General features: G+C 35.9%; 6 protein-coding genes across 7 annotated transcripts; 3 read left to right on the forward strand and 3 right to left on the reverse strand.

The window, feature by feature from the left end:
• Nucleotides 1-5,113: 5,113 nt before the first annotated feature.
• Nucleotides 5,114-6,146, reverse strand: LOC133878135 (cyclin-dependent protein kinase inhibitor SMR10-like). Its single transcript, XM_062316644.1, has one exon. The coding sequence runs from the start codon at nt 5,959-5,961 to the stop codon at nt 5,269-5,271; it is 693 nt and encodes a 230-aa protein (XP_062172628.1). The 5' UTR covers nt 5,962-6,146; the 3' UTR covers nt 5,114-5,268.
• A 13,521-nt stretch (nt 6,147-19,667) lies between these two features.
• On the forward strand, nt 19,668-23,418 carry LOC133877550 (actin-97-like). Its single transcript, XM_062315895.1, has 5 exons — nt 19,668-19,855; nt 21,306-21,378; nt 21,522-21,915; nt 22,338-22,951; nt 23,092-23,418. The coding sequence occupies exons 2-5, from the start codon at nt 21,319-21,321 to the stop codon at nt 23,155-23,157; spliced, it is 1,134 nt and encodes a 377-aa protein (XP_062171879.1). The 5' UTR covers nt 19,668-19,855; nt 21,306-21,318; the 3' UTR covers nt 23,158-23,418.
• A 4,182-nt stretch (nt 23,419-27,600) lies between these two features.
• On the forward strand, nt 27,601-31,114 carry LOC133877147 (glucosamine 6-phosphate N-acetyltransferase-like). Its single transcript, XM_062315394.1, has 2 exons — nt 27,601-27,830; nt 30,367-31,114. The coding sequence occupies exon 2, from the start codon at nt 30,402-30,404 to the stop codon at nt 30,873-30,875; it is 474 nt and encodes a 157-aa protein (XP_062171378.1). The 5' UTR covers nt 27,601-27,830; nt 30,367-30,401; the 3' UTR covers nt 30,876-31,114.
• A 9,268-nt stretch (nt 31,115-40,382) lies between these two features.
• Nucleotides 40,383-52,089, forward strand: LOC133878472 (U-box domain-containing protein 33-like). Of its 2 annotated transcripts, XM_062317027.1 has the most exons (8): nt 40,383-40,480; nt 40,694-40,982; nt 41,562-41,680; nt 42,689-42,798; nt 47,788-48,331; nt 49,008-49,556; nt 50,498-51,220; nt 51,531-52,089. In XM_062317027.1, exons 1-8 carry the CDS (start codon nt 40,418-40,420, stop codon nt 51,723-51,725), a joined length of 2,592 nt encoding a protein of 863 aa, XP_062173011.1. In that variant the 5' UTR covers nt 40,383-40,417; the 3' UTR covers nt 51,726-52,089. The 2 variants fall into 2 exon arrangements, with proteins under 2 accessions (XP_062173011.1, XP_062173012.1); XM_062317028.1 differs by lacking the exon at nt 40,383-40,480 and having other exon boundaries at nt 40,561-40,982.
• Nucleotides 52,090-52,464: 375 nt separating this feature from the next.
• On the reverse strand, nt 52,465-54,448 carry LOC133878473 (uncharacterized). Its single transcript, XM_062317029.1, has 4 exons — nt 54,076-54,448; nt 53,840-53,962; nt 53,282-53,443; nt 52,465-53,194 (listed from the first exon to the last, which is right to left on the reverse strand). The coding sequence occupies exons 1-4, from the start codon at nt 54,222-54,224 to the stop codon at nt 52,642-52,644; spliced, it is 987 nt and encodes a 328-aa protein (XP_062173013.1). The 5' UTR covers nt 54,225-54,448; the 3' UTR covers nt 52,465-52,641.
• Nucleotides 54,449-56,387: 1,939 nt separating this feature from the next.
• On the reverse strand, nt 56,388-60,386 carry LOC133876855 (uncharacterized). The gene is made up of 6 exons (XM_062315096.1): nt 59,829-60,386; nt 59,358-59,711; nt 58,961-59,288; nt 57,930-58,793; nt 57,485-57,812; nt 56,388-57,321 (listed from the first exon to the last, which is right to left on the reverse strand). Exons 1-6 carry the CDS (start codon nt 60,384-60,386, stop codon nt 56,388-56,390), a joined length of 3,366 nt encoding a protein of 1,121 aa, XP_062171080.1.
• Between the last annotated feature and the right edge of the window lie 7,573 nt (nt 60,387-67,959).

The following is a 67,959-nucleotide window of genomic DNA, read 5'->3' on the forward strand; positions in this document are numbered from 1 at the left end:
CTAAAAAACCCTAAAATCCAAAACCCCTCATTCCACTACAAAAAAACTCGCATTTATTGACGGTTTTTTAAATGGTTTTAAAAACCGTCTAGAAAAATAAAATTACTGATGGTTTTTTGAAAACCATCCGTAAAATCAAAAATTACGACGGTTTAAAAAAAAGGGTCTAAATTTTTTTTTTTTTTTTTTTCAAACGGTTTTCCTAAAACCGTCTCTAAATTTATAGACGGTTTAAAAAAAACTGTCTGAATTTTTTTTCTTTTATTTTTCCCAGACGGTTTTCCTAAAACCGTCTAGAAATTTCTAGACGATTTTCCTAAAACTGTCTCTAAATTTAATCAAATCCTTACGTTTGAACTTCTTTTTTTTCTTTTGTTTTCTTTTTTTCTTTTTCTTTTTCTTTTTCTTTCTTTTAAAAGAAAGACCCAGATCCCTTCATAAAAAAATAAAAATAAAAAAATAAAAAAAAATTTTCTCTCTCTCGAGTCGTCCGACCTCATCTCTCCCTCTCCCTCTCGTTCTTCTTCTTCTCTCTCCGACCGGCGACTGAGACGGGCGATGGGAACGGGAAGACGGGATCTGGACACGGCCGGAGTCGGTAACATTGCTGAGGTCGGATCTGAAGCAGAAGGTCAGATATTAGGCCGGATTCGGTCGAAACCCATGCCGAGCCGGATCTCTGTCCAGATACAGAGACAGATCCGGCCGGTTCTCCCTTCCTTTCTCTTTCTCTCCCCCCCTTCGGCCTCCTTGACACCACTTTCTTCCAAACCACCGGATGGATGTTTGATTTTTTTTTTTGGGTAAGTGAAATTCTTAGGTTAGATTTACATTTTGTGTTTGTATTGCGTTTGGATTGTGATTCTTGGGTTTCGATTGTGAAGGATTGTTTGATTTTTGAAGGATTTTTCCTCTGTTTTGGGTTTGGATTGTGATTCTTGGGTTTGATTTGTGAAGGATTTTTTGAATCCCGGTGACCGGATCTTCCGTTGATTTCCAGTGGAACCCGAAAGAGACCGACAGTGATTGAAGAAGCCCGTCTCTCCGATGGATTTCCAGTAAAACCGGATCTGATTTACGCTGGTAGACGAAGCTCCACCAGACATAAAAATAAGAATAATAATTATAATTATAATTTTTTTTTAAAAAAAAAAAAAAAGAAAGAAAGAAGACAAATTCTGGACGGTTTGGGCCAAACCGTCTGGAATTGGGGACGGTTTGACCCAAACCGTCCTGAACTTTAATTAGCGACGCATTTTCCTAGACGGTTTTAAACCGTCCAAAAAAAAACCGTCTGGAATTGATCCCAAATGGGTTTTCTGCATTTCTAGACGATTTAAAACCGTCCAGAATTTGCTCTTTTTTTTTTTTTTTTGTAGTGTTCATTCATTTCCCTCACAAGTCTGCAGCGCTGCTCAACTCCAGTATTAGGGGTGTGCAAAACCCGCCCCGCCCCACCCCGCATCAATGAAAACAATTAAAAAAATAGAAAACCCTAGTCCTTGACTCCCTAAGTCCCCCATTTTCCCAATTATCCAGCCCTAGCGCCGCACGCACACTACCCCTTCAGCCTTTTCTTTCTTCCATCTTTGAGTTCAAGCGCCGCACTTCACTGTTCTTCTCTCTGCATCTTTGCCTCTTCATCAATCTTCACCTCTCCATCTTCTTTGGATTTGCATTTGCAGGTATTACGTGCTCAATCTATTTCCTGTGCAATATCTGTATGTATAGTTTATATTGAATCTTTATCTACATATATTGAATCTCCATCTGAAGTTGGTCTTTTGATCTACTGCTTGTTGCAGTCTACGGCCACGCCCCCACCTCCGTCTCGGTGTTGGAGACCCGGAAATGGCGTCGCCATTTTAGTTTTTCTTCGAATTTCGGATTCAGGGTTTGGAAAACCTAGCAGTTCTCTCCGATTTAGTTTGATTTTTCGTACCTGTTTTTCCCTCTATTGCAAATGCTCTCTCTCTCTCTCTGGTTCTTCGTTGTGTGTTCTTCAACAAGAACGAGGAGACGACAAAAAGTGTGAGAGATTTGAATAGGGGTAGAGAAAGAACTTTTCATTGTTGTGTTTATACTCGCCCCACCCCGCGAAACCCTCCACGCACGGATTGCCTCTTTTTTGTGCGGTTTTCAGGTTGAAAATTGTCAACCCGCAAGGGTGCGGGGCGGGGGCAAAAAGGGCGGAAATCAGCCCCGCCCCGTGCACACCCCTATCCATTATCTTAGTCCTCATTCCCTCATGAGTTCCTCATTCTCATCTCCATCTGCATCTTAGTCCTACTAATGCTCCATCGTCTGATCCTTGCCAAGAAAAGCTTCAAAACCCAATAGCTCCCTTTTGGACCCTCCATCTTTCCCATCCTCGGCAAATTCCAATGGCTCTGCCGGTCCTTCTTCAAGCTCAAGCCAGTCATTTGCAACCTCCACACCAACCACGGGCCCATAGTCACCCTCCGCATTGACTCGTGCCCGGCCATCTTTGTGGCCAACAGTGGCCTCACCTACAATGCCCTTGTCTAGAATGGCGCCGTATTTGCCAACCACTCCCCCAGCCCTCCACATCGATAAGATCATCTCTAGCAACCAGCACAACATCAACCCAACCCGCCTCGCCCCCGCCCCAACTCGAGACCAGCAAAAACAACAAATTTTTGTTGGGGCACGAGTAGGGTTTTTGCAACCTGCAGGGTGCAAGTTCGGGTTCCAAATTGGTGGAAATTCACCCCGCCCCAACTTGTGCCCAACCCTACTTCTCAAGTTCCGCCAGCGAGGGGTGACAATGCGGGCGAATAATAGCTGCCTGCATTCGCTATCTGCACATACCACTATCCACACATAGCCGCTATCCGCATATGCGGCTGCAGTTAATAATCGCATTTGCATTTCCTTTATATAATATATATATATAAATTCACTAAAACGATATAGTTTTGAATTTGGTAAGTTTATGACCTTTAGGTTATGTTAGTTTTTTTTTTTTTTTTTTTTTTCCACTATCATTTCAAAGTAATACCTAACTATATTTACTTCTTCTTCTTTTTTTTCTTTTTTTTTTTTCTTTTTATTTTGGTAATCCAAATCCCGATTACTCTACGAGATAATGACTCTCTATGGTTGATAATCATGAATTGTGTAACAAGTAAAATCTTAATTTATTTAGGCTTATATATAATAATAATAACATTATTTAATCTTGCATATAGATTTAGATAGTAATCTAAAACGTTCATTACCTCATATGCGAATAGCGAATAATAATCGTATTTAATAATCACAATAACTGAACGGATGAGGATAATAATCATATTATATGGATGCGAATACTTAAAAATAATAATCGCATGATGTAAATGTAAATATTATTAATAACCGCTTCTGCGTTTTGACCCCTCCCATCAACATTAAAGAGAAGGACCTACCGTCCTTTCAAATTTGAATATACCATTACACTAAATTAATATATTCAGCCGGCATCTTAGCCCTGTGGGTCATAATTGAAAACCTTGAAACTGTCGAAACATCCAAAAATTTAGAGGACACTCTTCATAATAAATTAATAATGTTTAGTACTCCAAGACAAACGAATCACCATTGACACAATAAAAAGCTACGAAATATATTCGATTCAGAAAGATAAAAACTTCAATGCTTAATAAAAATTGATAATTTAAAATTTTTATTTGGAATAGAATTTTAAATATAAATTTGTAAATGAATTTACCTGGAAGCCAAAGCAGACAAGCATATCATTCATTCAAATAAAGTTGACAATTTTTTATATAATTTGTAAATTTAATATAAATTTAACATAAATTAGTAAATTATGATTGAGATGTTTGACTCGTTTAATTAAATGAGTTGAATTATTAGGGGCGGAGCCAGCATTTAAGATTTGAAAGGGTAAAATTAAAAATTAATAACACTACAAAAAAACTAACAATTAGCCGCGTGTCTACAGTACCTGTTACTGTAGATACGCGGCCAACTAGCCACGTGTCTTAAAGACACGTGGCTAGGGGTATAAACAACCCAATTGGCCGCGTGGATAAAATTGGACACTCCAGTTAGACACGTGTATTTTATACACGTGTCTAACTGGACACGTGTATTTTATACACGTGTCTAATTTGACACGTGTAATAATACACGCGTCAAATTAATCCATATAAATATAATATAATAATACACATGTCACAACATGAACCAAACAAAAATTGTCAGTTTCGTTCTACATACACGTCCGTCCTTACCCTTTCTTAACACATGAATATTCCTTGTTTACTCCACATTAGTGGACCAACCTGCTTCTCAGTGCATAGAACACGCATTAGACCAAAGACAGAAACTTTGGAGAGAAACTCCATGTTAAGAAACTTCCTTTAATTTGTTTCGTCTTCACTAAAGAACTTAATTCATCGTGGCTGCCTGACTTCGATCTATATTTGAGCATTTGTATAAATCAATAAAAACCAAAATTCCTTGAGATGGAAAAAGAAAAAAGAAAAAACGATCGAATGCAGGATACCGGCAGCCTACCAACCCTTCAATCAGTCGAGTCAGCTGCCTGGAATTGATAGTTAGACTTTTCATCTTGCCAGTTCCAATAATTTGTCTGTCATCTCATGCTATAAAAGGCAACATGCTAAGGTAGAGGAGTGGAAGCAACAAAAGAGGAGGCAGAAACAGCTAGCCTTGAAGTTAGAGAAAAAACCCTCTCGAGTACCTTTGGATAATTTATGTCCCGAGGGAATATCCCACATGGGCTTTCTCAAAACCTGCACAATTGAGGATGTTTGCTGCTTTTGGGAAAGTCAGTGCAGCTGATCATTTCCATCTTCAAACAAAGTCAAACCAAACCATTAATCCTGAGTTCAGAGACCTCCACTTTCAAGTCAAAAAAAGTCCTCCTAAGAAACAATATAACACCTAGCTAGGATATATTCAGAAGAATCACAGAGCAGTCAAAAAGGTATCCTATGTATTAATGTACTTCTTTGGTGACTTCTAAAACTTAGTTTTCATCTTTTGCACACATACACTTTTAGAGAGACACAGATCTGAACCGAAATATATAGGAAAAGAAAAAGGAACAGATCAGATCAGCTTATATATGAAAATGAAGAAGAAATAACATTGATGACAACATATCATATCATTTCCATAGGTAGAATGCCAGTCTATATGGAAAATTCCACTAAAAACAAAAAAAAAAAAAACATAAGATAAGCTTCACATATATAACATAAAGCCGGCCGGCCATCATGATATGGTCTCATCTTCTTGTCTAATTTTCTTACTCTTACGAGTCTTACCACTAAGATCTACTAGAAGAGCTGGAGGAAATAATGCTTCAATGTTGTTTGACAGATCAAGCAGAATTCTTTGTCGAGCGGCTTTTCGTTTTGTCAATGTAATAGTTTTGGGTTTTCTTGGCGGAGGTGGGCACGGCCGGATCACTGGGATTTTGTGATCCAAAGAAGTTGGAGTCTTGAACCCATCGTCATCATCTTCCACGTCGTCTCTGAATTCTGCTACAGAAGGAATTTTGATGAGCTCCAAAGAAGGAACGACTGAAATCTTGCATTTGTTTTCTTCTTCTTCTTCTTCTTCTTCTTCTTCTTTGAGTGCTTCTGGCTTTTTGTGAAGCCCAGGATCTTGATCATCTTGAAATTCCAACGTGGGTCGTACTAGGAAATTCAATTCCATGGCATGGAGATCCTTCTCAGAGAGAAACATCTGAGAGTCGGACACACCCATGAATGAAAGTGACTTGAACTCAGAGTACATGTGAAGAGAAAGTACTAACAAGAATTGGAATAAAGGAGGAGAAAAAACGGATAAGAGATGATGATAATTAAAGAAGAAGAAATCTAAAGCAATCCCAGGTAAGAAAACCAAATAGGGTTGATATAGAAATGTAATGCCTGCAGAGACTTGGGAGGATATAATCATAAAATCACCATCTGTTTTTGAGTTTTTTAAGAGATTTCTTCAACCTTCTTTGGACTTTAGCCCTCAAGGCGTTCTTAAAAGATAGAGAAGGTGGGAGGCTAATTTAAACCCACTTCGGCGAAGGATCCAATGCAAATATTCACATCTCTCTCTCTCTCTCTGAAGTGAGGGTGGGGGCCGGTCTCTTTTGTTCTACAAGTCAGCCATTAATCTCTTTTAAGCAATTGCTTTTTCTTTTTTCTCTTTTTTTCCCCCTGATTTCTACGAACTTTGATGCATCTATGCACGTGGTTTACAACAGGAAAACCTACTGATGTTAACGTGCATGTTATTCCAGGCCCCAAATTCTCATTTCGTCGCGATATTTTTAAAGGATCTCTCTGGCCGGATCTGGTTTGTTTGGTTAAAAAAGGTATTCTTCTCGTTGTAAAAAGGAATTAAGACTTTTCGATCTGTAGCTTTTCTCGGAACCTTTTTTTGTGGATGTGCTTTTGCCGTCCCTTAAATTGGCCGCAAGCTCAAGACATTGCATGATGCCAATTGTGAGCAAAAGCCCCACAATTAGCATTTGCAATGCTTGGCGCTCTTTATATATATATATATATATGAAACTATATGATTGGTCTAAGTTGTTGAAACGGCTATCTTTTTTTTTCTTTTTCTTTTATATATATATAGGAGAGAAAAAAAAAATAGAAGTTAGGCAGGAATTAGAAAAGTGAGAAATATTAGAAACCATATTTTTATTCTACAACTATTTCGTAATTATACTAACGTGATTGTTTCAACCAATGGATATATATATATTATATTGGTTGAGACTGTTATGTCAACATTTTGTGATAAAAATGTTGTTTCTAGCATTCCTCAAGAAACTTAGAAGAGTAGGATAAAGTGAGTTAAGGAAAGTTTTCAACTGGAGGCCCTGGATACCGATGGGCTCAAAACACTCATTTCAAATTCACATGGATTGATTGGAACAACAATCATCCAATGGAATCGTGGGGCTATTGTAGGGTCTAGATACCAACGTGCCTTAAGAGGGCTCATCCACCAAAATGTCCAGATAATATCCAGAGGTAAGAAGAATCACAAGTCATTAATTAAGGAACCGACGACCCATAGCTCAGCCAACTATTAGGATCCGAGTGCATCTTCACCTAAAGGACGTCGCCAACTCCAAGTAGTCGATCCTCCCTCCGCCAGCTCAGCTAACCAAATGTCTACGCCATATTGTCCCTCCTAATAGACTAAGGGAGGGAATCTCCACGTCAGATAATAACTTCTTGGCATGAGTCCTTCGAACCCTAGGGAGAGTCCCTCTAACCCTTAACCTGACTCTACCGAAACACCATTTTACCATTCTCTTGCTAAGTACTTGGTGTCGAAGTGGCTTCACTGAACCCCATCAACGAACCCCTCTATCCCATTTCCTCTCTTGCAAAACTCCAGCCAATAAGGCAGTCTTGAGATTATTGCAGGTCCTTATACAAACACCAAGAATATCATCTAATATCATCTTATAACTAAATTACATGTTTAAGATATAAAATTTTGCTACAAAATAATTAAGGAAGAGGAAGTGTTAGGTATTTCTAAAAAAACCCTTAAGTACAAAGTATAAGAGCACTCCCATCAGTTTCCCTACCATTTTCCCTATATTTAGGAAATAAAACTACTTTTTACTTCCTTATAAAAAAAACACCCACAATAGATTCCCTAAATTTTCCCCATATCAATTAAATATTATTTCCTTATCTTATTTTATTATTTTTTCTCTCCTCCTCTCTCTCATCTTCTCCAGAAACTTCCTCTCATCTTCTCTGTCCTCTCTCTCTCTCAAAACCCATCACCTTCATCTCTCATCTTCTCCGTCCGCTCTTTCAAAACCAACTCAGAAATCTCTTCCAGAAATTCTAGGAATGCGATTTTGCTAAAATTTTAGCTCCGATCTCTAAGGTAGGGCTCGAATCATGGATTGAAGCAATGGATGTGGATTCGTCGTCGATGGTGTCGGAGACCGATCACGATTCGGGGGTGCAAAACCACAATACGGCGTCGTCTCCGGTGGATCTCTGTTGGGTCGTCACCGGCGAAACAAGGGCGGAATTTCCAGTGAGTTGACGGAAGAGACACGAAACAGGGGCCGAATTCCGGTGGGTTGACGGAGAGCCGATTTTCCGATTTTCTCCAATGAATAATCTAATTGCTTTGTTTGGGAGACATGGATTTGGGTTTTTTTTTTTTTTTTTTTTTGATTGTTCTCATAGTTGGATTTTGTGGATTTTGTGTGGTGATTAAGGTGATTATTTGTTTATTTGGTGAGAAAGTGAAGGAAAATCAGCAAGAAGTTGTTTCTCGGTCATCTTCGGACGCGGGAAGGGGGAATGAGAGAGGACAAAGAGGATAGAGCCGGTTTTTTTTTATTAAAATAATGGGTTGGGAAGCAACAATGCTTCCCAATGGGTTGGGAAGCACTTTTTACCAAAAAACCCAAAATTAGGGTAGCTGCTGGAGGTGCGATTTTGGTGTTTTTTGTGATATTTTCCTTAAACATAGGGAAGGAAATCACTTTAAGGAATCTGGTGGGAGTGCTCTAAGGTGTTCACTTTAGTGTGTAATAATGCAAAATAAGTAGACTGCTGCCCCTCTCCATAACATGTGTACCCAACGCCATGCCACTCTTTTTAGCTTAACGTAGCATTTTCTCGGCTCTCTCATGCATCTTCTTCTTTCTTCGCCTTCTCCAATTGTTGGAGACAAAAATTAGTTCATAATAGCTAAATATAACTATTATAAGTCGTCCTTAAAGCAACTCTGGTGGAGTTGCCATTAAAGTCAAAATAACGAAAAATACCGGAGATAGACATTTAGCAACTACTTCAGGGAAATCAGGTATCAGTTATCTCAGTAAATTGGGATAGGACTCTAATTAGCCCAAGTATAGTTTGATCAGTAGTCCTATCCCTGGTAGAATTGGAATAGGACTTATGGTCCTATCAGATAAGAAGAATGATTAGATCAGAAGTCTAAGAAGATATCATATTAGAAGTCTAATAAAATATCAGAGTCCAATTAGAACTCTGACATCAATTCTAGATCTCGATTAGAACTCTGACAGCAGTTCTAGATCGATAAGGAACAGGAATTCTAATCCAGCTTTGACTCTACCTCTTTGCCTATAAATAGGCCCATACCCCAGGTATAAACTAAGACTCAATTTTATGCATAGAGCATTATTTTCTCACAGAAGCTAACTTAGGCATCGGAGCGAGACCCCCGGAAGGGTCCCTAGGTTTTGTTGTTTTGTAGAGTTATTAAGAAGCGTGAAGAACATCAGAAGAACGTGCAGATTCACACCATACCGAAAATTGTACTAACAGCAGTAATTAAGGTGCATGTTTGCTTTAAGAATAAAGAAATCACCGGCAACTTTTTACTGTTAGTTTAGATTATTTATTTATTTATTTTTATTTTTATTTTTATTGGTAAAGAGAAGTGTCATCAAATTTGGGTTGAGAGATAATTAGTAGATGAAGATGATGAGAGGTCAGGTGTGTTGAGAGGCCTAAAATGAGAACCCCACCACTCAGGTAGAGGGTAGACCACATCATATACAATAAGTCTAAATGTTGCCGGTTGGTGCCACCATTTTTGCATTTGAAGGCTGCCTTGGCTGCATTCCACGGGACATTTTCACATGGGGTCCCACTCAATGTCAGTTTCACGTTATGGATCATGGACGACAAGGTCGCCGCTTTGGATTCCCCGCGTTCAACTACTTAATTGGTATGTTCTAGCTAGTACATTTTTCTACGCCATTAATTTAACATATGCTAAAGATTGTTCGTGCAACAAATTCAACCTTCCCTTTTAAACATATTATATTATTATAGCTCGACTATTTCATTAATTACATCTTATATATACCAACATATACGTATACATCTTGTATATATTATAGAATGTGAAAGAAGATTGACCCAATTGTCACCATTTTATTTTTTTTTTATCATGCACATATATTGAATGCTAATGTTTGTATAAACTTTACTTACTGGCCCGACCTAATGTTTCGGCATTTTTGCATTTTAAAAGTTATAATGTTGGGTATCCATGTTTCAAAATTTTGTAATGTCGTTCCGATTGTTAGGGTTTAGAGTTAAATCAGACGGTATAAAAGTGAAATGTCACTTATACCCATGTAAAACTAATAAAAATACAAAACTACCCTTAATTAAAAAATTAAAAATAAAAATAAAAATTATGGTTAAATACCTCACAGGTACCTGTGGTTAGGCCCTAAATCAAATTGTCACTTCGATTTCAAAAATTGTCACAGGCGGTACTTGTCGTTAATGAAAAAACTCAGTTGGTACTTTTGTCACTTCTCTTCCCATTTTTCTAACGGCCCTCCATGTCACCCACCTTAGAATGCTGACACATGTCGATCCTTCCATGTGGTCCATGTATCACAGGTGACATTCTTAAGGTTTCAGTGCCACGTTGAATGAAAAAAAAAAAAAAAAAAAAAAAACCCCTCAATTTAAAAAAAAAAAAAATCAAGGAAATAATGGTCACCCCAATTTTGGTCAAGGGGTGGTCGAAACACCCCCAAGGCCGAAATAGGGGTGGCCAAAACCAGCCCCAAAAAGCCAAAGGAAAAGGAAAAGAGAGAGAGAGAGAGAGAGAGAGAGAGAAATAAGGGTTTGACCTTGGGGGTAATAGTAATATAAATATGTGGTCTGTTGAATAGTGGTTAATCATCATCTTCTATATATGTTTATAATAATTTTGAGTGTATAAATTAATATATTAATAACTTAATATGAAATATAATAGAATATAGGAAAAACTACGCTTACCCCTCTCACTGGGCAGAGTTTTCCTCCAAACTTCCTCCAACTCAGTCTATAAAAAAGTCATGTGTCCCTCGAGCATATGAAAAAACACGTTTTTTAGTAATAAAGACAAATTTCAATTAATTTTATTAAAAAAGCATGTGCATCTCACGTGTTATTAAAAAAAATGAACAAGTCATTTTTATAAATTATGTTGAAGGAAGTTCCTTCAATCCAATTTGGACGAAAGCTTTGTCCACTCTCAAAATTACACCCCCTTTGCACTCACTTCCTCTAACTTTAAAAAGTGACAATTGAATCTCTCAAATTCCTTAATAGTTTCAGTTTGTCCCCTCCATTAGTATTTTCTGTTAACTTGGATGAAAAATGCATCACATGACCCACATGTGACTTGAATTGTGCATCATACCATAGCTCTATCAGACATGTAAAAATATAATTATGCCCTTAATTTTAATTTTATTTTTTTTTAAAAAAAGCCTCCTCTTGTATATTTTTGTCTGCGAAGATCCACATCCATAACGTGGGTCTCTAGCCATTGATACCCACGGCCAGACAATGGGTCTCCCCCCTCCCCCTCCCCCCCCCCCTCCTTTTTTTTTAATGTACAAGTGTATAATGTGTTAGGTTTTATGTTAGCTAATTCAACGTCAAAATTAAAGTGATTGTAAGTCTAGGTTCTATATGTTATGTTGAGACTTGATTTGATGTTTAAATTTGAAGAACATAAGCTGTCGTTTGCTAGCCGGTTGATAGTCGTTCAAACGTGATCTTCAAGTAGTTAAAAGATTTGAGATTCGAGAGTCTCAACCACAGTCTCAATCGAAGAAGGTTCGAACGAAAGTCTTCATACTTCAGAAATTCAAGTTTTCGAGAAGGTCAATCGCAAGGGCAGTCCCATCATGTTCGAACAAGATATAAGTAAAGTAGTTTACAAGCCTACCCGAAAGCCTTGGTCACAAGATCGTTCGAACTCTGTTTGAATGGAGTGTTTCACAGAGCCATGGAGAAGCTCGGTTGCAAGCTTGTTCGAAGAAAGGTTCGAAACCGATCATCATTAAGTTAGATTAGAGAAGCTCGCTTGAAAGCTGGTCGAAGAAGCTTATTTGGGTAGACCCGAGATGTTCGGCCACAACTACAGTCATACGACATTCAAACATCGTTGTCAAGAAAACTATGAAATCCTAGCATGCATTCAAACGCCACTACCTCTCAATGTATTTTCAAAAAACGACTTTCACCTAAAATGTAATTTTTCTCAAGGCCTATATAAGTATCCTTATCCTTATTCTTTTAACTCCTTATCTCTCTCATAGTTTCTTTAAACCACATAAATTCTCTTAAACCTTCAAGCTACAAGAGTTCCAAGTTGCAAGAGGAGACTCAATAAAAGAATTGCTAGAAGTTCTAGAGCTACTGCGGTAGGATATGAATAGGTCATTTGTTGGGGTGCACATTAGGTTTAGTTACAAATATTTTGTAAGTTAAACCGTGAGTGATTTCATTATTCTATGGTGTTTCTTGGGTTTTGCTATCCCAAAGTGGTTTTACCCTTGAATAGTTTTTCAAAGGGTTTCCACTTCGTTACAAAAATTGTTGTGTTTGATTTTTTTCATTGCTTTGATTAATTTTGGTAATTTTGTGTGGTTGTAAAATTTTAATTAATTTTATTGGGTTTGTTGGAAAACACCTATTCATCCATCCCCGTTTATGTGTTGTTTGGGGTCATTGGGCAAATTTTATAATGAATAATTTAAGTGTGGGTCACATGATGCATTTTTCGTCCAAGTTAATGGAAAATACCGACGGAGAGGGGAAATTGAAAATGCATGTAATTTAAAAGGGATTGATTGTCACTTTTTAAAATTTAAAAGTAATTGCACATGAAATATAAGTTCAAGGGAGTAAGTATAGTTTTCTAGTAAAATATATAATTGCAAATAATTTAGTTTTTTAATTTTAAGAGTTTTAGAAGTAATAGCGCATGTTGTTAAATAGCTTTGATACTATGTAAAATATATTGGAGGAATATATGGAAGAGAAAAAGAGTATAAGAGAATAATGGATTACATTATATTAAGTCTTGATTTTTTATATTGTATTACAAGAGACCTCTATATATAGAGAGGCTATGAGTAGTAGAGAAGAAACTCTAGACCCCTAGAGTACATTAGGAAGGAAATAATACTAGAAAGTAATAAACCCAATAAAGAACATAACGATATTATTCTAACATTTCCTCTCAAACTCAAGGAGTAACCTTATGTTTGGGAAAAAAAAAAGACAAAAGTCGCAAAAAAATCACCGGAGAAGATCAGAAAGTCGCCGGGAAAGGCCATTAAATCGACAGAAAATTCGTCGGAGAAGGCCAGAAAGTCACTGAAAAAGGCCAATGGCGGCGGATCTTCCATAGATTTGTAGATCTATACTTCGCAAGCATTGAACTGGGATAAAATTTTCCCATATGAGGTTGCGATGGTGTGGAAGAGATTTTGAGTGGCGGAGCCCTTGGAGGCGTGTGGACGACTGAAAAACGAAGGTTGCCGGAGGGAGGGCCAGGAAACTTCAAAAACATTTATTGGAGGCCACAAGACAATGGCTTTGATACCATGTTAAATAGCTTTGATACTATGTGAAATATATTGAAGGAATATATGGAAGAGAAAAAGAGCGAAAGAGAATAATAGATTACATTGTATTGAGTCTTGAATTTTTATATTGTATTGCAAGAGATCTTTATATATAGAGAGACTATGAATAGTAGACAAGAAACTCTAGACTAAACCCTAGAATACATTAAGAAGGAAAAAATACTAGAAAGTAATAAACCCAATAAAAAACATAACAATATTATTCTAATATTTAAAAGGGACTGATTGTCACTTTTTAAAATTTAAAAAGAGTTGCACATAAAATATAAGTTCGAGGGTGTAAGTATAGTTTTCCAGCAAAATATACCATTGCAAATAATTTAGTTTTTTAATTTTAAGAGTTTTAGAAGTAATATTATTATAGCATAAGAAATGGTCATCTTATAAATTATGAGAAGCTAACACACTCCGAGGAAGGAAGAAATGAAAGAAAAGAACCGATGAATCTAAATTTTTTTGAAAAGCAACTTTACCGAATACTCAAAAAGTAATTGTGAACCAATAATAATAATAATATATAAAAATAAAATAAAAAAGTCATAGTGGACACGGATTCAAAAAGCTAACGTCTCTCCTCCTGCGTTAGCTAGTCAAAAATTAAAAAAGAAAAGAACAAAATAAAAAGAAAGAAAAATAAAAAAGCAACATTTTTCATCGTTGGGCCACTCTTTATCGAGTAATGTTAATCTTCATATTTATTTATTATATTTATTTGATATTTAAATAAATTTTTTTTAAGAGTAATGATATTTAGTACATTGTTATATGACTGTCTTATGATTTAGATTATGTGACAGTAAAAATTAACTTTTTACTTTTTTTTTTATCAGTTATGATTTAAAAATTAATTTTTACTGTTACATTATCAAATTATTTGATAATCGAATAATAATTTACAAAATACCATTATTATTTTTATTATTATTTTAAGTTATTAATATAAAAAATCATTTAAAATGCGTGACCCTAACCGGTGTGAATAGTAACTTCTGATTATGTTGCATCTCTTGAGATGACAAAATGACGAGATGGATGTCTTTCTTGACTTGTAAAGTAGGGGACCCAATTAGATTGCTTGGATTTCACCGCATCTCGTGAGAGATAAGGATGCCAATTAATTTGAGGACCACACTGTTACAACACTTGATGTTTCTGATGTTGTGGGTTTTCCATTTCTTCCCCCAACTCTTGATTTATTTTTACTCTACCACAGAGTTTCCATCAATACCCTAATCTGGCCAATTTAGTGGCTGAAATGGCTTTGTTTGCTAAAATTTTCACCTTCTTCCTTATGTTTTATCTTTTAAAAAACAAATATTAACAAATAATCTAAAACACTCGCAAAAGACTTAAAATTACTTTTATTTTTATGTGACAATCAAATAAAATTTTGAAACAAAAAATAAAAAGTACTATCTAAAAAGCATTAAGAAACGGAGTCATGTCTTTGGGTGCATTTGGAATCGAATTGTGATTTCGTAGACAAAAAGTATAATTTTAAACTAAATCGCAGAAAATGAATCGTTTGAAAATTGCGTTTTTAAAAAATTGAAATTTAAAAATGCAGAAACATGCATTTTCAAATCACAAGAAATGTGACGTTTTTTTAAAAAAGTAGAATTTTAAATGCTAACCTGTGATTTTAAAAGTCAAATTGCGATTTTGCCAAACACTTAACTGCGTTTTTAAAAATCACTTTTTCAAATAGCTATTTTTAAATCGCACTTTTTGAAGCCACAAACCCAAATGGACCCATTCGTGTAAGAAAACTTAAGGAAACAAGGTAACAAATAAAATTAAAAATGTATATATATACAAAAGTGAAGGGTGGGCATAAATGAAAAAACTTCGAAGTAGGGGGGCCATAAAATACAAAATTTATTTCCCTTTAATCACCCCATTAAAAAACTAGGCATATCATATGGTCACTTGTTATGAATTAGTTTATTAATGTATTTGTGGCTAAAAGGATGAACATGTTATGATAATGTGGGGTATCATCCTTCAAAACAAAAGTGACACACACTCTCATGCCACATAATTGCTTCTCATGTTCATGCTTAATGATTTTGCTTCCCATCTCCGATCATCATGTCCCATCTCTAACAATCATCTTCCCTCTATTTCATCTCTCCTTCTTCCCCTCTCCATTTTTTTTCCCGCCATCTTTATTTTTGCATTTTAATTAAAGCTGACAATCCCATTTATATATATATATATATATATATATATATATATATATATATATATATATATAAAATTATTTTTGCAACTAAACTTTAAGCAAGTAAACAAATCGGTAGGCCTTCAAGGTACTATATATGGAGAAGGTGGTACAATGAAAATTAGCTGTCCTTGGGAAGGATGACCATTTCCACCAACATGTTCTTTATCTTTATGTCTCTCACCCCCAACTTTATCATTGACGGTTGATTGATTACGAGGAACTAAGTACTGGGTTTATTGAGAAATTATTATCAATATCCCTGCGGGGGGACTAGGAAGGACTAGGGAGGATGCATTAACCTAATCAAATGAAATGAAATTTGTTGAAGCAGATTTTTCGAAGGCCGGATTGGAGACGGGTCACCTTCAAAACGAGATGAAGAGTCATCGAAAATTATTAGTCCCGACTCTGAGAGACTGACCGAGCCTCTAATATCTAAGTCAATAAGGTCCTATGCTTTGAATAGGGTTTATGGATGTTTTTTTTTAGTTGTTTTATATTAATATTTTATGTTGTGAATTAATTTTGATATTTATAGAGAATATGATTGAATAAAATATGATAAATATTTGCTGATTTTTCATACGAGCCATCGGTTGAAAAATACAAAAAAAAAAAAAAATTTACATCAAAATAAACGAGGCCTAAATTTAAAAATATAAGAGCAGCACTATGGCCTACCAAGGACAACATTAAATTATCCACTCTCTCTATGTACATGCACATGCTATATGCTATATGTTCATGGATACAAATACATGCATAGTGACAGTCAGACAGAGACGGAGGTAGGGGGACCAGCATAGGCTATGGCTTCTCATTTCTTTTGAAAAGTTTTATATAAATATGCTTTAATATTCATTTTTTGGACCCAAAAAATAAATAAAATAGTTTATCCCATGATCCCTTGAAAAGATGTCCCAAAAATTAAGCTTGGAAGTACACGTACACCAGTAACACCACCCAAAAATTTAAGTTGTGCCGGTGGTTGGTAAGCACCAGAATATCAAGTGTCTATCTACTTGTTTTTTGAGTTTTTATTGTACTTTTTCTTATTATTTTCGTTTCTAAGTATTTTTAGTATAAATATTGTTAAATCTAGGTTTCACAACAAAATTAAAGATGAAATTTTCACGGGTTCTTTGATGTTGTACATCGAAAGAGATTTTTTAGATCTAAAAGATTGCCGGGTTTCATTCTGACAGGTAATTGAGTTGAAAATTGAAATATACTAAAAGATAATTATTTTGTGTCTTTACTTTTATTTATATATATATTTTAACACTGAATGGATACTTTTTTTTTTATATATATATTACTTTAATCTTTAATCTTGATATAGTTCTCTTCCTTAGCCTTTTATTCCAAGACCAAGAGTTGGTTTGGACTGTTACGCTAATATTGTGAAATAAAAATTAATGTGTTTTATGGAAGAGAGAGAGACAACGAAGAGGAGCGCATGCAGAGGAAGATAGTGTGTTAGAATATAAGACTTCTAAGGGTGAGATTGATCGAGATACAATGCAATTGTCTGTCCATATTGCTTGCAATTTGGGCCATAGTGCTGCTCTTATATTTTTAAATTTAGGCCTCGTTTATTTTGATGTAATTTTTTTTTTTTGTATTTTTCAACCGATGGCTCGAATGAAAAATCAGCAAATATTTATCATATTTCATTCAATCATATTCTCTATAAATATCAAAATTAATTCACAACATAAAATATTAATATAAAACAACTAAAAAACATATTTCAAGACCAAGAGTTGGTTTGGACTGTCACGCTAATATTGTGAAATAAAAAATAATGTGTTTTATGGAAGAGAGAGAGAGACAACGAAGAGGAGCGCATGCAGAGGAAGATAGTGTGTTAGAATATAAGACTTCCAAGGGTGAGATTGATCGAGATATAATGCAATTGTCTGTCCCTATCGCTTGCAATTTGGGCAAGCAATTGTGAAAGGGCCACTTGTCCGGACAGGTGTTCGGTCAGATAAGGGGCACTCTCACAATTGCTTGCTTGGGCGTGTGGGAGAACAACAAAAAATGGGGTTTACAAAAATGAGAAGCGTAAACTATTTTACGCCTTTTAAATATTATTTTTCTTAAGTAACTGAAAACATTTTTCAGGTTGACCAATATTTTATAATATGCTAAACACTCAAAAATAAGAAAAAATAAAAACTCAAAAAATATTTTACACTAAAACAAAAAGGGCTTAAGGTATTCTTAAGAGATTAATGTTCATGACCGCGATGAGTTGTGTTAAGAGTGAAGAACCAAAAAGAAACACTAAATTATTGGGTTAATTAGGAGCATTGTGGATATGAAAGCTGTGCAATTTCCTCGTAATCTTCTCTCTTAATGACGTCCCTGGAATACACAGTTTCTTATCATGGAAGAGATAGAATGCAAAACTCATCTCGATCTCGTTCGTGGAAGATAAACTTTCAGAACAATGGAAAGTTTCAAAGCCTGATTCATAACGCTCATTAGCATCGTGTGTGGCTTACGATGTTAATCATTTAACAAAAGTGTGAGTCACTTAAAACACGTTAAGCATGTCAATCAATGTGATCGATATGGGTGTGAAGTGTAGTATTATTCTTTCCATCTTTCCGAATTAAGTTTTTCACGCGACCTTGCAAGATCTCGTGTTTCTTTGGGATCATACAATAGTGTGTTAGATTAAGCAAAGTTGGACCAGGCACCAAACCAAATCACTTTGATGCTGAATATCTCGTATAGGAGGCAATCCATCCAAAAAAATTAGCAAGAATGATATCTCGAATTTATGGTGATAGTGATTGTAGACTCTTAGGAATTAATGGATGGAATATCGATCAGTTGACTCTTCTCCTTTAACGATGAAAAATATGACTTCACTTCTCTACTCCTATGGATGATGGCATCTACATCATGCTCTCATGACTTACCCAATCATATGTGACAAACATCCATGTTGTAGGTTCTGACCATTATCAATTATTCGATGGTAGAGGATTGTGTTTAGATTCAACAAGTAATTCAAACAAAATGTTTTTTTTTTTTTTAAGAAAAAAAAAAGGTAATATGAAATATTTAACTAAAATCTAATTAATTGAAGACAAAATTTAAATTTTAGACCTATAGCTTTTATAACATATATATAATAAATTATCACTTCTCTTAAAAACTTGGGTAGATAAAACATAGTGCATTTAATTACTTAATAATCTTCTAACTTCACGGAGCGTCCTGCTTTAGAACAACTTGAACTGAACTTGGTTGCATGCATCATATTCCTCAAAACCCCAATCTTAACCTCAACCATATATCAATTCTTGTACATCTTAAATTGTTTAATGTAGTTTATGATTTTTTTTTGGTGCAATAAATTTACCATAGGCCCATTCAAACACACCGGCTACATGAAAAATAATCACAAACTGACGTATTTCACTTACTTGGTTTCAAACTTGAAGAAAAATACGTAGTATGCTTTTTTAATTTTCGGATTAAAAAAAAATTACATCATAAAGTTGTTCTCCTTAATTGGTCAAGGATTTGTAGAGTCCAACTATAAACTATTCCTGAGATAAATAAAGCTCTTTTAAACTTTTTAGGGTAAATCTATAATAAAATTATTCAAAATATAATAATTATTTTTTATTAAACGGTTTAAATTTGATCACCTCAAACATAACACTTTTTACAATTTTGTTTTAAAACGTGTTAAATGACTACAAAATCGCAGAATTAAACGCACCCACCATCTAAAAGATCTCAAATCTCTTCAATCACCGAACAAAACAACACAAATTGAACAATCGAGGTCCAAATTTAGGCCCGTCTGTTTAAAGAAGCACATGACCCATTGAAAATTGGGCCTCCATTATGGCCTGTCTTGCACAAGGTTAATTTCGTACTTTCGTAGACCTTTTGACAAAAGGCATTTCAAACAGCCTGGATCCACGGGATCCCAGATCGCCATGACACGCGTCGTCCAAACCCTCAATCTCGATTACAGAATGGGACGGCCAGAATGGAATACAAATAGCTCGTGAGAGTTCATTTACAGGGAATTTCATTTGGATTAGAGTTTCATTTGGTCGTTCTCATTATTTTTTTTGAACCCAAGGGCGGGCAGCTGAGATCGCAGGTCTTTTCTTCAGGTGAATTCTCTTCCGCATTTGATCCGATTTTCTCTCTTGCATTCCGTTTGGTTGCCGAGAAAACGTTGGAAAAGAAAATATAATGCTGGTTCTGAACTTCTTCATATCCTTTTTCCTCGGTTCCTCGGCTACCAAACGGAGCATCACTTTTTTGCTTTGTCAGTGAATCATATCAAAGTGTGATCTGCATAAATCACAGTTTGGAATCTTCATTTCGAATTCTGAATCTGGATTGTATGATCGTTGTTACTTTGATGTGTAATTTTGTGATGATTCGATCGTGATTGTCATTACGAGATTGATTGATCCAGGGGCATTATTCGCATCTTTCATTGTGGATTGGTTACATTTTTATCCTGTGATGAATTTTGGGAAAATTTGTTTGTTCGTAGCTTTATTTTTTTTTAATATGATATTTCTTACTGGATTTGGTAGAATTTATATTTTTATTTCTTTTGGTTGCATAACGTGATTACCAATGCATTTGATTCTGCTGCTTTTGTTAGGTATAGATCTTAATTTGTTGTATTATTAGTGTATTTATGGTGGAAAGCTTATTGGAATGTTTAAAGTAGTAGGGATGTGTATGGGAACAGTCATTTCCGATTAGCAGTCGTAAAAGCGAGCTTATAATCATTTTATTTTTAACATTCTTCTTAAGGAAAAGATGGAATATCCCTCTCATTTTTTAATTAAATTTTGAACAGTTGAATCCATGCATCTTTTGAAAAAAAAATTGCTTCGGTATTATTTCCAATATTTTTGCCTTTATTGTATTAAAATAATTAAATTCTGATAGATATATTCTTTCCGGTATCTGACTGAATTGGAAGATGTAATAGTATAATAACAGTAATAGTATAGTATATTGTATTCAGAATTCTCTAGGTGATAGGTCCAGGCAAATGTAGCATTTCATGTTCATTTCATTTGTAATGTTCCAAATGCCAATATTCTCTATCTTCCTCAGTTCGTAAAATGACAATCTATATATTAAAAACATTTTTGGTTGCAACTGTATGCTACAAATGTGTAGGGATGACTTATGTAGGGTTCTATTACATGAACATTTCATATGAATGATGAATTTCTATGTTTTTAATAATCGAATATCTATTTGCTGCTGCCTGTTGTGGCCAAGATCTCCTCCTTCATAAGGGTGTCATCATGTGCGTCCTGCCGTCCTGCCTTGGGGAAGGGGATGCTTTTAGGTTGGGAAGGGCTACCCCTACTTTTGTAGCCTTCTATTGCTGCTTGATCCATCATCAAGTTGAAATCATTAGCATCAATGTATTAGGACGTGATGTTAAATGTGGGTTTAGTTACTTTGCATATGAAGTTATGGCTGATTAAATCTTCAAATTTGTGTTATCTCTACCTTTTTTTCCTTCACTGCTTGTTTATTTCTTGTATCCTATTATTCTAAATTCCAGTTGTTAACTTTCGTCAGCTGGTGAAAGAAGATGGCAGAAGCAGATGATATTCAGCCACTTGTCTGCGATAATGGAACAGGAATGGTTAAGGTACCATGTCATGAAACTTTCGTCTCCATAATTTGCTTGTTAAATTAATGTGCTAAGTCTTTCGTGACTTCTTTCTTTTGTAAGTGCCCATTATATTATTGGAATGCTTACAAATGTGCTTCTATTTTATTATCAACTTTTAGGCTGGATTTGCTGGAGATGATGCTCCAAGGGCTGTGTTTCCTAGCATTGTTGGCCGCCCACGTCACACTGGTGTGATGGTTGGCATGGGCCAGAAAGATGCATATGTTGGGGATGAGGCTCAGTCTAAGCGTGGTATATTAACTCTGAAATACCCAATTGAGCATGGTATTGTGAGCAACTGGGATGACATGGAGAAGATTTGGCACCACACCTTCTACAATGAACTCCGTGTTGCCCCAGAAGAGCACCCAGTTTTGCTCACTGAAGCACCTCTCAACCCAAAGGCTAACCGTGAGAAAATGACTCAAATTATGTTTGAGACCTTCAACACTCCTGCTATGTATGTTGCCATCCAGGCTGTTCTCTCCCTCTATGCCAGTGGTCGTACAACTGGTAAGAAATTGGAGTGATTTACCATCTTGCTGATTTAAGTTAGTTTCAATCAGGGGGCACTCTATAGAATGACCTGAATTAATTGATGAAGTTAAGTAATGCATATAGTGTCGACATTTAGAAGAGTTTAGATTGTTGGCCGGAGGCCAATGTCAAATTGACCCAGAATCTGGTGCACCTTCATATTGGAAGAAAGAAGTAAAACTGTGTTTACTATTTTGTATATGAAGAACTGTTGGTTTTAGCTGTATTTATGATATTAGACACATAAATTATGATTCAAAATTTAATTATGTTATTTTAATCCAAAAATAAATAAAAACTGATTTGAGTGTAGAGTTCTAATCTAGTGTGTGGAATGAGCCTCTAGGATTCTTTTTTTTCCTCATGAACATACAATAGATGTTGTTAAAATTGTGCAGGTATTGTTCTGGACTCTGGAGATGGTGTCAGCCATACAGTCCCCATTTATGAGGGGTATGCCCTACCGCATGCCATCCTCCGTCTTGACTTAGCAGGTCGTGACCTCACGGATGGCCTAATGAAAATCCTTACTGAGCGTGGTTATTCCTTCACCACCACAGCCGAGCGTGAAATTGTGAGGGACATGAAGGAGAAGCTGGCATACATAGCCCTAGACTATGAGCAAGAGCTTGAAACTTCAAAGACTAGTTCTGGCGTTGAGAAGAGCTATGAGTTGCCTGATGGGCAAGTGATCACCATTGGTGCTGAGCGTTTCCGATGCCCAGAAGTCCTTTTCCAGCCATCCATGATAGGAATGGAGGCTGCAGGAATTCATGAAACCACATACAACTCTATCATGAAGTGTGATGTTGATATTAGGAAGGATTTGTATGGAAACATTGTGCTTAGTGGTGGATCTACCATGTTCCCAGGCATTGCTGATAGAATGAGCAAGGAAATCACTGCTTTGGCTCCCAACAGCATGAAAATCAAGGTGGTTGCTCCACCTGAGAGAAAGTACAGTGTGTGGATTGGTGGCTCCATCTTGGCGTCTCTCAGTACTTTCCAGCAGGTATGCTATTTTATTTTCTGATGTCAATATATTTTTATCATTCTGGTTAGGCATTTAACAGCATTAATATAATTTGTTAATAATATTTTGATTTCTCTGGGTTTACTTATGGGAGGATATCGTTTATATTTGGAATGCAGATGTGGATCGCTAAGGCAGAGTACGATGAATCTGGTCCGTCTATTGTACACAGGAAATGCTTCTAATCTGCAGAATGGGAGAGCAGTGGAATTGTAACGTCCTGATTCGGGAAAAGCAATTGCAGCTCAATAGTTTGCCGTTTCTCTTATCTTCTTTTTTTCTTTTTTTTTTCAAAAAGAACTAGTAGTGAGCAGTTGAGGTGGTGGTAGAGAGTTTCGATTCTTTCATTATTGTTTTAATCAGCTGTTGAACAGTTGTACTTTGAAGTTCTGTGTTCGGGAATTAATTTTTATTCCTGGTTTCTTTGAAAATGTGAATTACATTAATTATCGGGATCCCCCTACTATTAGCTAACCCAACGTTTAACTATAAAATCTCTTTGCTCCTAACCTAAATCTTGTTTCATGTTTTGTATAATTCTTTGTTGTTTTCAAAATTGCGAATATTGGGGGAAAAAAAACACTTTTAAAATTATGTTTAGATAGTTTAGAAAATATAAATAAAATTGAAAAATATGTTTTGAAATGTGAATTAAATTGGAAAAAAAATTCTAAAATCCAAAAACTGAAAAACAAAAAAAAAAAAAACAAAAACAAAACAAAAAATTGTGGTGGTTTCTACTCTTGGGCCCCATAAACTAACGAGGATGGCTGAGCCACCTTGGTTTCCTTTTTCTTTTTTTCTAATTTTTCGATTTTTTTTTTTTTTTGGGGAGTTGGAATGAAAAAAGTTGAGTTAGGTGTAAAGAGTTGCCAAACATATATTCAAAAAATAGCTAAAGAGAAAACAACACTCAAACGAGGTAGCATTTCTCTTAAATTATAAATCAAAACTAAACGAAAGTATTAAATGGAGGAGCGCACCCATAGTTGATGTAATGAATTTGATTTAGGCATAACGTCCGGCAGTTACTAGCTATTAAAGTCAGGCACAAAGATGAGTGATTCTTGCTCAACACACTTTACATCTCACTTACATGAGTTTCACTCCATGTGAATGTATTTATATAATTGTTGTGTAAAGTGTGTTGTGTAATTATCTTTATTCTTTTCTATTTATTTGAGGACAATGAGGAATGCAGATTTCCCATTATGTCACTATTGTTTGTTATAGTAGGCGAGAAGGAGAGTCAATGAGGCAACATTCTACACGCTTGGGTGGGCGACTGCCTGACTGGGTCAATAGATGCCCTCCTCTCAATGCCACTGTCGGTCTTCCTAGCCATTTAAGAAGCGCATGACTCTGACCAAGAAAATGGTGTCGTTTTTTCAAGGAAATTCCAGATTGTGATAGATGTCATCCGACAAGTTGATTGGGCACACGCATAATCTCACCCAATGGACTGCCAATGGGTGAGTCATGAGTGAGATCTACGCTGATCTTGTTCATACACTGATTTCACTTTCACTCGAGGCATGGACAGATGCTCCAACGTGATTAATTAGTTGTGGACCAGAGCGGCCGGAGTCCTGCTGCGACGTATCTGAAAATGGGGCTTCGTTTTCTCGAGAAAATGAAGGGAGTTTGACGGAATCAGTTCCGGAAAATTCATTGTATCGTTATGTTATCTATCGTTATCCATTCGTTATAGCATTTACATCAGCTTTTTAAAGGTGTCTGTTTCTTAAATTTTAAGAAAATTTTTAAAAATGTTACAAAAACACTTCTACAGTAAATTTCTTAAAATTTTTAGTTTTCCTATAAGTGAATTATCGCTCCTATTTTATTTCTCTTTCATACTTTTAATTAAAGGTAAAAAAACATATAATCTCTCTCCTACTCTATTTTATTTTTTTTAAATTAAAATAAAAATAAAAAAATAATATTTTAATGATATATGAAAAAATAAAGAGAAGTGATATAGTAGTTTTGTGGGGTGTTTTTTATAATGAAGTAAAAAATAATTTTGTTCTTTATATTTAAAAAAAAAATGATTAAAAAATTGCTGAGAATGCTTTTACTCGTATCCTTAATAGCAATTGAAGCGGGTCCTTTTCACGACTTTTGAGGGAATCCTTGAGATGGAGGAAGCTAATTGGAAAGGTTGGCAATAAAACTGGTTATGGCAGCCCATTGGGGGGAGTTGTGAGTGCATTGAGAGGCATTCGGCCTCATTTGGTTTGCGGATTAGACTCATGGAAAGGAATAGCTATTCCGTAGGAATAGCTATTCTTTTGTTTGGTTGTATGTTATTTAAGGGAATAGTTATTCCCACGGAATAGCTATTCCCTTACGAAGAGGAATAGGTATTCCACTCAAAAAAGAGTGGAATGCCTATTCATTTCCTATGGGAATAAATTAAATTCGTCTTTTGCCCAAAAACTCCAACCTTCTCAACACTCAAGTCTCTTATCCCTCTCTCTCTCTCTGTTTCTCAACTCATGGTGTGTTTTGATACGAAATTTTGACAATAAAATATAATTCTGATTCTACTTTTTTCAGAAATAAATCATATTTTATTCAACTTTTTAAAAAACAAATTATATTTTATTCAACTTTTTATAAACAAATTATATTTTATTCAATTTTTTTTTTTTTTCTAAAAAGTCAAATTTCAAAATTTGCAAACAAAATAAGAATTTAATTCTGATTTCAAAAATTCATCACTCAAGTGCACCATCAATATCTTTCTCCATCTCTGCAATTATATTCTCATCCTCCTCTCTCTGTTTCTCAACCTAACTTAATTTGTTGTGGGGTAGTCTTTCTTCTTCTTTTTTTTTTTTTTTTTTTTTTTTTTTTTTTTCTCCTCCTATGATTTAGCCTACAGAATGCACTTAGACGTAGCAAAACGAGTACCTCTTAATATCGGGGGGACTCCAATTGCCTTGCGGAGGTTTGAGAAAAACTTTGTAAGCAAAGAACGAATGTTTGTTACTGAAAAACAAATAAAAAATAATAAAATAAAAAGGGCTTTGTAGATGATTTATTTTTTTATGATGATTATTTTTTTTTAATTTTTTTTTTCTCTTATAAATCATTTTACTTTGTAAGCAAAGAATGAATGTTTGTTGCTGGAAAACAAATAAAAAAGAATAAAATAAAAAGGACTTTGCAGATTATCTATTTTTTTATTTTTTTATGATGGTGATATGATGATTATGTGTGTGTTTTTTTTTTTTTTTTTTTTTTTTTTCCTTATAAATCATTTTGTAGCGTAATTGTATATGAAAAAAAAAAAAAAAAAAAAAAAAAAAGAAGCCATGAACTCTATGAAATTAAAAAAAAAAAAACAAAAAAGGTCATAGTATGATTGTTTATGTTTCTTAAAGAAAAAAAGAATGTCCTCAAGAATATAAATTATATTTGTATTATAAGGGTATTTTAGAAAATTTGATTATAATATGATTCCATTCACCAATGTATTGCACTGTACCAAACAAAAGAATACATATGCAATGTTCTATTCCACCGTTACAACCAAACAAAAGAATAGGAATAGTTATTCCATTCCACCTTCATCTATTTCCATGAATAGTTATTCCTTTTTCCTAATGGAATAGACATTCCACAAACCAAATAAATAGTGCATTGAGAGTCATTCATCTTCTTCTTTGATTCTGTCAAACTTCATACTGGACTGGTGAGTCCAAGAAAATAAAGCACAGGTTGTTGATTTAAGAGCTTTTATGCTCGTAATCCGATATTAACGAAATATTTAGATTTTTCGTTAAAAAAAATCTATATATATGGTTATCAACGTAATAAAAATTTCATTTTTGATGATTCTATAGAAGTTATAGAACAAGTTATAGAACAAGTCTTTTGGGTTTCATTAGTCTCTTTGAACACATAAAAAAATCCTCATTTTATTTCAGGCTAGCTCAATAAATTTTGAAGCTTAAAGGCGACAAGTTTAAGTGATGTCTTTTTTTTTTTTATATTTAAATATTAATTAAATTAAATTTATTTTAATATTTATATTATATTTTTTTATTTAATATGTCAATTAGAGCATTTTCTTCTGTTTGTAAAATGTATTTTAAAACTTATTTTTAATAATTTATTAGATACATAATAACTTATCACTTGATTCAATATATGAAATAATAAGATTTAAAGAAAAATAAAGAGAAAAATAGAGATAATTTATATAAAAATTGACGTGTAATAGAACATAATGCAGAAAAAATTGTTGAACATTGAAGACTCACCAAGAGTGTAATTCTATCTATTATGCACAGCGCAAACAATGAGAATTTACGTACTTTGAATATTTTTCATATTTTTTTAAATATTTAATTCAAATAAACGTTGAAAAAAAAATTATGCATGTTCGACTAATTCTATGAAAGTAAAAATGAGGCTTTTAAAAAAAAGTAAATAAATAAAACTTTTTAAGAATTTATAATTTTTTTTTTTTTATCTGAACATAAATAATAAGACTTTAAATTTATAATTACTTTTATTATGGTCGTGGATGTTAATTAAAAATTATTTATTAAATTTTTACCGTATCGAGAGTTTAGTTATAAACTATTTATTAAATTTTCAGTCAGTCGAAGGGCATCGAGGGAAGGAGACGGAGATGGAGATGAATAAGAAGAAGATGGAGGGTCTTCGTGAAGAACAGAAGACGAAGAAACGGAGCTTAGAAGCCTCTGGTTCTCTCGGATTCGGCCTGCCAGGTACGGCACCAAGCGCTGAATGGCCAATCTCACCATCTCTCTCTCTCTCTGTCTGTTACCTTCTCTTTCTCAGAGCGCCAAACCAGATCTGAAAAAATAACCATGAATAGGTATGTCCCCCATCTTCTTCCTTCGTCTCTCTCTTTTATTTTTGGTTGATCATTTGTCTGTTTTAAATTCCAGCACGAAAGTCCAACAGAAAGCCAAAAAAAAAAATTCAATCTAAATAAGTCTATAAGCTTATCCTAATATCTTCCTTCAAATCACCCCCAAAGACCAACTGTTAGTGCTGAACTAGGAGGCCCTGAACAGACCCGAATCACAGCATTTGTAATGCACCTGATTTTCATAATATTCAACCAAATATACATTAATATTAGCTCTCTCCTGAATGTGTCCAGCCTCTCAAATGTTCTAAATTGAACAAATGATGAATATAGCTTATTCATAACTAGCTATTCAAGCTTGCATCAACTCAAACACAAAGGCAACCGGAAAGAAATGTGGGTCAGCTGACATTTGTCTATGTTGCCACCACAGGATAAAACAACACTTGTACCCGCCAAAACAACACATATGAATTCTGTCACAAAAATAATGAAAAAGGTTAAGTTCACAATTTATTTCTATTATAAGCGTTTGTAAGACACCCATCAAATATTTTAATTTTGAAACCATTGTTGGTTTGTCCAACGTAAGTGGCCTGCCTTGGTGAAAGAATGGAAGTGGACCTTTTCCCATCAATCACAATGTACCTGTCAGCATGCTGAAGAAATGTGCTTAGGCCCGTAACATATATAAAAATCTAGAGTCATCAGGACTACATTGTTATTTGTCCCATAGGAATTCCTGTTCTGAGTCTGCATCATTGAATTTGCAGAAATCACTAGGACCCATGTGGCCAGTAAATACATTTTGGTGGTCCATTTCTAAGATTTAACTTGTAATAAATCAGGGACATGAATACTGATGATAACCATATAAGTTCAGTCTCGACAGGCTTCATGAGAAGTTTATGACAGCATCTCAACTGCATAGGTCATGTAGAGGCTACTGACTCTTATAACCTTGTTAAATACATAGCTGTCTGCATGATTCTGTGCTTTTGTATTTGAAGCTCCATTTTCTGCTAGTATCTCTACAAAATGATTAACATTCATGCTAGTATCTATGCATATGTATGGACTGCTTACATGATCATCATACATAATGAACCAAACTGATTGGATTTTCTTCAATAGAATAAACTCTACCATACATGCTGTCAAGTTGAGGAGTTCTTTTCCTTTCTTTTCTTTTTTTCTTTTTTTTTTTTTAAAAAAAATATTTTGTAATACAAAGCCATTATTTCCAACTCTAAAATACAGTGACTAATTGTACAGAAGTCACAACCCCGTCTACTTTTCTGTGAAGTTTTTTGCTTAAGAGAAAGTCTGAACCAGCTTAAAGCCTAGACGCTATTGTATTGAATATCAATACAATAAAATGAATGTTTCTTGTTCTAGTTGGTTATTGTTTTAAATTTTGAGAATATCAATGATATTGGAGGAGTCCCACAAAAGCAATATCTCGCAGAAGTCCTAGATATCGGCCGATAATTTTTGTGGCAACCGATATTTAAATATTTTATGATTCCAAATATTTTCTGAAAAAATTCTGATACTTCCCAATATCAGCTAGTAAAATCGATATATCACCCCATATATTTTTGTAATATTGGCAAGGGGACCTTGAGACCTTCTCTATGGATATTATAGATGCTGATATTTTAACAATGTTATCTTATTTTTTTAGAGAACTCGAATACTGTTATTGTAGGTACTTAGCATACTCAGAAGATGACATGCTTTAATATATGTGAAAGAAAAAGAAAAAGAATTAAAAGTTTCAATTTATGCTGTTTGCTTATTTTTTGAGAAATCACATACTTGGTTCCTTAAACTAGCCTACGAAATGAACACATGATGTATGAATAATCTTGACCAAGACAATGTCAAAGAGTGTCTTGATGATAAATTTTACTATTGCATATCATCTGAAGGAGATGGAATATTTGATTTGTTGATGGAATGTTGTGCGACCTACCAAGCTGTAATTCAGTTGTGTTACCATGCTAGTAATTGGTTCATATCCTTAGCAGGCTTCTTCGAAAACAATTTTGCTGAAACCCTACCTGTAGATATTTGTGAATGCAGTCCTACTAGTGTTCTAGATTTGCTGTTATTTTCTCTGTTTAAATGCATCGTGATGGTGCTAAACTGCTAATGCATCAGCTACACATATTCTTTCAGAAGGGGGTATTAGTTTTGCTCACCATGCTAGCATCAAGTATGAAAGAACTTAAAAGAGCGAGAGCTTAACATAGATATTTGTTGATAGAGTTATTCCCCAAACTTTGTTGTTATTTGAGTTTTTAAGCCATTGCTTAACTTTATTTTTCACAAACCAACCGAGGCTAACCTATAAACAGGAGAGGCTTGGCCTTCTTTCTGTAACTTGATTTGAGCAGGCTTGCACATACTGTGCAGCTGATTAGAAAGCATAGAGAACTATAACCAAGTACTGTATTGTGCTTCAAAAGGCAATACAGATAACTCTTCAGAGATTTGATGCTTTCTCCTTGTTTATCCAAATGAATGTTTCTAGATCTTAAGGCAATCCTAAAGTCCCACTTGGAAAAGATGCCGGCCGGTGACTCGCCCAGCGAAGAACCAAAGTTTCAAGTCCGTAGATTACAGATCTCAGACAAAAGCAAGGGTTTCATAGAGCTATTGCGGCAACTAACTGTCTGTGACTCTGTATCTGACAAGGATTTTGAAGATCGATTTCAGGAGATCAGCTCCCTTGGAGATCACCATGTGATTTGTGTTATTGAAGATGAATGTTCTGGTAAGATTATTGCAACAGGGAGCGTGTTCATTGAGAAGAAATTTTTCAGGAATTGTGGCAAAGTTGGGCACATTGAAGATGTTGTGGTTGACACCAATGCTCAAGGGATGCAATTAGGCAAGAAAATCATTGCGTTCCTCATGGATCATGCTTGTTCAATGGGGTGTTATAAGGTGATTCTTGACTGCAGTTTGGAGAATAGAGCGTTTTATGAGAAATGTGGTTTCAAGCAGAAAGAAATTCAGATGGCCAAGTATTTTGTTTGATTTGTTTGTGTTACTTCTTCCATTGCAGTTTTGGTAGTGATTGTTGTTTGAATGTATTTGGAGATTTTTTTTCTATTGGACTGAGGAAAACCTCTCTGTGCATTTGGCACTGACGACTTGCTTTGGTTCAAGTTGATTTTGTTGCTTCATGCAGTAAATCCTTTGTGGGATACAGTTTGTGGTTAGTAGAATAAAAATGCATATTTACAATTGTGAAAATTTGGATATATTAGATTATGCTGTTAAGGTCAACATGGCCAAGTTTCAATTTCACTGGAGCTATCTATTCGAACATCATAAAACGTTTGCAAATTAGATCAGCTAATGCATAAAAATCAAAATACTAGATTTTATGGGAATTTAAGGATTAATTCTTTTATCCCCTTGTCCTATTATAGGTTTGAGAAATTGGATCCTCTCTCCACATTATTACAAAGCAACATTAGAAAGGCCTATTAGTGGGCATTTTTCAATTTGAGATGGAGATGATCCATTTGATGATTTAGATTTTGTTTTGTTATGTCTAGTAGTATATATGGTGTTATGTCATTTAAAAATTTTAAATGACATGACAATAAATTACCATGTGGTAACAAACTTTCCTTGTCTCTTGAACCTTCACGTGATTGCATTTTCATTTTTTTTTTTTTTTTGAAATAGTAATAAGAATTTATTGATGTAATATAAAGGTGTAAAGAGTTTTGAATTTTTGTGAGAGAAAAGTGAATAAAGTTGTTTGGTAATGTGAAGAAAGAAATTTGACTTTTTTTTAGAGAAAAATAATAATTGATTGATTTAATATAAATGTGAAATGAGTTTTGAATTTTTGGTGAGAGAAAAGTGAATAAAGTAGTTTGGTAACGTGAAGAAATGGTCGACCTTTTTTTAGGGAAAAAATAAAGAAAAAAGAGTGAGTTGCCAAACATGCTTTTTTTCATACCCCTGCTCACACGCCACAATAGCACGTTGACCGCAAGCACTAGAACATGGTTGACAACAGGGGGAGCGGAGGCCGTTGAGTGTGGAGGGGAGGCGCGTGGTTGTTTTTATATCATCAATTAGTTGGTCATACCAGCTCCAGCAATAGCCTTCTTGTTGCAAAGCATACACAATTTTCAATGTGTCACCTTCTAATATAATTCGTCGGATTCCCAAATATCTTCCAAGGGGAGTGATCCTTACACTCACACTATACAACAATGACACAACACCAAGGTACAATGGAGTGAGGTCCATGGCCCCACTCCATTGTGCCTTGGTGTTGTGTCGTGTGAGTGTTTTAATCATTTCTCTTCTTCCAAACTCTACCGCTTTCCACGTTGCTACAACTTCAGCTATTGTTGGGTCAATTACAAAAGACTTTGTGGCACACATAGATGCCAATACATTACCCTCATGGTCTCTACAATGATTCCCATGCCCATCTTCTTTTCAATTTTATCTATCGCTGCATCTCAATTTATTTTAACCCCCAAACATGTGGTTTTTGCAACTTTGGCCTCTCCTCTCCTCTCCTCTATTCTTTCTTTCTTTTCTTTTTTGTCCCTCCGTATTATTCCCCATAAACTGCGTAGCATGATGAAACTCCTCTACTGAATCTTTCGGGCATTTGACTAAATGGGTACGGTGTATAAGATCACCTCTATAGACTACTGTATTTTTACGATGCCAAATCCTTCTGGTTATTGTTGTCACCAGCTCCAATTCTTCATCGTCTACTCTTTCCATTAGTTTTCCTATCCGGCAAGGGAAATCATCTTTATTAATAGAACACTTCTGAATATGGTATGGGAATCAGAATCCATTTATCTTTCCATAACTCCCTGTTCTCCACCCTCCACACTAAACCTTTCTTTTAGAAGTTTTAATAAGCAAACGACTAAAAAGTAATATTTGTGACACACACTGCAACGCACAAGTGGAGTGGTTAGTGGGGGTTGAAAACTTTTTACTTTGCTAATTGAGCCACTTGGGCAAAGAAAAAGTTGATTATGATTGTCATTAGTTTTTTTTTTTTTTTTTTAATTAAATTGTAATTAGTTAAACCTACTACTAAAAAGACACCTTCGCAAACACGTTGTCCGCATATCTCGTGTGAAAATGGTAGTCGGCAATGACCACTTGATTAGGCCTTGAATTGACTCCAATCTCCATTTCTTCTTTGATTTGAATTGAAAGGGTTGTGGAAGAAATATTGGCCTTTGCTCATCATGATGTTTGACTCTCAAGAGGAATTGGCCTTTGCTTCACGTTTGCTTGGTTGCCTTTCTTCCACAAAATCGGGGACACACACAAAGGATGGTCTCATATATATTCTCTTGACGTTGATGGCATATGGTTTGAAAAAATGTTTAGAATGCTCTAACTTTTACTCTAAATCTAATAGTTTGCAAATTAACTTGACAGTTCGAGTGTTACTTCCTAAGTCATTACAACTAAATTTAAGGGAACTTTTATTTTTTATTTGGGATAATTTCACTTAAAGGTATCGTCGCTCTATTTGGTTTAAGAGTACTGAATTTCAAAACGTCTCAAATTAGGGTATCTAATTTTCATAACGTCTCAATTACAGATATGCCGTTAGTATTTGTCGTACATTAAATCCTGCCAAAATACCCATGTGTTTATATTTTTTTAAAAAAAAATTATAAAATTTTTCAAATATTCAGGCACGGGTATTTTGGCAAATTCCGTTAAATTCTGACCAATACCTAAATCTTAGCAATTTTTTTTTTTAAAAAAAAAAAAAACCATGAGTATTTTAAAATTTTTGACAAGATTTAATAACAAATCCTAACGGAGTATCTGTAATTAAGATATTTAGAAAATTGAATACCCTAGTTTGAGACGTTTTGAAGTTCAGCACCCTTAAGTCAAATAGACCAATAGTTTGATACCTTTAAATAAAGTTATCTCTCTTTTTTTTCCCCTTTTTACAATATTTCCTCTAAAATAAAATAAAACTCTCAATTTAGTTTAGTGTATCGAACTTTAAATTTTTTTCAATCCCAACCCCGTTAGAGTTTGGAAGTTAAACTAGATAATCAAAGAGTGAAATGACCATTATACTCTGGTAAACTTTATAAAATTACAAAATTACCCTTAAATAGTAGTTAATTTTTTTATTTATTTTTTATTTTTTTATTTTTTTATTTTTTTTAAAAAAAAAACCTGAAGATCCTTAAACCAAAACTTAAAAAACTGAAGATCCTTTCCTCCACTTCCTAAGCAACCAAACATAGGTCTAAGAAATTAAAAAAGGGAAAAAATCACTGGTAGTGAGATCAAAGCGAGACCAAAGCTTGGTCCGACGCTTGTAGTCCGCCCCAAAAATCCAAATCGAAACCTGCTCAGGCTTCTTCCTCATAGTTTATCACCCATCCATTAGGATTTAACAGAAAATTCTAATGGAGGGTTGAGATTACAAAATTTTTAAAGTTCAATACACTAAATTGAAGGAGATTGCAAAAGTGATGAAAGTTCATGGAATTTAAGTGAAGTTTCTCTCCTAAATTTGTTTAAAAAAGTATACAAACCCCTATCAAACTAACACCCAATTTGTAACGTCCCATCAACTATCGATTGCATCAATATCCCCCACGCTACCAAAAATTTGCAATTTATCCCCTTTGTCCCCCAAAAAGATAAAAATGCACTTAAAAATTCTCAAAAAGACAAATATTCTTATAAATTAAAAAAAGAAAAAAAAAAAAAAGAAAAAAAGAAAAAAGAGACATTGATGCAACCTTTAGTTAAGGGTGAACATTGAAATTGAGTGTTTCAAGTGGGTATATGTACTTTTTGCCAAATTTAATTGTTAAGTAATGTTAGATATTATAATTCTATCAACCATTCATCCAATAATGCTGACTAGAGGTGTAAATGAGCTGAGCTACTTGTGAACTTACTCGAGATTGGCTCGAATAAACTCAACTCGTGCTTGAATCGATTATTAAATGAGCTATTTGTGAACACGGAATTAGGCTCAATTATTAAATGATACAAACTCGTATAAACTCGGTTCGACTTGATTAAAGCTTGTGAACCCGTTCATATAAGGATCAACTCGTGTATATATATAATTTATATAACTTAATTTTATAACATAGTATATTAACAAACAATATAATATATGTAAGAATAAATTAATTAACAAATAAAAATGGTCATTAGTCAGTATATATTAATTGGTTATAATTTATATAAAATAGTAAAAGGGAATAATATCAATACCTAATTATTAGTCATATAATATAATGACAATCCATGTACTTAATCATATTATTTATATAATAGAATAGAATTATAAGATTATATGATCATATAATAATATAACATTGTGGCATATGACATATAATCACTTTATTATATGTTATAAGTATTATCATTAGATATTTAATAATCATTACTTCATTTATTTTTTTTGTAAGTTATATAGTTTATTTAACATACAATATAAATATATATTGTTTATATGTTATATAATGTAATATTAATTTTTAAATGAGTTCATCCCTATTGTTTGTATGTTAAATAAATTATATAACTTACAACAAAATCGGCCGAGCCGAACTTAATTTTTAAAACTTGTCATGAGCTCGAACTCAACTCGGACTCTTGATAAATAAGCCCGGGCTCGTACATGCACTACTTGCTCAAGCTCGACTTGTTTACAGCCTTAATGCTGACATAACACTCCCAATTAACTATTAGATATTTTTTATTTAATAATGTTTAATCTAATTGTTTATTTGAGAATGTCATGTCAACATTGTTTGATCAATATTGGATAAAATTATACTATCTAGCATAGACACAAATATCTTACAAATTGATTTGTTGGAAACTTATTACTCACCGAGCATTTTCATGCACCGAGTATTAAAGAGCAGCTCTTACATCAAATATAGGGTTGTTTATCCCACAAAACCTGATTCATCCCAACCAGTTTTTAGAACTAACTCATTCATCTACAATAAACTTCAATTATCAGGAAGCTAGGGGACATTTTGATTGAAGGAATATTGATGCAATGCCGTGAGCCTTTGAAACAAATTCAGGGCTTTTAGTGAAGTTTTATCCTCCTTTTTTTTTTTTCAAACAAATCATTCTTCCAATGTTTCTCTGGAAGCTGTGAACAGAGAGACTGAGAGATGGTTTCGTTAGATGATTTATGGAAAATCTCTCTGCTTGCTCTGTTTTCTTGGGAGTTCATTTTCTCACGGTGCCATTTTTCCGGGGTTGATAGGGAGGGATGAGGAAGACGAGGAAGAGATCGAGGAAGTATGTGGGAAGAGAAAAAGGAAGAGGGAGGGAAAAAAGCAACATCTTCAAGGAAGGAAAGAGAAATCTGTTGCGGGTGAGTTTTCGAGATTTATTTTTAAGAGTTGAGTGGGCAACTGCACCCCACACCCTCCCCTAACTCGGCCATTGCTTACAGAAAATATTAAGGTTTTGATGGCAAACGACACTTGGCTTCACCACATGAACACACACCAACAGCTTTGTCATAGCATGTGAGAAATGCGAGTGGTATTCCAACATTTCCAATGCCCCTCAGGAAGCAGGCTTGTAAATATTCATCAACTCAAACAATTTCCCTGTGGTGTCCATATCCTATGACTTGCGGTCACTAGCTTACAGAACCAAATGTATTTCCTCACCACACTTTCGGTGAGACAGCTTTGACAATCAACTAAAATCAAAATTTATGACTTTGCCACCTCTCCCTAAGAAGCAATTGGCTGCAAATTGGCAAGTCACAAAGCTCCTTCTGAAGACAATATTTTCGGTCTATAATTCATACCTTCAAGACAGAGAGGAAGAGATATACTAGATTAGATTTTCAACTTAATTAGTTTGAAGGAGTTCATCCAGCCCTTCCATCTTCACAGTGTTTTGTTCAAATAAACTTTGACTTTTTGTCTCATGGCTTAAGAATTTGAAAAGAACACATGAGCTTTCATCAACACTCATCATTCCACCAGCATTATCAAATGCCAACACCTTTGACGACATTTATACTATTAAAAAGGCGTTTGAGAAGTATATATGTGAAGCACCTCCAAAGCCAATCGGAGGTGGTTATGCCACTCCTAAATGCACCGGGGGTGATTGCACCACCCTTAGAGCTTCTCGAGGGTTCACTACGAGGCGCTTTAGGAGTGGTGTGACCACCCTTGGCTTCCGATGTGGGTTGGGTGGTCGGCTACCACATAATTCGCGTTACAGGTTTTTTTTTTATTTATTTTTTTTTTTTTGGAATTTTGAAAAATGAAAAAAAAAGTAATATGGGTTTTTTTTTTTTTTTTTTTTTTCAGAAAATGTGGTATACTCTTTTAAGAATAGTTGTTTCTATAAGAATAACTATTTTTACGAATAAACCTCTATCAAATAAAAGAATTATAAAATAACTATTTTATTTCAGAAGCTATTCTGTAAACCAAATAGACCCTTAATTATTTAACGACGAATGTGATAAAAACCACATAAATTTACAAACTAACGTGTCAATTTCCATAACATGTTAGTTTGTAAATGAACAAAATGTGCAAGAGTGCTGAGGTACATTGTTAATTTATTCAACGAAGAAAGACAAAAATAAAGGTTATCATCATTCATTAAAAATCAACAAAATGTATACGACATGTCCAATCCTCATAAGTGTCTCCAACACAAGCAACACAGGATAAAATAATTTAATTATTGAATTATTATGAACGAAGAAAGCTATAGTGAACAAAGATATTGTTATTATATATATTTCTTTCATACAAAAATACACGTCACTTTTGGAGATCAGTTTGTAATAAATTTTCTAGAAACTAAATTATAATAAATTTCTGTCCATTTCTGAATTACATTCTTCCTCAAAGCAAGCAAAACACTCCAAAAGTTTGAATTTAACTTTAATTAACGAAACCAAAATTGAATGAAGAGGAATGAATTTATGAGAAAATAAGTTATACAAGTCCAACTAGCTCTAAAATAATTAGGAAAAAATGTTCTAGAGGTAATGAGGTATGATTTTTTTATTTTTTATTTTTTATTTTAATATCAAATCACTCTCTAAGATATATATTTTATCCATTTAGTGGATTTACTTCCTAAGATTATAATTGTTATCAAATAGATACTTTCGTTCACTTTTCGTTAAATTTCTAATGGTGTTGCGACATCATACTCAATCAAATGGTGACACTTGTCCCCTTTAATAAAAAGCTAATATATATATATATATATATATATAAAACAAAGGAAGATTTTTTTTTAATTAAAAAAAAAAACAGAGGTTGGGTGGCTCTAGTTTTTTTTTTTAATATTTATATTTAATAATAATTTATTTTTTCTTTTTCATTTTATATTTTTTTTTACTAAAGGAGAAACGTATTGTCTTTTAATTGAATATGACGTGACACACAGTTAGAAATTTAACAAAAAGTGGACGAATGTATTTATTTGATAAAAAGTGAAATATTGGAGATTAATTTAATAAAAAATGATACATCAAAGGACTTCTCTAGAGCATTTTTTTTTCCTAAATAATTGAGGGGTCTAACAATTGGTCCAATGTATGCCAAATGAAAATTCGGTTAATATTACACTTTTAAAGACAAAAATTATAATTTTGTGGAGCCTCCAAAAAAATTAACGTAACTTTTTTCATTTTTGATTTAAAGTATCATCCAAACGCGCCCTTAGGATTTTGTCTCCTTCTTGAGTGGCCGCCACCGTGATTGACGCTCCCACCGGTCTTTCCGAATCCCAATCAGGTCCGCATGACCAACATTTTTCATTGGTGCTGACTTATCCGTCAAATTTTAATTATATAAATACAATTTCAAATTAACCCCCACTTAATTTACTCGACCCCCAAAGCACCTACATATATTTACAACTTAAGTGCACCCACTTTAGCCTTAATACGAAAGTACGACATGATACTGTCACGTAAATAAAAAAACTTGTTCAACCTCTTTTATAGGTGGCTAGTAACCACACTAACGGGAGCATTTCATTCATTGTATAAACGCTCGAAGGCAAAAATAGTCCAAAATCTACAACAGAAGCTCAAAGGCTAAAGATAGTGAGTAGAGATGAAAAATCCCTAAACACTAAGCCAGGAACAAATCTAACTTAAAGCAGTTACTAAAGCAACAAGCTAAAATTACAAGAACAAACATTTGACCCTTTCTAAACAATGAAGAACAACCCACCTCAAGTGAAAGGGTCTGGTCTAGCTAACATACCACCTAAATGCCCAAGTAAAATTTAGCCAACTACAATAGTAAATTGTGAAAGAAAGCAAGAATATATAGAAAAAAACATAGAAACAAAACGCTAAGTCGGAAGGAGGAACCACCTAGACCAGCGTGTATAAGACCACGCGCCACACCCAGGCCTCCCTTGCCGCAACCAATCAGCTGACCATCCCGAAAACACCACCCAGATGGCCGAAAAAGAGGCACGTTGCCCACACGCGCAAGCGGCACCTCCGCACATGCAAGCCACGCTTTGAGCGTGGAGGTACGACACCGCCAGAAGTTGAGTCGACGGGAACAGAGACTGACAGTGAACAACACAGGGGGGGTCGTGTTGCAGGAACTCCCGCGTAACCATGTAGATCTAAACTCAAAAAAAAGCCGGAGAACACGAACGAAGGTCACTCCCATGGACGACTTGAAACAAAATGTATCTATCAAAACAAAGAAAAAACAACAATCAAAGAACAAATAAACAACACTCCATAGCCCCAATAGCTAGGAGAACTACAACCACCACCGGAAACATGCCGGGGGGAACAAAAAATCTCACTGGGACAAGCCAAGGGACACAAAAAAAACCACTCTAGCTCACAAAGAAACTAGAGGGAGAAACACCACCAGGAGGAGGGGCCTCCCTCCCCCGGAGAAATCTACTCTCAGAAGCACTCTCTCTCTAGACGAAGAAAAAACGAGACTCTCTCTCTCTAAACAGAGAACACTCCTTCCTAAAGAAATGGAAATTGCATTGCTTTAGCTCTTTGGTTCACAACATCGACCCCTCACCCCTTGGCCCTTCTTTACCACAAAAACCTTATCATGCTGCATATAATATAATTATCTAATTTGTATGTAACAACGTATTGAGCCTTTAATAAGTTGTAATTTTTGTCTTCATTTTCTCCCACGTGTCTCCCATTTGAAGGAATAGTTGGCTCTCTATGATATATATTGATTAAATTAATGATTTCTACATCTATCATCTTTCATTGGTTTCACTTTCATTTATTTTAGATTTCTCTAACTTAAAAAGAATTTATAACTTTGGATTCGACTCTCTGTAATCTTCTGTAATTTATATAATTTTATGGATGATTGTGTTGCATCAATGGAGTTTATAAATCAAGACCCTTTTTTTATTGAGATTAAGCTAATTAAAAATTAGCTCCCATGAGTCATCTCCAAATACAATTTTCTTATAGAATTTAGCCATTTACTTTATTTTTCGTTTGTTTTTGTGAGTATATTTGCTTTGCCCAAGCATCCCGGATAAACAAAGCCATGTCCGAACAAGTTCTTTCTCTCTCTCTCTCTCTAACGTTATCAAGTCACTGCAAGTCTAAGGTTAGGTGGCGCTCGACAATTCTCTCTCTCTCTCTCTAACGTTATAAAAAGTTTTTGCAATAGTTTAAAGGATCCTACTTGACAATAAAGAAAGAAAGGGATATGGAATAATACGAGCAAATATTCCGTAGAATCGCACGCTTTGATTCGTTTTACCGCTATGACGACTCTCTCTCTCTCTCTTTATCGCTTTATCTCGCAACTCTCTCGCAGGACTCTCCGGCAAGAATGGAGCTACTGCAGCCCACGCACCCTCCTCACTGCGACTTAGCCGGCGACGGCTTCTACGGCTTCTCGTCCTTGGGCATTCACCGGGCGGTGAGCTCTCGGTCTGGGATGCACCACATAGTGGAAGAAGCTGGTAATGATAAATTACACGTTGCGGTCGGAAAGTCCGTGGAGCGAACTGTGGCTCTGCTTCAATGGGCTTTCAAGCAGTTTGGGTGCCGAGAAATTTGTATTCTTCACGTTCATCAGCCTTCCCATGTGATTCCCACTCTCTGTAAGTCTGTTTCTGAATATTTTTCGTTGATGGGTTCCTGAGTTTTTTCTGGGATTACATGTTTCGGCTGAAATTCTTGTACTCGGGTATTGGACCATTGGTTTATGATTTTTTATTTTTTCTTGGGATTCTTGTGCCGTGTGTTTGTGGGTATCCAAGTATTTGTTGAACACGCAAAATGTTTTAAAAAATTTCAGCAATTTGAAAATAATATTATGCACGCACAAGAATTTTAGGTTTGTGAGCTTTTCTTGAATTTAGAATTGTTCTTTCAAACTCTGATATATTCGTGGGGTTTTAATGAGTGCACAGTTTGTTGTGGATCGAATTTTCAGTTGAGTTTATATGTGGGTTTTTGCTCCGTTAAGTGAGAATTGAAAAAACAATGATACTATAAATGACGAAGATTTGAGATTTAGCATATCACTTTCTTTTTCTTTCCCGAGATTTTTTAGCATACTTACTTGGGTATTATGTTTTCTAAAACTTGTGATGAAGATATGGGATTAAACATATCAATTTCTTTTACTTTGCATCATGACTGAGCTAAAATGTTTTCCACACAAATACTTTGTGCAGTAGGAAAACTACCGGCAAGTCAAGCAAATGGTGAAGTAGTGGCTGCACATAGAAGGGAGGAGTGGGCGCAGAAAATGAAGCTTTTAGAATGTTACGTGAGCATTTGCTTCACAGAAAAGGTGATTCTTTATCTCTCTATGCTTTTTGCTATTTTAGTTACTGATTTTATGCAGTTTCCATGCGGACGTTTATTATATCAGGATAACCTATATATTGTATGTGTTCCATCAACTAATTTTTACAGATATTTTTTTTTTCCACTTCATTTCTTTGCAGTACTACCATATGAGTTCACTCATACAAGTTTCCAGCTTTCTTCTTTATAAGCAAAATCTGCTTTATGAATAATTTGTGTTTCCTTGGAGTGTAATGAAGAAACAATTGTTGGTGTCAAAAGGTTGCTGGATTGAGGAGAAATGCGTTCTAACTTTGGTTTGTGTTACGATCAATTTTCATCTGGCTTGGGGGATCAAATTGTGTTTTTTCCTTTCGGTAGAAAAGAATAATAATCTATAAGTTATTGGGTTTTATTTTATTATGGGGTTACTTTATATCTTGGGTGTTTGTTGGGGGTTTCTATTGTATCTTGGGTTTCATGTGGGTTTTGGGTGTTGTGGGTATGTAGTTTCTTATGGGTTTTCTTGGGTTTTTCATGTGGGCTAGCTGAGTTGTCCCTGTGTATACTTCATGTGTACTTAGGAGCGTCTTACGCTTTTTTAATGAAATTTTCTTACTTATCAAAAAAAAAAAAAAAAAAAAAAAGTTAATAGAAAAGACTCTTTAAAAAAAATAAAAAATAAAATCAGAAAAGACAAGCTCTATCCTCTACAGTCTTTCCCTTATAACTCTCCTAATTTTATTTGTTCACTTCTTTCCCAATATTCTCCATCTGTACTATCTGTTTCAACATGATTGTTTTCCTGCATTAGTTGAATTTTCTTCACTTCTCCCATATTTCCCGGTTGGTTTCAGATATGATTTTTAAATCTTGAGGGAAAATCAAGATGATTAAGTGAAGCATTAAGCTAGAAATAGTGTTCTGGTTAAAAATGTCCTGGAAATGTGATGTTTTCAGAAATACTGAAAGGCTTTTACAGGACTTCTCACTATAAGTATTTACTTTACAGGTCAAAGCAAGCATTCTTACAATAGAAGCTGACCAAGTTCAGAGAGGAATTGTAGATTTGGTGAACAGACATGGTATTAGGAAGCTTGTTATGGGCGCAATGCCTGAAAAGTAAGTAGTGAATCTGTCGATTCATTGTCCTCTATAGGAATCGAACTATTCTATATGCTAATCTTCTAAGAAATGATTTTTCTGGGTTATGAATATTTTCTTTTATTTTTATAAATTTCTTTCTCCTTTTCTGAATGTGTGACAGAATAGATTAGGGAAATTTGTCTACATGTGCCTATGGTGGGATTCAGGATAGGAAAGTTAGGATTTAGGTTTGTAGATTGAATTAGGGTTTGAAATGTTTGAATTTTGGTGGCTGAAACAGTATGGTTTGTAGAAATTCTTTGCATGAGCAAAATTAGGTGCTTTATGGCTTGTTTGATGGGTTATTTGGTGGTTAAAGGGTTAGGGAAATATCTGGGGTTCTAGGGCTAAGGAAAAAAAGAATTTGATTTGGGGTTGCAAAGAAGAAAGAAAAGAGAGAATTTGTTGCTGTTCAGGTGTTGTATCAACAGTGAAGTGAACGGTAAGCATACCAAAGAAGGAAAGACAAAAGAACACTAACTGTAATGTGCCTCAATACTGAAATCACTCTATGCGCATTAATACTCAAAATAGTCAATATTTCATTGATGATAATCTCTAAATCTTTGAGTACGTTGAGCATATATATGTTAGGACTCTCAATCTGACTAGCTTATTGAAGACCCAATAAAGCCAATATAAAGACCAACTTGGACTAAAACCAAGACACTAAGAAACTCATAAAGTTTTAGACTCGACTCAATTACCAAAGTACGCTTAATTTGCTGGAGCTGCAAAAAAATCACTGATGTCTCATTACAAAACTAACCATACCTTATGAAAAAATAACCCAAATAAAATTTTTTAACCCTAGATTCCTAATAAGTTTGAAAAATCTAGGTATGATGTTCTAATACCTATTGAAAATGCCAACAAGAAATCTACCGGACCTATGGGATTAAATTCCAATAAAGATCCATTCGAAATCCAATGGTGATTTTAAAAGTCAACTAAGGGAGTGTGGAAATGGATGTGAGGAAGTGGGAGTGTGTGTAGTATTACTCAAATTTTATTGGGGTGATGCCTTATTGCAACATATCTCATCAATATGATGCCCTCACGTGTCTTAGATTTTAAAACACCTCTTGAGGTGCTATCCCCACCTTTTTCTACTTCTAAAGGTATTTCTCCAAAAGTGTTTGGCTGTTTCAATTTTGTTCACATTCATGGTCCGACTTGGGAAAAATCAGATCCTCATGCTCTCAAATGTATCTTTGTGGATCATTACCCTCCTCAAAAGGGTAATAAATGTTATTATCCCCTTTCATGGAAGCATTTTGTCTTGATGGATGTTATTTTTTTTTAGTCACCCATATTTTTCATCCACCCAAACTTCTATTCAAAGGGAGATTCTGAGTGAAGAAAAGTCTTGTAATGCCCCGACCAATTTACAGTCGATGGAATACTCGCATATTCCACGGGACTCTACTACTTTACCTCAACAATGGAGCAAAAAATAGCTTTTCTTTTTTTTCTTTTTTTTTTCGAAACCATAAACTCACCTTATGTAAACATAAGCCGAATGCCAAAGCTCTAGACTGAAATTACTTAATATGTATTTATATAAAGAGTCACTACATATCCCTAGATAAAACATTGTTCACTATATTTACAAAAGTGCCACATAGGGCAACCACAACTATGACCGACTTCCACAAATCTCAGCCAACATCAAAAGCTAAGATCTCCCGCGAACCTTAAGGATAGTAGCCTAAGTGCTGGTATGACTCCTCTTCCACAACAACTATATCTGTAAAATTCGACAATTTTAGAGGTGGGAATGATGAGTTCACGACCTAGTAAGTAAAAGTGATCCAAACAAACTTTCTGACGTGAGCTTTTGCATAAACAAGATGCGGGGAAAACTTGCGTAACAATGCACTTCAGTGAAAACATCAGTGTAAAGGCATTTTAACTTAGAGAAAGACTTTTCTTTCATAATAGATTTCAAATCACTAGTTCTCTTAGCATTTTCTTTTCCAGAATTATATTAGGATATCGATTTACATATTTAGGTTAACACATTTGCTATCAGATAATAGTGGAAAACAATATTCAAAGCAAAATATGCAACAGATATTTATAATTACATACACAAAATCATAATTATCCTTTTATTTTATAATTTGCTGGTCGTATTCTCCCTTCCAACAATGGGTTTGTTAAGCTTATTTACCCACTTAACACTGGGTTCGCAAATCGTATTTCCCTTTCTAGCTCTGGGTTTGTTAGCTTATTCCCCCACTTAACACTTTCGATTCCTCCCCTCGGTCAATGCTGTCTACTGATTCCAAGGTGAAGGAATCCACTCAATTTCGATCAGCTTAGAATAATCCACGCTGGGTTGCTGCCATGCATGAAGAAATTGCTGCCTTCTATCAAAATCAGACTTGGACCATTGGGTTTGTTAGTCATATTTCACATTCTAGCACTAAGTTTGTTAAGTGTATACCCTCACGTAATGCTGGGTTTGCTAATCATATTCCCCTTCCTAGCACTGGGTCATCGACCGTATTACCCCCTGCTCAAGACTGGGTCATGGCAAAACATTTTCCACAAAGCTTTATTCCTTATAAAGCTGGTCTTTCCATTTCGTTTCGTAGAAAACTTTAGTTTACAACACTAGTCTTTTCATTTTTCAAAACCATTCATTTCTTTCAAATTCTTTGATTGTAAATTGTGTAAAACACAATATAACATATTATAGTACAGATTAACATACTTAAATAACAGGGCTTGTAATCACGAGTAAAATATGCACGTATACCATGGCATGTAAAACAATTTTAATATTATTGGTGGGAAAGTTTTACTTACCCAAAAACATGTTAAACACTACGAATGTAAAAACACATTTCAATATCGGTAAGAAGTTTTTACTTACAACTTGCGATTCCCTTTTCTTTGTCATGTTCTCGGTCTGTAGTCTGCAAGACTGCAACCATCTACATTGCATTATGACTAGTTGTTAGATTCTAGGCCTTTCTAGAGTCCCAAGACTTTACCGGACGTCCAACTATCCTCTATTCCTAGAAAAGTAATTTTCTCTCAAAAATTCGAGTAGCTATTCCAGACTGGTCCAAACTACTCTACTGACCAAGCTCTTTGGTCCTTAGTTTATATTTACATTGTTCGGATGTGGTCCGAACGGAAACACCAACTGAGATCTTCGACCAATGATCTTCACTTCGTCCAGACATGGTCTGTACGAGACACCGACAGAGACTTCTGGTCACGGCCTTAACCGAACGGTCTCTAGCACCGTTCGGACGAATCAGGGCAGGAACCTCTTCCTACTTCAAAAGAAAATCCATTCAATCCAGTTTCTAACATTCTCGAAACCTGCCTTTACTCTTTATCATCTCAACCAACCGAACATGCACACTAAAAATGCTGACTTTTACGTAGCAAAACTACTCCTTAGAAAAACCTAGTTCCTCATCAACAACACACTTCCAACAATAACAACTTCACAACCCTCTCATCAACAACATCAAAACACATAGTAACTACACGAAATTATAACACCACCAACAACTACTCTTTCCACACCTCTAAGAAAAATTTATGAACAAAGAGAGGAAGTGGGATCATACCTCATATAGTTCCTTTCTTCAAGTTCCTCCTACTAGAATTTCTCTTTCTTACAGGAACTCAAGTTTCTTACTCCCAAAACTTGGTCTCTCAGCCTTTGGACAAACAAAGGAATGAGAGTTGTGAGCCTTTTTCAACGAGCTGGTCCTTTAAATAGGTAAGCATTTGGGTACCTTTTGCACTTGTCCAGACTGGTTATTTAGCTCGTTCAGATGAGCTCAAGTTAGAGGGCCGTGTTGTTCTAGTGCTTTTGTGACAAATATTATCTCGTTTAGACGAATATCCTACCTTGTACGGACGCACCTCTGTCAAGTTGCATTAAATTTCCCATCACGTCGATCACATCCACACGTGATGTGATCCCCGTCCAAATGGAACATTTCCCCGTACAAACGCTATTCAACAGATTTGTGTTCCACAAGTTTCCCGCTGGCCTTGTTCGGACGGGAGTTCACTCGTCCAAACGGGGCTTCTATCTTAGAATTTTTCTAAGTCCTAAAGTCAAAAGTTTGACTTCTAATTGACCTGATACCCTCGGATCAAACCGTACTTAGCCTATTTATTGCTTGTGACATGTGTTTCTATTTTGTTTTCATTTAAGTCTTTAAATTTACCAATAAAATTCCTATTTTATTCCCGGGTGTTACAAGTCTTCTATGAGTGGTCCTTGCAACCCAAAGATCTGAATCTTCTTGCGGGGGGGTGTTTGTCTGGTGACCCAACCAGTTAGAGAGAGAGAGAGAGAGAGAGAGAGAGAGAGAGAGAGATGGGAGGCTGGGTAATGGCTAGTTTGTGTTAAAGCAATGGTCCATCGAAGGGGGCCTTACTTGTGGCCGGTTGAGGACAGTTAGTGGTATGTGTGGGTGGCACAGATGAGGTGGGGTGGTGTAGAGGTGTTAGAGGTAACTCAATAAACACGTTTATATGACCTGAGTCGAGTTCATGAGCTAGCAACTCACAAGCCTAATACAAATCAAGTTGAGCTTATTCGAGCTGAACTCATTCAATGATCAAACATAAATTTTTGTCAAGCTCGGTTCATTTATTAAACGAATCAAGTTTGAGTCAAAGTTTATATGAGTTGAGCTCGAGTTGTTCATAAACAACTCGATTCACTTAAAACCCTATGTATCACAAACATATTAGACATCTTAGGAATTGCAAGTTTAGCTAAATGTATTGGTGAACTTCTGTTTTCTCAACATTTGCGCTTCTGTACACACTGGAATATCTATACCCTGTTCCCATTACTTTGTCCTTGTTACTGTATCCCTTGGTTGGCTGGTGGGGGCTTCTTCTTCTTTGAACACTTTTTGTGATGACTATATATATGAATATGTTCTGATCAGCCATCCTAATGGTTTTGTACAGCTGCGTGAAGGTGAAAAAGAGCTCCAGCAAGGCAACTTATGCTGCCAAAAATGTTCCCTTGTTCTGTGAAATATGGTTTGTCTACAAAGGGAAACATGTATGGACAAGAGAAGCTTCTGAAGGCCCTAATTCTTTGCCTCTACAACCTGAGATTAAAACTGCAGAACCCTTGAGATCTATGTCATTTCAATATAGTAATAATAATGCAATCCATCCAGAATTTTTTCAATCCAACTCTGCTAGAAGTACATCCTTTGCTGGAAGCAGCAACTGGTTTCAGGGTGAAACAGTTCATGTCGAAGTGGCTTCATTGCCCACTTTATCCCATTCCTCTCGTGATCTCCAGAGTTCATTCAACAGTTTAGAAAATAATTCTGCCAAAAGAATGGTATCTTCAATTTCCGATCCAAATGTTGAGGAAGAGAGCTTGTATGGTCAGCTGACAGAAGCCAGGATAGAAGCTGAGGCAGCAACAAACGAGGTGTCTGCAGCGATAATAAAGCGCAAAAAATTGGAGTCGGAAGCCATTAAAACTATCAGCAAGGTAAGCATGAACTTGATGCCCATTCTTCGTTTCAGGGACTTGCACTTTACAATATTATGGTTCCTAGGAGTTAGGTTGCAGGAATAGATTTTGGGTCAGCTTAGTTTATGCATCTTAAATGCCGAGAATAAATATATGGCGCAAAATGAATTAAGCTTCTGAATATATTCATTTTCCTATTGTTAACACAAATATTTATGCTCCTTTGAGTTTAATGAATTGAAAACTGCCATTCTAGTTTTTTCTTCTTATAAAGTATTAAGTTCCTTTCTTATTTTGTTTGAAGCATTACTTGAATAGGATACGAAAAGAATGAAAGTTCATATATGCACATGTTTTGAATGCTTGAATCTTATTTATTTATCTATTTTTGGCCCATTGGAGGCCCATTGGGCTATGGACTACGCAGGGATCTAGTCCTTTCCCTTCCCTCAAACTCTCCCTCCCCTGGGATAGGTGGGATTCAAACTTGAAACATGGATTCTGGCAAGTGAGATGAATAAACTTGTGCTGCGAACTTTCTACAACAAGAATATGCTAGGATTTTATCCCTTATTTGTGGGTTTAGCAATGTAGATGATGATATTTAAAATATACATCACAATTTGTAGTTTGTGATGGACATCTGAATCTCTTGAGTTACTCTCAATCTCAGAATTTTTTATTTTCTCCTCAGGTCAAAGTCTTTGAATCTGCCCATGCACGTGAAGTTAAGCTCAGGAAGGAGGCTGATGATGCACTAAGAACTACCATACAGGATCAAGAAAAGCACTTGGAAGAAAGAGAAGAAGTAACTAGAGAGCTACAGAGGACCATGAGAAGTGTTGCTCTTTTAGACAGTCGTGCAAAGGAAGCAAACCGTAGGTGTGATGAAGCCGTCGGAGAACTAAATTTAATTCAAGCATCCATCACTACTCTACAGCAGGAAAAGCAGAGGATGCAACGACAGAAAGTAGAAGCCCTACGCTGGCTTGAACGGTGGAGACATGGACGAGCTGGAGCTGCAAACTGTAATGGGTTCATTGGTTTTGTTGAAGGGTTGCCTGAGTTAGCAGAATTTTCATTGTCAGACCTGCAAACTGCTACATGCAATTTTTCTGAGAGCTTCAAGATTGGGCAGGGAGGATATGGTTGTATTTACAAGGGGGAAGTGCTGGGTAGAACTGTTGTCATAAGGAACCTCGATCCATATAACATGCAAGGACCATCAGAGTTTCAACAAGAGGTTAACCACCCTTCTCTCTTTTCTCTATATCTCTCTCTACTAAAATAGTTACTGAGAACCACACTTCCTAGTCCTTGTTATTTGATCCAAAGCGCCCACCAGAAAAAAAAAAAAATTAATATAAGGAGAAAAATACCTACATGGCGAAGGCAGGTTTCAATCAGAAGTCTCTTAAGTACAACCCCATAGATACTTTACCAGCAGGCTAGTTATAGCACCTTCCCTTCTTAGTCTTTATAATCACAATTAGATGAGCCACATAAAGTGTATGCCCTTCCGGCATTGTACTTTGTTTACAATTAGGATACTCATGAAGTTTTAGAATTGACTTATAGAACCCAATAGTTTGCATTTCAAGTGCCAAAACACCCCTTTTTCCAATACGGGTTGTGTTTTTTTTTTTTTTTGGTACTAGTATAGCCAATTATAATGAGTATCTATCTAAGTCCCATTTTGAATGCGTGGATCATATATTTCCTTTGGCTTTAGTCTAAGAAGATTCAGTTTCACCAGGGTCCTCTTTCCTCCTCCCTTTTCTGCTCAGTCATAGGGGTTTAGACCCCCACAAAGGGGGAGGACTTGATTGAAAATCTTGGCCACTGCTGGGAGTTTTGCCTGCATCCAATCCCCAGTTTTTGTTTATCCCGGATGTTCATGTTGGGTGAATTGTGACCTCATACAATCGTGTGAGGTGAGCAACAGCCACTTCGTCACAGTACTTATGGGCTGACGGATCACACTTTGGCCAAGTATCTGATGAATAGACTCCCAAGCGCATTATAGCATTTTAGCCACATCTGATATTTCTGAGTTCTGACATGCAACTTCCCTTGAAGAAAAAACTATAGCAAGATTTAGCAATCAGAAGATATATTTTTTCTTGCTTTGGCTAGACGGTACCTTTCATTGTTTCTGGAACATCTTTTCTTTTCTGCTTGCAGGTTGAAGTTCTTGGCAAGCTACAGCATCCTCATCTGGTGACTTTGCTTGGTGTATGTGCAGAATCTTGGTCCCTTATATATGAATACTTGCCCAATGGGAGCCTCCAAGACCACATTTTTCGGAAAAGCAACATTTCTCCATTGACGTGGAAGACCCGAACACGTATCATTGCTGAAATCTCTAGTGCCCTTTGCTTCTTGCACTCTTCTAATCCTGAACAGATTGCCCATGGCAATCTGAAACTTGAAAGCATAGTTCTAAGTACTGATCTAAGCAGCAAGATCTGCGACTTTGGGATTTGCAGGCTGGTAACTGAGGAGAGCCTTCATTGCCCTAGTTTCCGCCGGAGCACAGAGCCAAAGGGTGCTTTTACGTATACTGATCCAGAGTTTCAGAGAAATGGAGTGCTGACACCCAACTCTGACGTTTACTCCTTTGGGCTGATCATTCTGCAGCTACTCACAGGAAGGCAACCAGTTGGTTTAGCAGCTGAGGTGCGTAAGGCGGTTTCATGTGGGAAATTGGCATCACTTTTGGATTCATCAGCTGGAGAATGGCCTACATTTGTGGCAATGCGATTGGCAGAGCTGGGGCTGCATTGCTGTCAAGTGAGCAGTAGGGACAGACCAGATTTAACACCTTCTCTGGTTAGGGAACTGGAGCAGTTGCACGTCTCAGAAGAGCGACCAGTGCCATCTTATTTCTTGTGCCCTATCCTTCAGGTGAGTGATACTTCTCATGAATAACCTGAATAGCACTAAATAGTAATTGGTAATGGACCAAGTTGTTTAAGTGAGCTGATGAACCTAGAAGCAAACTTTTGACTACTCAAAACTTGCTAGCCTAAACAAGTTGAGGTCAAGCTGGAACTTCAGCTTATGATTATGTATCAACTAGAGTAATCTGGAGTAACTTTGACAAATCTAGACCAAGCAAGGCTCTGAGCCTCCAAGAAAACTACTGGAGTTTTGGTATTTGCTTAAGCTCAAATGGGATTATTTGTGGCTTACTCGTGTGATGTGTTGGTTTCAGGAAATAATGCATGACCCTCAGGTAGCAGCAGATGGGTTCACTTACGAAGGGGAAGCCATGCGTGGATGGCTGGAAAATGGGCGTGAAACTTCTCCCATGACAAATTTGAAGTTGAGTCACCTCCATCTTACTCCTAACAATACACTGCGGCTTGCCATACAGGATTGGCTTTGCAAATCTTCTCAGTCCCTTTAATACGTATGTATGTGTGTATATATGCATCTATGTAATATCTTTTATTATATTTGTAGTGGTGCATCAACGCACCACTACTTTACCATTGTAGATAATGGAATAACAGGGGTTTGGTTGGTGTGATTGTCAATGCTTCACAGTAATCCATGAGCGAGATTCCATTTTGTGTGTTATGAAAGCAATCGAAACCGTGGAGAGGAGCCAGAAAGAGCTCCAAGCATTGTGTACGGAGATGAGGTCCCCTTAATTAATCTTTTTGACTGAAAACATAAAGTCATGAAGCAGCTTGTTGCAGTGACGATTGTACATCAGCTTAGATGAATAATGCTATTCTTCTCACCTATTTATCAAACTGGTTAATGTAGCTTCTTTTTGTTTTTTTTTTTGTTCGGCGGCCAACATGAAATAAATGAACGTGAAGAATAGCATTATTCTAGCTAAAAATAATTTGCCAGTGTGACAAAACACGTTGGAAATTTGTGATAAAAGTATATCCAAAATGATGATATAAGCAATGGCTGGCTAGGTTTTCAAATTATTCCTTAAAAATTAGGCTTGACCCTTAGTGAAATTAGGTTTTGCTCCTTTGTCATACATTGGCTCTTCCGGATGAGAAATTCTGGCTGTCCCTGAATGAGATGGTTTTAACATGGAGAAATCATCATAAGATCCATATGAAATACAAACTAGGCCTTCGTCCTAATCACCATAGCAATTTCTCTAACCAAGACAATCTTGATGAGGGTTTCAAGAAATATTCTCTCTTCATTCTTACCAAGCACAACAGAGCTATCGCATTTATCTTCATTTTAATGTAGAGTACAACTATAATACACCACACACATGATGACAGGAACAACCAAATCTCAGCTAGTTGACTGATTATGGATAACAGCATAGTCTATTTCAGTCAAATTTACAAAAGCAGTGAGGCAGTGGTATGATTCTCAGTATCACTGAAGGGATGATGATCTTCCGTGGACATTTCAATCCTCTGTTCATCTTTCTTACCATCTAGAAATGGGTTAGACTCCCCTGTGGAGTTCCATATGTGCAACTCTTCCTTTTTAGGAGCCATATTTTCTTTGAAACTCGTCTGAGTTTCACCTTTCTCAAGCACCTGGCTATTGCATAAACTGCCCCAAGATTTCTCATTCTCCTTCTTATTGCAAGGCTCAAGCATTAGATCCTGTGATTTTTGAACTTCTTTGTTTGAGTAGGAAAACTGGTTTTCCTGATTTTCTTGACTGTTGAACTGAGAATTAGACCTTCCAATGGTTGCTAACGATGGTGATTCTTTTAGCATGCAATGTGCTGATGAAGATGACCGCTGGCTAAAGCTCCCAAAACCCTGAATCCCTCTTGTTAGCTTCCGAGCTCTGTCTCTCTCTTCTTTGAGAAGAGGACCTTTCTCAAGCAGCTTCAAAATTCTTTCTGATTTCTTTCTAACAGCAAGGCCCCAGTTAAATCTGCACATTACTATTTAGATCTTTTTACAACAATACATAGTGCCAACATAAAAACACAAGTTGAAAAATGAAGTTAGAATTGCAGACCCTTTCTCGTCTATATACTGAAAGCTTTCCATTTCATTGATAACATCTTTGTCAGTTTGAAATTCTCCTGCAACACTCTCTGGTCCATGAGTCAGCAAATGCTCAAGAACAATCAGGGAATTGTAAGCAATCCTCCAGTTCTTTCTTTCAAACTTCAGGAATCTGATGCAGAATCATAAAATCACCAATCCATAATTACTGTTTGTTATGATCTTAAGAATCCTCATAGCTCAATTACAATCTTAACCGTGTATATGTAAGCTCTTGGACACCTTCACTTTGTAAGCCAATTTTTAAGAATGAATTCTACCTAAAGTTATTTGATATCAGAGTCGGACACCATGTTATAGGTTTGAGTCACAAAGGGAACGACTTATGGTATGTTATGATCCTAAGTGTCCCACACTTAAGTATAATCTTAATCATGTGAAGATAAGCTCTTAATCACTCTCTCTTAGTTGTTTTTTAAGGGTGAATTCTACCCAAAGTTTATATCACTGTTGCATATCAAATTGGATAAAAAGAAGGAAAGACAAAAACAAAGTTAACACCATGAACCTTTTGTGCAGAATTTCCACGATTCTCGTATAATCATCTAGCTCAAAAGCAGCCCTTGAAATGGAACCCAGGGTAGGCATTGCCGGCGCCCATGTATTTCCACTTGTAGCTTCTTCTGTCACTCTACAGATGTTGAAAGCATCATCAGAAAGATACCCATATCAGAAAACCAAAACAAAAACCAGTTACCACACCAGAAACAGACCAAGAAGCAGTCAAAACATTGATGAACTTACAATTGTGCGGGGGTGGCATCTGTGAGAGCTAATCTAGCAGTCTTGATTTTCTCTTTGAAGAAGAAAGAAGCCTGCTTTTTCAGATCGTGGAAAGAGGGCGTGCCCATGTTGGTGCTACTGTTTCTGCTTAAGATAGACATGTCTGACATGAAAATAAGATCTGGGAAAAAACAGTCCCCCAGATTGGCTTCTGGGAAGATGGGTAAGAGTCACCAACTAATCCACTGATATAACAAAACCAAAACTACGAAGATGTAATAAAACCAAATACTACGAAACAAATAAAAAGTCAAAAACTCCCAATTGATTGCCTAAAATCAGGCGAAGATTTCAAAGGAGAAAATGTTCGTGGTGTTGAAATCTCAGCTTAAAGTAATGTTGTTTTGAAGCGTATACAAATTATGATGACGTTTAGTCAACACGTCTCTACAGCCAGATGGACAGCGGGTGTTTTGGGTTTGAATTTGAATTTGAATTTATAGCATTACTCTTATAAATGTCATGTACATATCTATTGCATACACTTCTCATCTGTACCGCTCATTTTGAATTGAAATCATCAAATATTTTATTGATCTAAAAGAGTAAAGAAAATATGATAATTAAATTTCTAGATGTGGGTTTAAATTTTAATCCTCCATTTGTGGATCATTTTGGGCTCAACTACATGTTTTTAAAAAGTAAAATATTATAAATTTGAAATCAAACATACCTCCAATCATAATTGTTCAAGTGGCTTGAAAAAAAAAAATGATGACTTACTTTTAGAGGGATTAAGGGCATCTCCATCAATACTAGCTATTTTAGCTATATATATATATTATTTTTTATTTTAGCTACTAATTTTTTAATACAAACTCTAACAGATTTTCTATTTCACTGTTTACTTTTTTTAAATATTATTTTTCATTGTTTTAAGAATAAAGATACAGAGAGCACATAACCCGAAAGCTCTTTCTCCAACAAGAGAAACTATATTTTATTCTTATAGTGTGCTAAATAACAATATATTGCTATTCACACAGCAAAAAATGTATTCTATCTTTTCTGAACCTAATCTGTTGAATATGAAAATTGGGTGATATTAGCTAAAAATACCTATTATGAGGGATTTATCTAATCTGTTGGAGATCTCTTATAATCTATATGTTAGCCCTTATATATATTGTATGAGACAATTTTCTTTTAAACTGAGTTGAAAGAAATTTTATAAATCGAGCCTATTAAATTGGCATATGATTGGATGATAGATGTTAGTTTAATAAATTAAATTAGAAGAATTTCCTTCAATATAGAATAAAGAAAAATTTTGTTGTTTGTATGTATCACCCTCAATTTTAAATAAAATACTATAATATTTATATAAATGATTTTTTAACAGAGTTTTTCATAATAATAAAAAAAGAATAGAGAGGATGGCAAATGGCCAAATGCGTGCCTGCCAAGAGGCAAAGAAGCAGCCAAAGCTAATATCAGCGGCATCTATGTTTAGTGCAGTGCCATGTGTCAGCATCCCAGATCACGTGCAGTGTAAGCTTTGTGTGAACTGCGAGTACACTAGGTAGGTGCCATCATTCTTAATTTCTTAAAAAAATTAAGGTTAAATGGGAAGGTAGCCAAAGTGTTGCGTCAAAGTCAGCCAAGTGTAACTCAAAAAAAAAAAAAAAAAAAAAAAAGTCGGCCAAGTGCTTTGCGACGTGGGCAAGTGACATGTGGCAGTTAGGATCAACTTTATATTATGCTTACTTCTGTGAATATTGTAGATTTTTTTAAAATTTTTGTTAATTGATTCAATAAGCTGTCAATAACTCATAAGCTCATGCCATTCGAAATAAGTACATACTATTTGTTAGAAATAAAAATGTGAAACTACAAAAATTTCTTAAAAATAAAAATTGAATAGAAAAATCACTGAACTCTTGGACAGTAAGGCGAATATTAATCTGTCTCTTACACAAATATTGCATCTCACTTATGCAATGAGCTTTGCAAAAGGGAATATAACAATTATGTCCTTAAGATACAATACTGCCCGAATGTAGTGTGCAGATTGTAAATTCTGAATAAGAAATTCTGTAACAGCAAAGAAGAAGAAGAGATACGCGTGCGACGATCAGTGTTTCGCACTTAGTAACACAACCAATCTAATATAAGAGCATTCTCATCCGATCATCTATATTTCAAACTAAAATAGCTAATCAAAACTCACTTATCTAGTTTAGCTAATGAGTTTTAAAAGATACCATATATCCGATTATCTATTCTTTTTTTTCTTTTTTTTTTTAAGAGGGCTTGTATTAACAACAAGAAGATTACAAACATAACTCAGAGCTGACAAGTTCCGACAAACAAGAGGGGAAAGAGTCAAACCAAACTTGGTTCTGTGGATGGGATACAACAAGTTTGGTTAAGTTATGAGACACCATGTTCCCTTCCCTTCTAACATGATTAACAGCCCAGCTGCCGTAGTTCCTCAGCAGAATAGGAGTTTCCCCTATCAAATTACCGAAATTACCCGCATCCTCATCCACCCTAGATAGAGCCTTACCCACCTCCAGAGCGTCCCCCTCTAACACCACAGACTGCAACCCCAAAAACAGGCCAAATTCAGCACATAGTTTAGCACCATAAGCCTCAGCCACTGAAGAATCCGAAATATAGCGTTGGTAGGAGCATCTGGCCGCTAGCACCTTTCCTTCAGAATCTCGGGCAACAATCCCCACCCTTATCAACTTTTGTTTTCTGTCCAGAGCAGCGTCCCAATTTAGTTTAAAGGACCCTTGAGGGGGCTTGGACCATTGGTGGGACAAAAGGGGAGGTCTTTGTTGAATATTTAGAAACGTTGAGTCATGAGCTTCCCTGTATTCAATTAGAGCCTTTTTTGCACCTTTGATCAAACAACTGGGAGGGATAAAAACACCATCAAAGACATACCTATTGCGCCTAAACCAGATACGTTGGGCCACCATAGCAAAAAGTTCAAGATCTTCCAATTCCAGCCTAGCACTCAAGTTACCAAAAAGAGACAAAAACTCTATATCCCCAAAAATACATTTTTGGATCTGAGGCGGGCATACCGACCATACTGATTTAGCAGCATCACAGAGCCAAACTGCATGAATACTGGACTTAACTTCTGTTCTGTTCTGTTCCACACAGAGACCAAAGCGGGTTCTCCACAATACGCCTCTTCCATAGTTTCTCTTTGATGGGAAGGATATCATTACAGACTCGCCAAAGAAACAACTGCACGGACCGAGGAATTTTCAAATGCCAGAGGAGTTTCCAACACGATCTGGTAGAAGGAAAAACAGAGCCACTTCCGTGTTGCATGGCCATGCGATCTAGCTCAAGATAATATGCACTGCGAACAGAGAACTATCCATTATTGGTTCCTGCCCAAACCAACCTATCCTTCATCAGCCGGGGACTAATGGGTATGTTACAGATCTGCTCAACCAATTCTGCCGGGAAAATTTGCTCCAGGAAAGGTATGTTCCACCAATTTGTCTCAAAATTTATTAACTCACTAACTTTAGCATCTGGGTTTAAATTCTGCACATAAACTTGAATCATATGTGTTTGAGTTGAGGGTATCCATTTATCATCTCTGATCTTTGTATTTGAACCATCACCAATCCTCCACATTAGACCCTCCCTTAAGAGTGGTTTAGCCTCCCAAATGCTCCTCCAAGCATATAAAGGATGAAAACCCAAAGATGAGCCCAAAATGTCCCCTGTTGGATAGTATTTTTCCCGGAAAATTCTGCCAACCTAGGTATCGAGAAATTTAGTTAATCTCCATCCCTGTTTTGCAAGGAGAGCATTATTAAAACTAATCAAATCTCGATAACCTAGGCCTCCATCCAACTTGTTTCTCCCTAAACTACTCCAAGCCATCCAAGCAATTTTTGAATCCTTCTCTTTATGCCCCCACCAAAATCTCTCTATAATAGCATTTATTTCACGACACAGCGTTTTGGGAAGCCTGAAGACACTTATCATGTACGTAGGAATGGCTTGAATGACAGACTTAATCAGAATTTCTTTACCCGCATGTGACAAGAACTTCTCCTTCCACCCATTGATGCGATTCCAAATCCTTTCCTTAATGCCATTAAAAGTTGAGATTCTGGATCTTCTAATAAGGGTTGGAAGACCAAGATACTTCTCATATTGAGCAGTGGAACTGACACCCAAGCCTTGGGTAATAATGCTCTTGTCTTCCTCCTTAGTATTGTGGCTAAAGAAGATTGTCGTTTTTTCTCGGTTTAACTGCTGCCCCGAAGCCACCTCATACTTCCCAAGAAGGATTTGAATATGACCCCACTCCCTGAGGTTGGCACGGCAGAAGAGAGGACTATCGTCAGCGAAAAGCAGGTGATGAATTTTGGTTCCTCCACGGGATATAGGGACTCCCGAAATAATACCCTCCCTAGCCGATTGCTGCAGCAAAGAACTCAACACCTCTGCACAAAGGATAAAGAGATAGGGAGAGAGAGTATCACCTTGCCGAATTCCTCGGGAAGGAATTACATGACCTTGGGGCTGTCCGTTTATAAGGATATAATATGTTACAGTCCGAATACAGGACATAAGGAGAGCAATCCATCTATTCACAAATCCTAACTTCCGAAGCACACCCTCCACAAAATCCCATTCAAGCCTATCATAGGCCTTACTCATATCAAGTTTCAAGGCCATGAAACTTCTTTTCCCTTCAAACGAGTGTCCATAGTATGGAGAGTTTCAAAACCCACCAAAATATTGTCTGTAATGATCCTCCCCGGAATAAAGGCACTTTGTTCCAACGAAATAATATGGGGTAACACCAATTTAAGACGATTAGCAAGCACCTTTGAAATAATTTTATAAATCACGTTACATAAGCTAATCAGTCTATAATCAGAAACCTTTGAAGGAGAATTCACCTTAGGGATAAGACATATATATGTAGAATTTGTTCCAGCTTCTATGAGTCCCCCATTAAGAACATTAAGAACAGCCCTAGTAACATCCGTACCCACCACTCCCCAAGACTGTTGATAAAAACCAGCTGAAAAGCCATCAGGACCTGGAGATTTTAAAGGGTGCATTTGGAAAAGGGCACACCTAACCTTATCCCCCGTGAAATGCCTTAAAAAAAATTGGTTCATTTCATCAGTTACTCTGCAATCCAGGAAACTAAGACACTCTTCAATTCCATAAGGACTCTGAGAGAAAAAAAATTGAGAATAGAAGTCAATGAAAATTTTACTGACCTCTTTTTTCCCCCTTCAAACCCGTCCTTCAGCATCAGTAATACTGCAGATAGTATTCGTTTTCCTTCTCTGATTCGCCCATGAGTGAAAAAATTGAGTATTTCTATCCCCAAACAAATACCAATGTTGTTTAGCTCGTTGTTTCCACCTCAAATCTTCACGCTCCAGAATCTCGTTGATCTCTGCCTGGAGGGCTTTGGTTTCTTCTAAAGAGCTTGAATTGGATCTTTTCTGAAGTTCTATAAGTTGTTCCTTCTTCTTGTTCAATAATTCCTTAGCCTTTCCAAATTTACTCTTACTCCACCGAATGAGCTCCCTTTGACAAGAGGATAAACGATGATGAATCCCCAAGATAAAATCCCCTTCCTGCCTATCCTGTTCCCAAGCATAATGGATCAGACCCTGGTACTCTGCATCCCTAGTCCAAGCTGCTTCAAATTTAAAACCCCCCTTATTGAAACAATTACTCTCTTAGTACTCCTTAAAAGCAACCAGGATGGGATTGTGATCAGAACAGATAGCCTCCAAAACAGAAACTGTTACATTTGGAAAAATCTGACACCACTCTCGGTCCCCCAAAGCCCGATCCAGCCTCTCCTGAAGAAAAGAATAACCAGTCTGATGATTGCTCCAAGTGAATCTAGGACCAACAAAACCCAAATCACTCAAGCCACATTCCTCCAAAGCTTCCCTGAATCCTGCCATTTGAGAATCACATCTAGGACCCAATCCATCCTTCTCCGCTTGCTCCAAAATTTTATTAAAGTCCCCAGCACAACACCACGGCAAAGGAGGACAAAATTTGAAGTGTTTGAGCAAAGACCAGGATTCTCCCCTTTTGTCACGACTAGGGTGGCCATAGAAACCTGTAAGTTTCCAATAATCGTTTCCTTCATTATCCTTAACTACCGCCTGAATGTGATACCGAGAGTAGTTGTAAATTTCCAACTTTGCAGACTTCTTCCAAAACAAAGCCAGACCCCCACTCCTCCCTACCAGATCAACAACAAAAAGGCAATCATATCCCAGTCTGCATCTAATCTTCTCCATATAATTTTTAGAGCTAATAGTTTCCATAAGGAACACAAAACTTGGGTTCTTTTCCTTCACCAGGTGGTGGAGGACTCGAACTGTCCAAGGGTTCCTAAGCCCTCGGCAGTTCCAACTTAGGAAACTCATTGTGGCGGGTGGGGCTGTGAGCTAGCTTCTGCCAAAACCACACTATTGCTCTTTGATTTCTTCTTCTCTGAACCTTGAGCTCCAGATCAAGAGATAGAGAATCTAAATTCTTCCTCTTACCTCCCTGCAAGGTGGAGGACTCCACAGAGGGCTCCCTAGCCTTTCTCTGCCATGTACGAGATGCCACCTTCAAAACCTTCTTCTCCGCAACGTCAATTTGCATGGAGGGCGAATCAGCAGGTTGGTAGTTTTGATGAAATGGGCATATTTCTGTCCCAGCAGCCATATTCTCCTCTAAGTCATTGTTGGGCTTGATGTGGGACAAAAGAGGCCCCTCTATATGAGGCCCTGAAGGACTTGGGCTTGTAACGTGAGTACCTTTATGACTCTGGCAATTGAAATCACCAAAAGATCCCTGTGTAATTGGGATATTCACCTCATCTACTGCCACCTGACGCTGTTCCTTCTGCTTAGTGGTTTCCAGCATATCTCCTAGAACTTCCCTTTCCGAATCTTCTGCATTAAATGACTCATTTCCCGCCTTGCTCACAGCTCCTTCCTTGCGCCCCACGACTGTCCCATCAGCATTGTTCTCCATACCTGAATTTTCAAAACGAGCTGGCCTTGTCTTTTTCCTTTGGACTTGCACTTGGGGTGGCAACTTGGTTTTCAGGATGTAAACTCTCTCCACCCCCCACGTACGGTTCTACCGCCACTCCACCTAAATTCTCTTTTCCTGACTTCTCAACTTTTTGGGTCCCCGTCGGAGAGCTGCTCCTCCTATACCTGGAATCTTCTGCTCGCAACCACGACCCCCAATGTTTAGTCGGTGTAGCTCCATTCAACCGAAAACCAGATTCATTTTTACATCTATTCAAACCATGGACAATTCTACCACAAGTGTAGCAGAATTGAGGAAGTTTTTCATACTTAAAAGAAAGCCAAATGGATATCCCATTTATATGAAGGGCTCAACCTCTATCCAAAGGTTTTGTAAGATCAATGTGAACCCTTATGCGTAAAAATCTGCCCCACTCCATCACCCGTAACATCCACTTCTTCCACCTTTCCAATGGACTCACCAATTCGGTATCCTATATCGTTATTCATACATAAAAGAGGCATGTCATGCACTGGCACCCAAAAAAGGGCGTGAGAAAACTCCATTTGCGTAGGAGGGATATGCTCCTCCAATTCCTTCAAGACCAGAACGCTTCGATCAAAGAGCCATGGTTGCCCTTCCTTTAGCCTGCGTTTGTCTGACTCATTTCCAAACTCCAGAAGCCATAAATTATCATGAAGTTCCTTAAAATGCACCAACTCTAACGTCTTCCATATTCTGGACATCATGGACTGGAACGCTTCTTTATGGACACGTCTCTCCGACATTAGTTTTCCAACAAGACACCGCCCATTCTTCAAACGGAGATCCGCAGTGATAATAAGTCCTTGCCTTTCTTCCTCCGTTAACGATATAGAATCGCCAAGAGACCCGATCAGTTCTTCCATCAAGCTTCCTGCACCTAAAATACCACCACTGGGCAAAGACTATAACACACCCGTAAAATGAAAGCAACTCAAAACTCCCAACTGTATAAAACATACAGTAGGAGACAACAAACTCTCAATCTCTATGGTTCCATAGAGGGAGCCCTAGAGAGAGGAAACTTATTGTGGTCGTCTAACGGGATGGAAAAGTTACCAAAAGCTCATTACTTCCGATTATCTATTCTTAACTCTATATCATTTAAATATTATTATTTATTTATTTATTTTTATATTTCTTTACCGAAACTCAAAAGCAAATAGAAAAGCAAAACAAACTTTTCCTCAAGCACCCGTTCGGCTAGGAGGCATGAAAGTTGAAACCCAAACAACAAAGTCGAAATCGGCCTCAACCCAGTCGAAAGTCCAGATTAAACTCACAGCTTTGCCAAAACAAGATTTTGATTTCAACTAGAATTTGCCATTAAAATCAAATCCAAATATTCATAGCTTCAAATTCACTATCTCAACCACAATCCAAGACCTTCAAATTAACTTGCGTCATAGTAATACCTACATTTTCCTATGGAAATTCAAAATCACTTGCGGGTAGAAACTGATCAAGTCGATCGACCATGAAAGGAAAGTTATCCATCCCATAACCTCGTACGTGATATCCAGCGGAATTGAATTCCATGAAGCCATTTCCCCCCCTCTCTCTCTCTAAGGGAGTAACATTCCTTGGGTTCCCGTTCGAAGGCCAACAACAATTCAGCCAACAACCCAAATCAGCCAAAGGCATTCGGCCAACAACCCAAAAACACCGAATGTTCTAACTCTATCAAAATACTCTGTAAATCACAACTCCTCAACCGGTTAGCAAACAACCAAAATGAATAACCCAAATATTTCAAGGATTAATCAACCCAAAAACCCAACCGATCAGTAGCTAAAAATCCCATTCTCCGACAAATTCTCGATGGATTTGGAAGTTCTGTTGTCCTTAACCTCCTTGCGACGCATGAGCATGGGGGTATTGTGGGAAACAGAGACACAGGTAGCGATGGGGAGGGCGGTGTAGGGGACGCCGCAAACAACATCGTAGCGGGTGGAGGCAGGGAGGGAGGGAGGAGATTAAGGTTTAAGAGATTTGGGAGAGGAGTGAGGGGTAGGAGACAATGAGGCGGAGGTTGATGTAGATGGGAGAGGAGATGCTGGACTTGAGCTTGAAGCTACCGAACTTCACGGTCGAGATCTTGTGGAGCTGGAGGATCAAGGACTCCATCGACGACGAGGTTGTCCATCGACGACACATAGAGAGACATGGAGACACAAAGAAGAAGAAAGCTGAAAGAAAAAGATGAGAAAAAAGAAAAGAAAGAGAAAGCTGCAAGGAAACAAAAAAAAAATAATTGGTAGATTGGAGAACTGTGTAACGCCAATTCACCAATCTACCATAACTCTAGTTTAGAGTTTGAATGCATGAGGCCGATGGAGTTTCTTTTTAGCATTTTTTTTGCGTTACATTGTTCACCAATCTACCATAACTCTAGTTTAGAGTTTGAATACATAAGACGATGGAGTTTTTTTTGGCACTTTTGTTATTTGTTCTAGCCAAAAATGGGTTTTACATAACCCATTGTGAATGCTCTAAGAGCAAGATAAATGCTTATAAAGCACACAAAAAACTCATAACTTTTCAATGTGGGATAAAGAGTAATTGAAAAAATATAGGAAAAGTTGAAATAATTTAAATTGGAAGGAAACTTAAATTTTTATGAAATAATTTTCAACACGATTTGCGAGTCCGACACGAACCCAACATGAAGTTAAAGGGTTAAGGTTAAGCTTAAAAGGGTCCGGGTCATAAAAAAGTTGACCCATTAGACCCGTTTAATAAACAGATCGTTAACTAGTCGACTCGATTGACCCGTATATTTAAACCTTTTTTTTTCCAATATTAAAATGTAAACAAAAACAATCATGTTATCTCTCTCTTTCTCTCATTGTCTGAAGAGTAAAGACTAAACTAACAAAATCTCAAAAGACAAAGCAAGTCTTTTTCTTTTACTGAGTTAGAACTTGAACCAACAACGCTTCATACTTTTAACTATGGAGTAATATGATTATTCAAACAATATGATTTTTTTTTAGTTTATACTTGTATTTTTATAGACTTTATTATATAATGGGTTAAACGTGTCATGTCAACCCATTATTTAAGTGGGTTGTGTTAAAGTTGAAGGGTTTAACATTTTTAGTTAAACGAGTTGTATCATAGTCGACCCTTAACGGGTTGGCGGGTCAAACAAGTTGACCCGAACCTGACACGTGAAACCGTTTTGCCAGCCCTAATACTATTCAAATACTACATATACAAAATTCCCAACAAGAAGCACAAAAAGAAAAAGAAAATGAAAATGATAAATTTTTACTTCAAACTGTTCCTTCAATTTAACCTATTAAATTGATATTTATCATTAAAGCATGTGATTCTGTAGTGCCCAATATTTTAAGACATAAAATATAACGTCTTAAAATAGAATTTGAAGACCTAGTAATAGTTATAAAATAATATGAATATTTATTCTATAAATATTCATAAGTTTTTAATAGATTTTTATGAGATTAAAATATTTATGTGATGAAAATTCGTATACAACATGATTGATTAATGGGTCTCTGATTTTTATCAAAAATCATCATTACCCATTGATGATTTTTAGTACAAATGAACCAAGTCCGTCTCTTAAATATTATGAAAACTAAAACAAAAATCTTAAATAGTAAGTTAGAAAATTAATCTTTGTTCAATTAGAATCTAAAGTATAATTGTATGGGTTATTAAAATGATTACGAATGCCCCTTTTTACACGAACCCAGCAGCTTAAACACGAAATTTACTCGGCCAAGCTTTCACGTAGGTAACACAGCAGCTTAAAGAATAGAAACTTAGATAGAGAGAATTAAGTTAAAACTCAATCGTCAATTAATTAGAGATATGAGATATTTATCAAGTTGCCACGTGCATGTATACTTTCGAAACAACTCACCCTCCTAGCGCATCAAGCCATCAACTTTCTGCCCAAGAAGGAGTCTCAGCTGTTGGATCAAACTCACCCAAAGAGATCCAAGACGTTCAAGTGTTCTATAAAAGGAGAAGCTCCCCATTCGTTCCTACGCACAACTTCTTCTTCTTCTCTTGCTTTCTCAAATTTTTCTCTTTAGCTTTCTTCTTTTCTTCTTCTGTACGATGGCAGAAACTATTGGCAATTTCATCCTTGTAGTTTCTGCATCCGTAAATAAAAAAGAAAAGAAAAGAAGAACAGAAAACCGTCTCTCTCGTTCTCTCTTTTGCTCTTTTTGTCCTTCTGGCATAAAACAGAGGAGAAAACCCACTCTCATACCTCTCGAGTGATAACAAAAACAGAACAATTTGTTGTGTGTGCTCTCGGTGAGTAAATTGTAAAACACAAAAACCAAGTTTCAGAAAAATTACCTGTCTCTTTGCCATACACGAATAGCCCCCTCTTGCTCACGGACTGTAGCTCCAGAAAAAAGAAAACTATAAAATCCTCTTCAAAGCTCTCTTCTTCTCCCTCTCACGGTAAGTCTATTCCTCAACTCTTTGTTTTTCTCTACGTGTATATGTGTGTGACCGGCTGTCCAAGAAAAGAAAAGGGAAAATAGAAGAGGAAAAGGAAAACAAAGTATAAAGAAGGAAAGAGATAAGACAAAAAGATAAGATAAGATAAGGACAAAAAGAAGTACCTAAAAAAGAAAAGATAAAGGAAAAGTTAAATCTGAACTTAGTCCCTTTTAATATCTCAAAATGCTATTTTGAGATATTTGGTGAGTTTCTAATTAAAGGCTTTGATTTATTTTACGTAATTTCTAAGTCATTATCTTTGTTTTAATATTTTGTAATTTGACAGTTTTTATTATTTTAAGTATCTAACATTTTAAGTTGTGTTTTAATAGGGTATTTCAAGTGAAGTATTTAGATAATAAATCACGTCGTTGTGATGCCCGAGTAAAAAGTAAACATTATACAAAAGTGTCGTTATGCTGCCCAAAATTCTAAAAAGTATTTTTAGAGATTATTTATATTAAGGAGGTTATTAAATTTATTTGATATAAAAATAAGTCATATGTACCTTAAATCTATTTTGGTATCTTATTGTTTTAGTTAGAATAACTGAAACAATACCTGCTTTGATATTATAAAATTTCAGTTATTTTGGGTTGCAAAATTCTGTTGTAAAAATAGTGGGTTTTAACTATTATACCTATTTTTATAAAAATGGTATTATGAGATCTATTTGTAGAAATAGATATTGAAAGGCCTTAATAAGTACTATAGTAAAGTCCGCATAAAAGATACTAAAAAATGTAATTGAATTAATTTTATATGCCGAGATAATGTTTAAGCAAAAATAGAGATTATAATAAGGTTTAGAGGTTAGAAATGAGAATAAAGTTAAAAGGTATTTTTGGTGACTTATGCTAATTCACTATTATTTGTATTAAATATATATTGTAGTGAATGAATTGTCTATGAACACTTTCTGAAGGAAGAAAGAATTATGAGTATTTCTTATTCACTGAGGATGATACGTGGTTGCTTTCTTTAGCGTAGTGATTTATGTTTTATTTAATTGTATACGAATTGTTTGACATTTGACATGAGTTGTGTGTAACATGTTTTGTTTGGAGTATTGCGTATGTTATGGTTTTGTATATTGTATTGTTATGCATATTTAATTGTTGTGAATTATGAACCTGTTAATAAGAAAGACTAGAGGTTTAGGTACCAAGGCGTTAGTGAATTAATTAGACCAATGGTTAAACTGAGATTTAAGTACCAAGGCGTAAAGAAATTGACTAGAATAACGGTTGAACCAAAAGTTTAAGTACCAATGCGTCAATACACCGATAAGACCGACGGATAAACTAAATGTTCAAAGGGTTAAGAACAAAACTGGCGGGCACAAGACCCACAGTGGAGCACAAGGCTCCTGTAAGTAACAATAGACTGGCGAGCACAAGGCCTCAAAGACCAATAAGCTTTATATTTAAAGGAGCACAATGCTCATAGATAAACAAAAACCAAGCACAAGGCTTTAGTAAGAATGAATGCAAGAAGAAAATATATGAGACTGTGCCTATGAACTGTCATTGCATTATGGGTATATGACTGTCATCATTTGATTGTATAGTATACTTTTAAATAGAGCAATATTTCTTATGTTATTGAGAGTTGTTGACTCACACGAATATAGTATGAGATTGTGGTGTTAACCACAATCACATTCAAGTTTATGTAGGCACGGACGAAGGATGGAACATTTAGAATTATTATGTTAATTTTATTTTAGACTTGTTATGTTGATATGTAATATTTAATAGATTGGATAAAACAATGATTTTATTATTAGTGCCGCATGTGACACATATGTTATTGTTTTGAATGTATTTATTATATTACAACACATGGTTCGTATTTTAATAAAATAAGGTAATTCAGTCAGCTCTATTGTGTCATGTTCCTTATTTGTTAAGAAAAAAATATATATTTCAATGTCAATTCTATTAAAAGTTCATATGATAATCAAATGTTCATATATGTCGGTTTAAATAGACCGAATGAAAGAAATTTTTTCCAAACCCAATTTTTTTTTTAAAAAAAAAAAATTAATCAAAATATTGAGGTCAATAGATGAAATTTTTCATGAGAATACATGTATCAATGCAGCTTTATGAGGTCACAGCCTTTTTCTACTTTTTATTATTATTATTTTCTTTTGATCCATGAGTTGGGTGAACACTGGGAAACAAATAGGCCTGCAATCTAGATGGGCTAGGCTTTCCTAGGTCAACGCAAGGTACCATGAGAAAGCCCATGTACTTGTTTTGGCTACTATTACTCTACCGGCCCATGATTTTTAGAGAACTTTTG

The sequence above is a fragment of the Alnus glutinosa genome, chromosome 9, assembly GCF_958979055.1.
Source record: "Alnus glutinosa chromosome 9, dhAlnGlut1.1, whole genome shotgun sequence".
Lineage (NCBI taxonomy): Eukaryota > Viridiplantae > Streptophyta > Magnoliopsida > Fagales > Betulaceae > Alnus > Alnus glutinosa.

Excerpts from the sequence above, each read along its gene's own strand:
- LOC133878135 (XM_062316644.1), bottom strand. The coding sequence starts at position 5,961 with ATGATTATATCCTCCCAAGTCTCTGCAGGCATTACATTTCTATATCAA.
- LOC133877550 (XM_062315895.1), top strand. The coding sequence starts at position 21,319 with ATGGCAGAAGCAGATGATATTCAGCCACTTGTCTGCGATAATGGAACA. Across the intron at positions 21,379-21,521 it reads ATGGAACAGGAATGGTTAAG|GCTGGATTTGCTGGAGATGA; the intron begins GTACCATGTCAT and ends ATCAACTTTTAG. Across the intron at positions 21,916-22,337 it reads TGCCAGTGGTCGTACAACTG|GTATTGTTCTGGACTCTGGA; the intron begins GTAAGAAATTGG and ends AAAATTGTGCAG.
- LOC133877147 (XM_062315394.1), top strand. The coding sequence starts at position 30,402 with ATGCCGGCCGGTGACTCGCCCAGCGAAGAACCAAAGTTTCAAGTCCGT.
- LOC133878472 (XM_062317027.1), top strand. The coding sequence starts at position 40,418 with ATGTCCGAACAAGTTCTTTCTCTCTCTCTCTCTCTAACGTTATCAAGT. Across the intron at positions 40,983-41,561 it reads CCATGTGATTCCCACTCTCT|TAGGAAAACTACCGGCAAGT; the intron begins GTAAGTCTGTTT and ends TACTTTGTGCAG. Across the intron at positions 42,799-47,787 it reads ATGGGCGCAATGCCTGAAAA|CTGCGTGAAGGTGAAAAAGA; the intron begins GTAAGTAGTGAA and ends GGTTTTGTACAG.
- LOC133878473 (XM_062317029.1), bottom strand. The coding sequence starts at position 54,224 with ATGTCAGACATGTCTATCTTAAGCAGAAACAGTAGCACCAACATGGGC. Across the intron at positions 53,963-54,075 it reads GATGCCACCCCCGCACAATT|AGTGACAGAAGAAGCTACAA; the intron begins GTAAGTTCATCA and ends CAACATCTGTAG. Across the intron at positions 53,195-53,281 it reads CAGTATATAGACGAGAAAGG|ATTTAACTGGGGCCTTGCTG; the intron begins GTCTGCAATTCT and ends AGTAATGTGCAG.
- LOC133876855 (XM_062315096.1), bottom strand. The coding sequence starts at position 60,386 with ATGGAGAAGATTAGATGCAGACTGGGATATGATTGCCTTTTTGTTGTT. Across the intron at positions 57,813-57,929 it reads CAAGTTGGATGGAGGCCTAG|GGGACATTTTGGGCTCATCT; the intron begins GTTATCGAGATT and ends ACTATCCAACAG. Across the intron at positions 57,322-57,484 it reads CCCCGGCTGATGAAGGATAG|TTGTTTCTTTGGCGAGTCTG; the intron begins GTTGGTTTGGGC and ends CGGTCCGTGCAG.